The sequence below is a fragment of the Hypomesus transpacificus genome, chromosome 16 (genome assembly GCF_021917145.1).
Source record: "Hypomesus transpacificus isolate Combined female chromosome 16, fHypTra1, whole genome shotgun sequence".
Classification (NCBI taxonomy): domain Eukaryota; kingdom Metazoa; phylum Chordata; class Actinopteri; order Osmeriformes; family Osmeridae; genus Hypomesus; species Hypomesus transpacificus.
Window position 1 is genome coordinate 2096655 of NC_061075.1, and position 70216 is coordinate 2166870.

Here is a 70216-nt window from a genome sequence, read left to right on the forward strand (position 1 = left end):
ACTGTCTCTTCCTATGTAAACCTGAATCTATAGACTGATAACCTATTGCAACAGTTGTTGTTACCCCATGTCGAATGTAGGATCCCCACCAGCCAGCTAAGATAACAGGCATTGTGATGGTGAGGGGCGAGTGATTGGGAACATGAGGGGCCCCCCCTGCAAAAACACCACAATCCCACCGTCATCACATGACAATGGCCGGCGCTGGCGAAAATTCACTCCAAAATGTGGTCATTCATATTCATATCAAAACTTAGAATCTTCTGGAACATTTGAAAAACATATTATAGACTACTGTGCTAATATGCGGCCCCCCAAAAAATATTTTAAAAATGATATTATTTGAAGGAAAAGAACAATGAACAGAAAATGAGCTATTTGACACGGACCTTATGGTTTCAGTGTTGCTTACTACTTAGCCCCCTCACTGCAAGCACAGCCTCACCATCACAAGAGGCTGGCCTCACCATCACCAGAGGCTGGCCTCACCATCACCAGAGGCTGGCCTCACCATCACCAGAGGCTGGCCTCACCATCACCAGAGGCTGGCCTCACCATCACCAGAGGCTGGCCTCACCACCAGAGGCTGGCCTCACCATCACCAGAGGCTGGCCTCACCACCAGAGGCTGGCCTCACCATCACCAGAGGCTGGCCTCACCATCACCAGAGGCTGGCCTCACCATCACCAGAGGCTGGCCTCACCATCACCAGAGGCTGGCCTCACCATCACCAGAGGCTGGCGTCGTCATCAGCATGCAGCCCTGCACTCCTCAACAGAGAGGCAGGAAGACTCAGCCACCCTGCATTATTCAGTCACATTATTACCACACTCTGCTCCTCCAGCCCGTCCTAGCACCACGGACAGGACGGAGTCATACATGTTTTTATCTAAGTGACAAATGCTATGTTATACAACCCCCATGTGCATCAAAGAGTGGAAACCCTGACCCCGACAGTCATTACATCTGGAACAACATTGTCGCAAGACTTGGAGCATCCTCCCTTTTTTTTCACTCTTTTCCTCCATCTACAGTTCACATTGTTCTGCACCAAGAAGAATCAGTTCCCTCCATCGTTTCAGCATCCACACGCGGTTCCTCTCCTCCCCATCCCACTCCTCCCCTTCCCCTCACCGGGGTAACCCCCATCCCCCTCCTCCCAGCACCCCCACCCTTCCACTCACCAGGGCTGGTGGTGCTCTGCAGGCTCCCCCTCTTGCGTAGCGGGGAACTGGGCTTGGGCTTCCCCCTGCCTTCGCCTGCGGTGGTGGAGGAGGAGGAGGACATCGTGCTGCCTGTGCTCCTACGACGACCGGAGCAGAGTGACTCAGAGGTGCAGAAAAGCCGGCGGAAGCAGAGAAAAGCAGCTGGTCTGATGACAGCGCTAAGAGAGATGCTCCCAGCAGCGGGACTGTGGCTGTGGAGTGGCAGGGCCCGGGGTGGGCCTGTGGAGGAGGTCCCTCTGCAGGGCTGCTGGCTCAGGCCCCTCCCCCTCCCCAGGTCACAGGCAGGCAGGCTGCGTGGGGGTGGGACTCCTGGCAGCCCCAGACCCTCCCCTGTCACGCTGGGGCGCGTCCTCCACGGTTGCCCCAGCAACCGCGGAACGAGGGCCCGCGAGCCAATCCGGAGCCGGGTGAGCACGGAGGAGGAGGGCATTGCAGTCTGCAACCGAGCAAGACAGCCAGCAGAGGCTTGCTAGGAGATCCCACAGCACTTCAGGCCGGCCAGGGCCGAACACAGAGCTGACCAGGCCACGGCACACGGATCAAACCTTCCCACTCGCCTCTAAATAGAAACCAATAACAGAAATCAAAGACGCAAGGTGGAGAACGCAGCTACGAGCCGAGAGAAATGGAGAAAACGGGCCAAAGTTTGCCGTGGAGAAGTGTAGCTCCCAGCAGACAAGTCACTTACCCCCAACTGCCTTAATGGAAAACCTCTCTGAGGGGAGACAAGCAGGCAGGCAGGTCTGGCCAGTGTTAAGAGGGGTGGATGAAATTCTCAATGGCTGACATTACAGCTTATAAATAAAGTGTGACAACGCTGCAAAAGTGTTGCAAAGGGCAGTTATCCCTGCAGGCCGGCTCGAGCTGCTCTCCACGTTCCAACTTCCTCTCATGTCAACACTCTGATTTCATCCGGTGCCAGATCCCAGCCCAGTCAGCTGACCTATAAGCAATGAGTCTCACCTAGGACAGCCCTGCTGTGCCAGAGCATAAGGACAGCCCTGCTGTGCCAGAGCATAGGCTAACCCCTGGGACCTTTCGTCAGGCATGTCTGCCACACGTTTCCAGCTGGGAGCAAGAGGGCGTAACTAGGCAACATGGGGAAATGATGCCGGGTAACTGCTTTTGAGAAGTTTCGAAGTCGAGCATTGAGTAAGTAATGCCAAATTGACAGGGTGTGCTATGATAAAGCTACATCTCTGCCACGTTCCTGGAATATAACACGAAACAAGAGTTCAGGCCCACTACCAAAGCTACATAGGTACAAAACGAAAACCTCTACTGTCTTTTACTGTGTAAACAAATGTTAAGGTGGATTGCCTACACACTGTAGTGACTTCAATGAACGTCTCCTCGAGAGGTTGTAGGAGAACTGCGAAAAAAGATCCCCATCTAGTGGTAAGAAGTCGCTAGTGTACCAAGGTACCAGCCGTTCTTTCAGAAAGTGCACTCGCGTTCATCATGACTACAACATGATCACGCTGTTGATGTGATTCGTTCGACTTTAGCCTAATAGCCTAATTCATAAACAGAACATCAAAGGTCAAAGCAATAAAATCAGGCTTCATGTTACTTTCACTGTACACTGTAGCCTACAACTAGCCTTCAGGATTTCTGTAACATTACAATAAATCTGACCCAGTTCTTTGAGCAAACCGCCCCCCCCCCCCCTCCCCCTGAGGTCACACAGCTCGAAAACCAAAGCCTACTTTTTAACCCAGACCGTACGTCCATGCCTTACCCAGAAGTTGAGGGGACAGTTGAGATGACACTATCCTTCAGCTGGCTGCTCGTTCTGCTTCTGTTTACGTTCCTACTGGTCAAGCTTAGGCTTTTTCTTGCCTGCCTGCTCAACCTTTCACTAAACATTCGACTCCTGTACTGTAGACTGATGACTGGTTTTGTGAAATGTCTGAGAATCTGGCAGATTTGCTGGCAGAGACAAGCCATGTACCCAAAACATTCACTTACGCCCCCATCAACCTCCTCCTCTGCCAGCTCCACACACCTTGTATGGTCATACTTCACAAACTTCATCAATATAAAATGACCCAAGGTCAACTACTTACTCCTGCTTATACCCAAAAGAAGTTAAAAGGACAGCCTACTTACTATCCTTTTATGGAGATGAGCTGACAAGCGTTCTATTAGACAGATGTTTTCAATGGGTTTTTGGCGATTATTTGTAGTCATTTAATAAGTAATTGAATACAATTTAGTCTTTATTGGACTCATCAAAAGTCGTTTGCGGTATTGCTGAACATCAAAATGTTGGCCAACCTTTTTAGAAAACGTTATTAAAACAGCGTGACCATAACATAGGCGATTCTAGGTTTCAAAACTGGTGGTGCAAAGTGTAGTGATTTATTTTGCTTACAAAAACATGCTCAAAATGAATACTAGATTTTTTCAAATTTCAAATTAATCATTAGAGTACAACAAACCATTATATAACATACAATTCTGACATCACTTAAACATTTTCTAAAAACATTTAATACGTTTTTATTTTTTTATTTTATGTAAATGTTTTCATCACATGTTTTCATCCCAACAGTAGGGGGTGCAAATGCACTAATAGTATATCGCCTATGATCATACTGAAAGCAGCAATGACAACTATTTAACTGGCGAATGTTATCTATCATTTATCATAATATATAATAGTTGTACTTAATTAAAATTCTTTAAACATTAAATAAATACATTGAGTGCCAACTAACTTAATATTTAATATTTTCTGTTGACATAATTTTGATTTGTCAAAAAGTGGATGCTTGTTCGGCAGCAGACTAGTATCCACCTCGCACCAAGTGTCAACAACTTGACGCACAGAACTTACCAGACACTTTCCTCTTGGATAGTTGACAACACACACACACAAAAAAAAACGTTTACCAGTGCCTCCTATTTTGGTTTTATGGGTTAATGTAATGTTAGCTAACTGTTACGATGTGTAAGCCCAAGATTAACTGGACTGCCTAGTTAAAGTTCACTTCAGGTGGCGAGACAACAAAGCTAACTCAGTTAGCTAGCTCTATGTGCTGTCAACTTACCTCCTGCCATTAATAATGATGATCCAAGACTCAGAGATGAGTTGAAGATGGCTCGTTCAAAATAATAGTGATCCTTGACGTCTTGACCTTAAAACGTTTATAATGCAAGCCTGTCAAAACAGTTTGAAATTATTTAGCTACAATAGCCAGCTACCTCGCTTATAACGTAACCTGAAAACAGTGAATTTTACAGAAAAAGTGCAGCTGTTAAATATTCAAAAAATGTTAGCTATGAGCTACTAGTTGTAAACTAATACTAGGATCTTATGAACATACAACATAGCATTAAGCAGCAAATTACTTCAAATATAGCACGATATGCAAATAATGAGATTGATTTCACCTTAGTATAACATATTACTGGACGAATTTGTAAACAGACAGGACAGAAGGGGAACTTCTGTGAACAGTTATGATGACGCAACTACACAAATTGCAGGGGGAGATAAGTGTAACAAGATATTTAAAGGGGCCGTTATAGTGATACGCTGGTGTTATGCAAATGTTGGGTATACATTAATAAGTAATACCAGTCAACATAACTTTAACTAAGAGGTTTTCAAGCTAGGCATGTGACCATGTGAAAACTGTACAGAGACTGCTTCATGCCTGCAGAACTCTAGAAAATACTCACATTATAAAGAACATAGGTCTACACATTGATATAAATACACCCGTTTTTTAGTCTCCATTTCAAGGATCAGAGTGGACTTTAATCTCCAGTGAACAGAAAGGGTGGAGCTATGATGACACAATGTGAAGTCACATCATAGTCCTCACTTCCCTGCTTTGCTAGCACCTCCCCCCACACTCCCCACATTCACTTTACAAGTGTCTCCCTCACAGTCTCACAGCAAGGGGCCATCTGCCGGCCTAAGCCGTGGCCCAAGATTTAACAGAGTCCCCTTGTTAATCTTGTCAACAGATCAGTGGTACCAGGCCAATCTGAGGAAGCAGCAGGAAGGAAGGAGGCAAGCTTGAGGGGTCAGAATTAGAAAGGGACTACGCAACTGGGATGCTAAGATTATCTCTTTGCATTACCAGAGGTTATTACACTGTGAGGCCCTATCCAGTGGGGAGGAGGGGGCCTACTTTTACTGCTACCCACATCTTTCCATAATACCAAACAATATCTAAAGACCCCACCTCTTCCTCTGCTCTGTGTGTGTGTGTGTGTGTGTGTGTGTGTGTGTGTGTGTGTGTGTGTGTGTGTGGGTGTGTCTGCATCTGGCTCTTTGTTTTCAGATACAATAATGAACAGGAGACTTACTAAGCCACATTCTTCCAGCCGTTTATGCAATGTTCCTGCTGTAGAACTAAAAGTATGTGCAGCATGTATGTAGCTTGTTTCAAACCAGAATGACCTTTGTAACTCTAGCCTGGTAAAAGCAGACTGGCAGGTCAGTGTTTCGTAAAAAGCCTCCAAAGGACATCAAAAGTTAGTCATGACTAGATCATTGGTGAACCCTTCTATTTGATACACTACAAAAAACTTTGTCAAATATACATTCTTTACTGTGTGATAGACAATTGGGGATAAAGATTAACCCCTCAAGATTGCTGTGTACAGTATGTTTGTTTGCGGACTTACTCTGTCTTCATTCAGGCATTTGGGCCACCTATTTTTATTGTCTGATGTTGTTTTATTGTCTTCTCTGGTGTGTGAAAGGCAAGTGAGAAGAAGTTTGACCCTGATTATTAAGGCAGGCAGTAAAAATCATGATGGGAGAAGCCACAAAGGAAGCACCATCTGCTCTGATCTGGTGTCACTTTCCGTTCAAGGAACCAAGCCTTGATGCCAGTTAAGCTGTCTATCCTTGAGCAGTCCAGCAACAAAGTCAAGGTTCCAAAGAAATGCCCCACAATGAACACGGCCTTCCTCAGGTAAAAAATATAATTACAGGCTGTCCCCCAAATTATGAAAGTGTGAAAAAATACTAAACTATTGATACTTCAAAAAAGCATAATGAGTGTTTAACTTTGTAGTGTTCTGGGGCGGAGCTATTGATATTACAACATTCTCTTCTTGGCCCTTCCTTGGTATTACCTGTGAGGCATCAAATTGTGGTAAAAAAAGGGGAAAGCATATGTTTAAATGTCCAACACTTGTATCCTTAATCCCTCCCTCTCTCTTTAAGCCCTGTGGTGTTTTGCCTCTCTTACCCTTCACTTTTGTCCTCTTGCCTCAGGCTAATAGGATGTAATGGTCTCCATGGGAACGCCAGAAAAAGCCCTACCCAATCCCAACCTGATGGCAAGATGTCAGGTTTAACGTGGGGGAATTAGGGAGGGGAGAAAAGCTGACACCGGAGAGAAGACAGTGTCCCTTAGTCCCTGAGCAGAGACTGTCTGACTGCTTGCCAGTATACATCTCCCGAGCCCTTCTCCACCATCTACCAACTGAGACAAATACCCCTACCCCCACCTCTGCCTACTTCTGTGCCTATCTCTCGTGCACGCTTTAGACGCCGGGAACGGCCGGCCAACTTTTGTACCGAACAGGATCTTGATTTGAGGGAGAAAGGAAGACATCTACATTTCACAATGGGAAGCGGAGCAAGTGCCGAAGACAAGGAATTAGCCAAGAAGTCCAAGGAGCTGGAGAAGCAGCTTCAGGAGGATGCCGACAAGGAGTCCAAAACGGTCAAGCTCCTGCTGCTGGGTAAGGAAGTGCAGGGCTCGTCTGAACAGGAAGTATGGGGCTCTCCAGAACAAGGAAGTGGGACTTCTGACATGGAAGTCTTCAACTGGTGCAAACCAGAAATGGAACCAGTTGGCCTTCTGTCGAGGAACATGTACTACAGTCTTATTCTTGCACAAGTTTTATTTTAAGAGCTTGGTAAGATTCATGTCATCATGGAAGAAATGTGTTTATTGCAGGGAAAGGTGAAGGCTAGTAACTTTCAACAAAAGAATGTTTTACTTTAACGGAAAACATATTGTGGAAGTGAGGGTTATGTAAAGTTAAGATATATTGTTGTAAAGTTTTTTATAATCAGATGAGTACTCATCCAACTCTTTTCCAAGGTCATTCGTTGATTATATAATACGGTGAAGCAAATCATTTTTCAGTTACATTTCAAGTCATCCTTGGTTATCATACACGTTGAAACAGGTTTTCCTCTGTAGTACTTCATTCGTATTGTGCATGACCTGTGCCCTCCTTGATCACATGAAGTGACGGGGATTTTAAAGGTCTGAGATACAAATATGAATGGCGATCAAGGGGAGACTCCCTCCCACCCCTAGATAAAACTACATCAGTGCATGTTTGACATCTGACTAAACTCTAGCTAATCAGTACCAGTATCTCGAGCTAATCAGTACCAAGGCAACAATCTTTTCCATACCTTATCTGGTGGACAATATAACCAAAATGTTTTTTTATGATCTCCTGCCGTATCAATGCCCCGTGTTGGCACATTGATGATGTGAGTTGTGTTTAATTGTGAACATATTTGTGACTTGGCCTTTTACAGTAGCCAGAATGCTAACATAAGCACATTATGTTGAAAAGGGCGTTACTATTCAGGACGATAAGCCCAAGCTTCACAGCTCCTCCAACCTTGAGGCTGAGTTGATAAATCAGTCACATATGAGGAACAGGAATGTTCCCTGTCAGGGTTTAGGTATTTCATACAAGAATACAATTCATGTGAGAAAGTGTTTCATTCCAGTGGGCTCTGATAATAGCCTTTTCTATTGTAGTTCACAATGTCTTACACAAATGTGTGGTGTGCATTCAATGCTTGATAGCAAGTGTCATTATTTTTGGATGGTAATTGGCTCTTGAATTGAAGACGTTGATGAAGTTTCAACAAGCTTAACAGTGGGGTTGCTGACTTCTAGATACTCTGAATGCCCATTAAGGAACTTAACAAGGAATCTAATTACTGTTTGGCCTTGTGGGGATTAGTGGGGCTTTACTTTGTCATTACACAAAAGTCAAATGTATTTGACTACCACTAGATATAGTACATATGAACAAAATCTTTGCTATTTGTTTGTGCCGGAGAAAATGATATATCCTACATCCATGAAGTCTCGTAAATTTTTTTGTTGCAATTCAGGGGTAGGATTTTGTCAGCTTTTCCCACAGGATCACGGTAACCCTATTATACGTTCCTTCCTGCTACTTAAGAGTCCCTGTGCTAATTTCTCTGACATCATGTTACATCATTGCTCCTGCCTGGCCAATAGCTTAAACTTTGTATATCAGGTGCAAAGGACATGAAACCAATACGAGGAAGTAATTATTACCAAAGGTAATAGGTCAAATAGTAATGCCTCCATGTAGGGCAGTCTCAGACAGGAGCCATTGAAGTTATCTAAAATACCAGGATCAACTACAGAGGCTTTGGATTGATCACAAACCTCAGTTACAAACTATTAAAGAAATGAACACGAATTTGGATTAAGGGCATGACAGAGTTTCAGGTTCCTACTTGCATACAGCTGCAACATCAAGCTCCACACCACAAGTATGTGAGGATTGTGGCTTCCTCTAGATTATCAAGACTTGATCAAGATCAAGACAGCTTGAAATATAAAAGGTCTGGTCACAGCAGCTTGTCATGCTGAAGTAGTTTGACCCACATAGTCAGCTGGACTAATAGGATAGAGCTGTAGCTCTACAGAGTTTGGTTAGCACGGTCTGGTTTGGTTAACTAACAATTCATTGCACTTAATTGCTCAATTGAACCTGTGGTTGGCCCAAATGGCAGGTCTTATTGGTATCTGAGTGACCTTGTACTATTTGTGTGACCTTGTGATAAAGGCCATAGTTATCAGTTTATGACGGATTGTAGCTTTATTGTGTGTTCCACCTATTCCATATAACATTTTAAACATCACACTTGACAGATGATATACCAGTTAGCAAGCTTCTTAATACTGTTCAATACTGCCCTCTCATGGTTCTAAGATGAAAAACATAGCATGCTTACTCAAAGAACTTTCAGAACAGTCCTTGCTGACTTTGGGAATTGTAATGAGTTAGAGTATGAGATAAGAAGAGAATTAGGTCTGGCAAAGATGACGTTGTGGGAGAGAAAGATACCAGATCATTTGTAACTAAATATCACTTCCACTGGCAAGGCTTTGAGTAGCAAAGTGCAATCTCTATTTCAAATCTTTAGTGGACTCATCCATTTCATTTTGCTGGAATGATTGTAATTTGCCATTTTGTGACATACATGTGTAAATGAGCAGACAATTCCTTTCTCTCATCAAGAAATATGATTTTACAAGTAGCTATATCCACAGGAAAATGCATGAACAGTGGTCTTAAGAACGACCCATCCAGAAGCAGGCATGACGTCTTCACTTCTTTGCCGATCCCCTGAGAGGCTTTTTGAACCCCAGTCCTCCTTATACAAGGCTTCTCAAATCTCTACTTTTAGCCCTGAGCTGATCAGGTCACTGACCTTAGCTAAACCACTCCGACAGATTTGAAGCACCTAAGCTGTAAACCTACCACAGGCCCAAATCAAAACATGGCTTCTAGTTAGCCCGTCTCAGGGTAGAAAGAAAGTCATGTGACTTGTGGTAATTATTTAGAGTGGTTTTGATGCAAGGCTGAGGGGCGTACCTCTGTGAGTCATACTTTTGCCTTTCTTAAAAACGGTTTAACAACTAGTAGTTCATGCAGTCAAAGTTACATGCATTTGTGCTGTGTAGTGTCTGTGGGGACAGGGGTTTTCAGTAGAGGACGGACGGTGGAAAGTCAGGTACATTTAGTACAAGAACATTGTACTAAATGTACATTTGACAAGAGTAAGAAATGATATCGGAAAGCCTGATGTGTATGTCTGGAGCCGCTAACGCACAGTAAACTGTACCGCACTTCAAATCTGGTCCATTTCCGACTGTCATACCCATACTTTTTCTGTGTTGCAGTTGTGTTGCAATCAGAATAGGGACCTGATACTGGCCTATGCTATACTGTACAACATGAATGTAGAATCCCACACAATCCCTGTGATTCTGAGAGAGAAGAATTTGAGTTGTTGGTGAAGCAGTTGTTATCCCGTCCTTCTTTTGTTCAAACAGGTGCTGGTGAGTCTGGAAAGAGCACAATTGTTAAGCAGATGAAGTGAGTATGACAGCGCAAACGCCTGTAATCTGTCTTCCTTCCACAGTCGTGTGCTCAAACAACCATGCCCTTATGACCCTAAGTGGGGCTCACTGGGCGTGTACCAGGGTGGAGTGTGAGATTGTGAGATGGAAAGATGTCTCAATAACATGTGGTTTGTTCATGGGGAATAGTGAGGAGAAAGGCCACCAAGAATCCACGTTGGTACAAGAATATGTACTTTTTTGTTTTACTCACACAATTTGATTGTCAATAATTGCCTCAAAGAATTGGTATAATTGTGGGTAGAGCTCTGGCCAGAAGGCTCGGTGGATATGATGCTGGAGCTGTTTTGAAACATGTTTCAAATATTACATGGACAGTTGGGTGACTAAAGTGACTGAATCAGTATGACTTTGTCCAGTACTTCCTAGAGTCCCTAGCCATTATTTAACATCTCATGTTAAACCACTTATCTCATCTCTCTCCTCTGTATCGGGCAGAATTCTCCATCAAGGAGGTTATACCAAAGAAGAACAACTGGAGTTCAGGGCGATCATCTTTGGCAATATCCTGCAGTCTGCTTTGGCCATCATCAGGGGCATGGAGATGCTGACGATTGACTTTGGAGCACCTGCTGGAGCGGTGAGTCCACAGGGTCCTGGTCCCTCCCAGCAGGAACTTATAGACACAAAGCAATGGCCTCATCACATGAATAATATACTGTATGTGAATATAACTTGGTATTGGAATGACTATCGATCTGTGGTCAACTGGCGGATGCTTTCCTCTGCAGGAAGACGCTCAGAAGCTCCAGAATCTGTCAGACTCCATCGAGGAAGGCACCATGCCCCCCGAGTTGGCTGATGTCATCAAGAGATTGTGGAAAGACACTGGTGTTCAGGCCTGCTTCGAAAGGGCTGCTGAATACCAGTTGAACGACTCTGCATCTTAGTGAGTTAAAGCCAAGGCCAGCACCATGTTTGTGTCATTGTCTATGTGTTCATATTGCTCTTGTGATGAGGCGAGTCTGCTAAGTGTGACTTCTCCCTGCAGCTACCTCCAGGAGTTGGACAGAATCACAAAGCCTGAGTACCTGCCAAACGAACAGGATGTGCTGCGTTCTCGAGTCAAGACCACTGGTATCATTGAGGAGCAGTTTGCCTGCAAAGAGCTGCACTTCAGGTACATGAAGAAGCCAGCTACTAACATTACACTGCCTGAGTCATATACATAAGAATCTTTCTACTATTACAAGCATCACATGCATCTTATGCCATTGGTCTTCAAAAGAATTGCCCTCAAAAGGTCTCTGTCATCTTCCTTTCCCCCCTGGCAGGATGTTCGATGTGGGAGGCCAGAGATCTGAGAGGAAGAAGTGGATCCATTGTTTCGAGGGTGTGACCTGCATCATCTTCTGTGGAGCCCTGAGTGCTTATGACATGGTGCTGGTGGAGGACGATGAAGTGGTAGGTTTGGTCCAGCAGGGTCCACACTCCTTAGGTGCTTCTCACTTCATGTAGACAACTTGAAGGCAGACAATAAGGGCAGACGATGGAGAAAACAGCACAGAACTTGAATCCCGGTCCAAACTTTAACCTGTCTCTTGGAACATGAACATGTGTTGAAACCCAGAGGTATGAGAGAGCCACAGCCCAGTTGACTGCTGAGCTCTGTAAGGGGGGGATGAAGCTCATTCTCCTTCTGGGTCTTCCTCTCCACAGAACCGTATGCACGAAAGTCTGCACTTGTTCAACAGTATCTGCAATCACAGATTCTTTGCCACCACATCCATTGTACTCTTCCTCAACAAGAAAGATCTCTTTGAGGAGAAGATCAAGAAAGTCCACCTCAGTATCTGCTTCCCAGACTACGATGGTAAGTCTTGAACTATACGGGTGTGCACACATCTATTTTACTATCACCTTTGGCAGAATCACAAAGGCATTGATAAATTCCCACTCTGATTTTCCTACCTTCCATGCGATAAGGTTGCAACTCTTATGACGATGCCGCCACCTACATCAAGTTGCAGTTTGAGGAGCTGAACATGAAGAAGGGTGTGAAAGAGATCTACTCCCACTTGACCTGTGCCACAGACACTAAGAACGTGGAGATTGTGTTTGGTGCCGTGACAGACATCATCATCAAAGAGAACCTGAAAGACTGTGGTCTGTTCTAAGAAGCTTGACGTGGAGGTGGGTAGTATTTCTGTGTCTGGATAACTGCTTCTGGATGGCTTGAATTGCTTTCCATACTTTCCGTAATTTGACCTGAATCGCTTTCCATACTTCCTTGCAGATTTCCTTCTCCTCTCTTCCCATCACTTGGATTCCTGGACCCTGCGCTTTAGGAACAGCAGGCTCAGTCACCTATTGGTTGTGTTTTATGATGTCATAAGACTGTTAAAACCTTTCATTTTAAACTGTCTACTGTCCTATTCCTTCCTCCCTACTTTCAGACACCCTTAATGATCCGTTAGAAAAGCCCCCAGTAGGATACACAGTCCCCGGCCCAACCTGAAGGGAGTTGGCAAGCATATCCAACCAATCGAGCTAAGAGAGCTACACCTGCTGGACACAATGTGGATGATGACCTTTATAGGGAAATATGGAGAAAGAAAATGACAGCAGATGGAGAATAGGATGTCTGCTATGGTTAGAATCTTAGATATCCTGGGATATTTCTGGCTTTGTTCATTTGTATTGAATAGTTTCCAAAGCTGCCAATGGACTGGACTGCTACACGTATAAAAAGAAACATTTTGAGAAGGTCCAGTGTATTCACCAGGCTCAGCATGATATCTTGTCCAATAACATTGCTCTTGCCCCATAATTTTTTGATGTTTTTATCTAGTAAAAAAAGTATCTCAAATGTTGGTTTGAATCGGCTGACTGTTTGCACGTGGTGTAATGCAGTTGATAGGTTTTCCTTAGCTAATTTGAATATGTAAATTCAAATAGCCAGGCCTACACTGGACTTAAAGAAAATGTTCACTGCACACATTAGACATTTATTTTGTAAATACAAAGACAGAATAGCGGACCTAATCTACTAATGCTCAACTACTGACAAGTCCATCATCAGTGGCACATTTAGCAAAGTACTATTTCATTTTGACAAACTTGTACAGTAACTATACGTCTTGTCTTGTGAAACATTAAACATTCTGAATAAATATATAGTGAAACTGTTTTTCCCCTGTTTATTCTGTCTACTAATCACTAGAGTTGTGGTACAATTTTGTCCCATATTGCATGTTGTGCTTCAACAAGTTTTTTTTCTGAAGGTTTTATTTCAAAAAGGAACATTCATGGTGTTCAATATATTACACACATTTGAAATGTCCTGATGGTAAATTAATAAACTTCAGAAGGATAAAACTGTCTTCAAAAAACACGTTTTCAATAAGGCCACAATCTTCAGCAAAATGGTCATCTCTATACATAATAATTACATACAAAGACGATACCAGGAAAATAAGCAACACTCCGGGATTCGAGGCATCAGTATACATAATTTAAAGCTGAACAATACTATGCTTTTGTTTCCCCAGCGATCATCCATCCTAAATAGTCATGATATATACACAGTAGTAAAAAATAATCCCATTTCATGAAAGAAAAATATATTCTGAACACTGAAAGAGTGCTTTGTTTGCAAATAAAGCATGTTTCTGTACTTTTGGTGATAGAAGTATTAACCTATTACAAAAGGTCCAAAATGTTTCTAAACACAGTATTAGAATGACTTCTGGATTTTTTTTATTCCAACTGTATCATTCTACATTGCTGTGTAACAATCCAAGTTCTTATACAGCATTTGATGTAAACAGCACAATGTAGTGGATACTGTGGACTGTAAAACACTGTACTGTAGCCTTAAGTGGCCAAGCATGATATTTTGTTGCAGGTAGGAATCATGAGCTGGTGTCATTCAGTAAACAAGGGTTATATTGTTGGAGAAAGACCTGAAACTAAGCCATTGGCTGGTTTGCTTTCTTACGAGTTAAATATTCTGCTGTCTCTTGTTGAAATGAACTAAGAATTGCAACATGTGCTTAATTTACACTTATGAATCTTAATGGATCTGTGCCCTTAATGTATCTGTACATTTATGAATCTTAATGTATCTGTGCACAGCAATACAAAGACAAAGGAGTAGGAAAAGGTAACCAAGATTTTGAGAAAATCTTACATAAGGCATGTTTAAGCTCCACATCAATGACGAGTCATAATAAACCAGTAAAGTTGCTACACAAGACATTGCTGTAAATTTCCAAAAATTGTGTAAAACCTCATTGCACAAGCACACAATTTGTGTACCACATCACGCAACACTTATTGAACATAATTTGTGCACCTGATCACATCTTTCAGGCATAATTGAGCATATTAATGATTCTGCCCCTCCAAGCAAAAGGGCAACAATGAGCCATTTGGTAAAAGATTCAGTCAATGTTGACTGTTGAATCTTACGTCTCAGTTGTTTTGTGTTTTAAAGAAAATGTTGGTCTGATCATCAGTAACAAGTACATTTTTTCTCAGTTGCACTCAAAGAGCAATTTCTGACCTACCGCGTGAGAGGGCAGTATTGTTTTTGTAGATAGCATATTATACACAGATAATGACAGCCAATGTGCACAAAATTGTTAATACTGAGGATTATACGATGGCTGACCAGGGCAGAAAAGCTTTAGGTATTGTTTGGTATTATGTTTGAACATATTTTTATTTAGGACCACAGTTAAGATTAGAGAATACTTGAGTATTTCGCAAGTATATTGTCTGTGTAGCACCTTTAAGTTTAATAGAAAACATAATACTTGGAATGGATTCAACGCTTGAAATGGAGGCTTGGTAACACCTGTGGTATTCCCTTACATAAATGGAAAATAATAGTCAGGAAAGTGCCATTTTAACTAAATTTGCATTGCATATAAATCAGAAACATAAGACAGATAAATCCACTATAATCAATGACAGCCACATTTGGACAAGTACTGCAGGACCACAAAAGGTTTGACATATCCTCGTTCCTTTGTCTAGCAAACATGGGTAGGTCTGATGCTAGCCTCTCCCAATGAGTTATAATGACAGGTGAAAGCCTGATCCACATACATGTGACACAGTTGGTCTACAACTGACAATTTGGAACGCTGAAAGTCCATTATGTTTATAACGTTTAAGTGTTTTCGAGTAACATTTTATGGAAACGGATGTTGTAAACTATCATAGAGTCAAACTTGTTTTACGTGAGTCGGGCTTTATACTGTCCATGCAAATGCATAGCAAGATGTTTCTAACGACGGAATATTCCAGACAGGTGCAGCGGTGTCAGTACAGACCCACCTCCTTCAGGTTGTTCTTGATGATGACGTCAGTGACGGCATCAAAGACAAACTGCACATTCTTGGTGTCGGTGGCGCAGGTGAAGTGAGTGTAGATCTCCTTGGAGTCTTTCTTCTTGTTCATGTCCTCAAACTGACACTGGATATAAACAGAGGCGTCCTTGTATGTGTTTTCACCTGTAACACAGAGACTAGTTTACAAGCCTAGGAAACTTATCGTCTCAACAAACAACTGTATGGACATTAGGGATGGGAAGATTCACCGGTTCGCATCGGCATAAAATCTCACGATGCGATTGCCCGGATCAAAAAAGTGTGCACCGGATACAATGAGGGATGAAATTGCGATGCATTGTTTCTAACATTTTTGCATCTGTATAATCCAATGTATTTATATAGAATCGTGTGTAAGCGAACACCTTTAGAATTTAGAAATGTGACCAATGATTTGTGACCAATCATTTATATTTAGATAGATTCCTCCTCTGTAACTGTTTCTTAAGCGCGCTCTTATCTCCACTGTTGTCAGTGGCCGATTCTCATCAAGTCTCTTGGCCACGTTTCGCGCAAGTTGGAGGCGTGTTCGGGCGAGTGTTATCATGATTGAGGAAGAGTTCCTACGAATTGCAAGGAATCCAAGATTTGGCAACAAGAAAGATGGGCAATCTGACAAGACCCATGCAATTGGCAAGATATGTCGTGCTGCTATAAAGTAGGCTACACAGGCAGCACGGCTAATTTAGGTAGTCACCTGAAGAGGCTACATGGTATTTGTGTGGAGACGTCTGCCTCCCCCTCGGATTTAGCTATGGCTACAGTCAGTGGCTAGCTCCACCGGTACCCCTAGCAAAAATAAGACGCTTTCCTCCAAGAAACAAATTCCTGTTGTGTACGACAAAGTAAGACAAGAGATAGCTGAGTCATTGAGAAAAACCTTAAAGTAGGACGTATGAATTCAATTTGTATGGTGTTATGACAGTGTTTACAGCAGCTTGTGACTGCAAGTAATAGTTTACCCTTTTTTACATTCAGAGAACACATACAACAGGAAAGAAGGACTGGTTTAAGGCAAGGTCCAGGCCTGATGTTATTTTATCTTTTGTCAAAGACTTTATTTAATATGTGAAGTAAAACTTTCACTTGTTTAGTTAATTTATGATTTTCTGTCTGACAAAGAAATAAATCATTATGTACCATATTAAATTGTATAGCATCACTCTTTTGCATCGTATCTCTTGAATCGTGTCGAATCGCACTGCATTGCAATAGGGGTGAATCGCATTGTATCGCATTAGTAGTTGCTTTATGTATCTTTAATGTGTGTCGGATCGTTGGCAGCGCATCGAGATGTGTATCGCATCATCCTCAGTGATGGAGATGCACATCCCTAATGGACACGCGTCTCCATGTGGTTGTTGATAATCTATCTACAAATACCAACACACTGATTGTTTTATTGTACTTATGCTAAAGTTTAACTGCACAATCAATGACCTTCAGGAAATGTATTTTCGTAGGATTCCTTTTTGTTTTCAACTAAGAAGTACCTGAGTACTCCGGGTAGCAGATGGTGAGTGGGCTTTTATGGATCTTGTCCTCAAACAGGTCCTTCTTGTTGAGGAAGAGGATGATGGAGGTGTATGTAAACCACTTGTTGTTGCAGATGGAGTCAAACAGCTTCATGCTCTCGTGCATACGGTTCTGAGGAAAAGCCATAACCATTAAGTGGGGGATGCATCTCCGTCCCAGAGTTACCATTGGTCCATACCAATGCAAACACCAACCAAAAAGTATGGAACGTGACTATACATCGCTGCAATCCTGAGGGGACACGGGAGTCTGTGGCCCTTCCAACTCACCATCTCCTCGTCCTCGGCCAGGACCAGGTCATAGTCACTGAGCGCCACACAGAAGATGATGGCCGTGACTCCCTCAAAGCAGTGGATCCACTTCTTCCTCTCGGACCGCTGACCGCCCACGTCGAACATCCTGCAGGGTGCGAGGGGAGAGAGACGGCATGAGGAAAATGAGAAGACGACAAAGGCAAACCAGTCGTTCCTGTGGTATCAATACCACAAGGAGAAGACAAGCAGCCTCAAGACAGCAGAACGAGAATTCTATTCTGGATCACGGGATCCAGAGCGGGCCAATCAGCCGTCTTAAGTCATTTTATGTCGCATGGGGACTCACTTAAAGTACAAGTCTTTGAACGTGAAGTGTGTCTCCACTATGCCTGTGGTCTTCACTCTGGTCCGGAGGACGTCCTGCTGAGTAGGGATGTAGTTCTGTTGTGATATCCTGTCCAGGTCGTTCAGGTAACTGACGGGAGGAAAGTGGGAGTTATTTTCCATTGATGTCTAAAACAAACCTTGTTTTCCAAAGAAGATGACAGTGGTAACTTAGTGGTGACTGATTTACATTTTTATACTCGCTGTGATTTATTGTTTTTATTGTTGCTTGTTTTTCTAAAGGTACACTAGCACTTATAGCGGGTTCATGTGGTTTAATTGTAACTTGCTTAACTACATGCTCTTATAGTTCTCCCTTTGGCACTTATTTTGGTTGTTCACAATATGTGCTTCATGTTTTGGCTACTCGCAATGTTTTTGGGGCTATCTTGTTGTTTTATCAGTGACTTAAGCACTTTGTAAAGCTCTCTCTTGGAAGTCGCTTTGGATAAAAGCATCTGCTAAATGAATAAATGTAAAATGTAATGTCAATGAGAGACGGAAAAGAGTGCACAAAGCATGCATTCAGTCTCCTACAGCATGGGGTGAATCCCAAGTCATAACTTCAGCTACTAAAACAAGCGCAGAGAATTGCAGAGTAACTTGTTTCCTGGCCTCAGGGCCCTCAGACCTATCCTTGTCTGTATGTGTCTTGCTTAACAACTATGTTGCAACAGCACAGAAAAGCCTCATCCTTCTTCAACATCCTCATTGGTATGAGTCAGGAAAGCTGTGCGTCTTGGCCTTGATATGATCCAATCTGACATCCATCCCCACCCCCTGCCATGGACCCTCCTAAAATGTAGCTTGATTCTATTAGGTGACAAACACGCTGCAGCGTAAGCTTTGGACAAATATGACTGTAGCTCTTACTAGGAGGCGGAGTCGTTGAGCTGGTACTCTCTGGACCTGTTAAAGCACGTCTGGACACCATTGTCCTGCCATAGCCTTCTGATAATCCCTGCCAGGTCAGGGGTCATGACCCCTTCCTCGGCAGAGCTGGCCAGTGCAAAGAGCTGACGGGCATCGTCCTGGAAACACAGTATCAAGAACTGTTGTCTTCTATCTATCATGACAGAACATGCGAGGGGGCTATAGTCAAGCAATGGAGAAATACCCCAAATGAAAGTGATACCGTGTTATGGTAAAATTATGAGTTTCCTAGTATGGATTATTTAAACACAACTAACACTAAATAGTCAGATTATAAATGAATAATAAATCAACAGCCAACATGGTGAGATTATTAGAAAATACATCCAAACCTATATATACCATATTAACAGCTTGAGGGGAACTTACTGATCGTGCTGAGTTCTCAAAGTCTATGGTCAGCCTCCCCATGGCCCTGATGATAGCGATAATGGACTGGATGGTGTTGCTGTAGACCACCACCCTGTACTGGCTGCACTCTTCCTGAGAGTATCCATCCTCATGGATGATCCTGGAGAGAAACAGGGATACCATTGATCTGGGTGCCCTAAGGGAACTTAATACAAGAGCCTATTAAGGTCAACATAATGGCGGCTAAAACTGTTATCATTGTGCTGGATAAGCAGCTGGAAATCATCTGACAAGAATCCACCTATAGGCCCCTGGATTAGCCCTTAGCTCATACTTACTTCATCTGTTTCACTATGGTACTCTTTCCAGACTCACCAGCACCTATAGTTGAAAGGGAAAGTCGAAGAAGAAGAACAGAAACACTTTTAAGAGGAAATCCTCGAAACAAACGACCCCCTTTTGAAATGCTGTTTCAGCTATTCTGTGATATTTTACGTAAACATCAAACACATCTGGCGATGATCTAGCCTAACTATGGGGTGAAATCACGAATAAAAACAGGTTTTCGATTAGACTCACCGAGGAGCAACAGTTTGACTTCACTTGACGCCTTTTCACCAGCTTCTCGTAGGTTACGATCTATCATTTTACTCCTTTCCATGGCAGCTTTATCCTCGGCGCTGATCGTACAACCCATCTTGAATCTAGAAATCTGATAACCCACGGATACACGGGTATTCAACAATTTCGGTCTTGTCAAGCCTTGGGAAAAATATTCGGTTTCGAATTGATGTATTTTCTCTCAGTGAAATGAATGAATCTGCATTCTTTAATCGATTAAACTATCAGCACATTTTGCGCATTGAACTGTTATTTAATCCTCAAGAAAAAAAGAGAATTGTCCATGTGATGTGAAGTCACTGACGCTGGTTACGACGCATTTCCAATACTGTAGAGATGTGCTGTGAAGAGAATGAGGAAAGGAAAAAAGGCGTTGGCCAGGCAGCAAGTTCACCCAAGCAAAACGTAGCAACGGCGTTAATGTTAGGGCTATATTGGCTATCTAACAAACTTTGATATGTAGCATGTGACAGCTTAGACCTTTATAGATTAAAACGAATGCCGCTGTAACACACACATAAACTGAGTTGAACTCACAGTTATGTTACAGTTACAGTCAGTGGGCTACGGCGTTAGCTAACGAGCTAGAGCTAGTAGCTTTTCCTGCTAACTTAGCTCTACTAATTTGCTCGGTACAAACTTCTTCCAAAAAGGTAAACTGAAGTAGAGCAAGGGAAACAATAATAATTTTATGTGTAAAAAATTACGTCCTCTTTTAACAGAACTATGTCTGCTGTTTATATATCTCCTTGTAGCTGTTGAAGAACAACAACTGATCAAAGCAAGTGAAAATAGCAGAAGTTCGCTGACAAAAATGTTTACTTTCAGCATCAACATGTGACTCGAAAACATGCGGAAATCGATACAATTGACTGAGGCTGATGGGTAATGAAGTTTGCACCAAAAACCTATTTAACATTGACCAACAGTAGCATTACGAGCTTTAGCCTACTGACAGGCAATTTACTGTACCGGCTGTTTGCTACTCATTAAATACAATGTATAACAGTCGACATCGTTTTCTTTAGAATTACTATCACAAGTAAGTTTCTCATGTTTTTCAGACCCTCCTCCTACCACCTACCTACAGTACGGCAGAGAAATGTCACTGGGTATATGTTGCCATGTGGATGGCGGAGCCCGGAGAAGCTGGGGGCGGTTTGACTGAGGTCCTTTGGTAAGGTGTGAGGCCTTGAGATCCAACATTTAGTTTGGTTAACTATATGCATGGTAGCCTATTTGTTGACAGCAAGTTCCATTCCCATTTAGATACATGCTTATACATTCCTCTGTTAATACATTGAGGAAGAGATGGGTTGAGGTTTCCAAGTATTCATCACATTTAATCAGGACTGTTAGTGGTGAGTCAGTTATGTTGACAATAATAGACATACCTATTCTCTCTTGGCAGACAAGCCTACATTCAGCCCACACACAAGACTTCCCTTAGCTGTCAGTCAATTGGGAGAGAATGAAATGTGACAGGATCCACCACCAGACCCTTTGTAGTGCCAGTTTCTTTCCTCTTTTACTTGAATGTCAGAGCATTGACGTTGGCTTTGAAGTTTTAAATGTCGCCTGGAGGTCAGGGTGTTTGAATTGAATCTTCCCCCCTCTCTTTCCAATGGAATATCAAAGCAACCAGGGCACCAATCACACATGGCGTGAACGAGAGAGAGAGAGAGAAAGAGAGAGAGAACTAGCAACAACTAAAGTCTGTGAGTGATAATAAAGAATTCACTTCTGGGGGAGTCACTGACGGCTGGTACAAGACATGGCAGGTATATAACACTTAAACATGAACAAGCATAAAGTTATATTGTACGTAATAGTAAGATCATATTAAATATACAGTACAGATGAAATCAATCAGTAAAAAAAAACATACTAGCTTACGTTAGGACAACAATAACAAACACCTACATTTAGTCATGGGCCTTGTGATTGCCTAACATCAGCATCAAATTTAAATATTACGTTTCTGTATAACTTATCAGAGGCTGTAGGGTTTGTGACACGCCACACCCCAAAGCCTACAACATAGTTTATAAGCTTGTTTCAGGAAGGCACAAGGAACACATGTTTGAATACATCCAGTTCTTGCCCCACCTGTTCTTGTCCCATCAATGGTAAGAGTCGTTTCATATTGTTTGGATTTTTTTTGAATTACAGAACACACAATTGAGTGTCTGTCGTGGATTGACCTGAAGTAGAAAGTCATTACTGCTTAGAAAAACACAAGATTGAAGGAGAGGGAATAATCTTGAGCATAATGTATGTATATCTGTTGAGCTGGGTACATGTAGACCTAGAACAACTTGTCGGCACGTTGAAGAGACCAACATGGTACAGTGAACTAATGGAATGTAGGCCTAATTGTTAGATTATGAATTAAACGGTTAAAGAATATGCTATAATCAATTTGTAACAAATAATCTGTGTAGTGATGAAGCAATGACGAGTTCAAGTGAATCTCTTTAATAAACAGAACACATACAACAATAAAAGTCGACTCAAGTGCTGGGCTCCTCCATCTAAACTGAACGTATTTGTAGGTCAACTGACAAAAGTAATTCTGGATGTAGTATACTTACATTACGCTTAAAACTCCCTGGGAAGAATTCAAAGACAACTAACCTAAATGTTGATACAATTAACTTGTCTCCATGAATGGAAACAGGATGTGTTAAATAAAAGGCACAGAACAAGAGCTACCTGTAAACAACAGGGCTGGTCAATGCCAATGTCTTTTTTGTCACAGATAATTTCCCTCTTGTTCTTATTAGGTCATATCAGTGGAGCTCTCTCAAAATATACAGTATTGTAGTTCTCAAAAATGTATAAAAAAAGATATTGATGTATTGTCTATCTGGACAAACAAGAGGAAAAGTGCCCAATTGCTGGAAATCACACCAATTAATGTAGCATTTGATGTAACGTACAAATCAGCTGACAAGGGAGCTTACTGAAATAATTTAATTAGAAATGTCTTTAGCGAGGTATTCCCCTCTCAGGATCTAATAGAAAACATTTGGTTCCTGTCATTTATTATGAAGAAATAAACATCAAGTAACATGTAAGAAACTCAACGAATAAGATCAACAACATTTCCTTTTTAATTGTCCGGTCAGTTATGTTTACTTACAGATTAACAGTTTATTGAAGGCTGGTTCTCCAATAGTACAGTACAATATTGTACTTCTTTAAACTGACAGGAACAGTTTATTGAAGGCTGGTTCTCCAATAGTACAGTACAATATTGTACTTCTTCAAACTGACAGTAACAGTTTATTGAAGGCTGGTTCTCCAATAGCACAGTACAATGTTGTACTTCTTCAAACTGACAGCGTGTTTGCAAGAGAGTCAAAGTAGGTAATCAAAGAGAATTAATTGCATTGCACTAGGATACCGTTTGATGAGTTAAAGAGAAATGTTCAGTACAACAAAAAAGGATGACAATCAAATCCAAGAATTGCCTCTTGCACAACTTTGTAAGTCAAGATAAATACAAACATTCTCACTAAAAGAACACCTGGAAAACAATATATTTTAATTATCCAAAAGACAAAACATACAATCAAACTTTTGAATCGGAGGCTGTTTTCACAACAAACATAATTTAATCTATTCAAAATTAGCTATCTGTTATGATATGGTTATTTTTTATGTGGTGATGTTCAAGAAAGTCTGAGGTCTCCTCTGCTATTTGTCCTGGAATACGGAAGTCTATGGGGATGGGCTGGGGGGGTTGTGGGGGGTGGGACTGGGTCAGGGCCCGGCATGCCTCCCCCTTCGGGCTGGAGGTGCTGTGGGAGTCTGGTAGTTCTAGGTTACACCCAGTCCCCTGGAGAAACTGCAGAAAGTTCTCCTCTATGGAGCCTTCACGGCTGGGCAGGCGGTCCTCTTCTTCTCCCCTGGCTCTTCGGAACAGGCAAGGCAAGTGTTTGCCCAGCTCCTCTCGGATCTGACGATTCAGACAACCATAGAAGAAGGGGTTGGATGTGAAGCAGAAGTAGCCAATCCAGGTGACCACCTCTTCCAGAGGGGCCAGGGTGGCTGGGGGGCTGGAGGCTAGGGCTGAGTACATGTGGAAGGTGAAGTATGGCAGCCAGCAGCATAAGAACTGCCCTCCTACTGCTGCCAGCACCGCTGCAGCCTTGCCCCCTCCAAAGGGCCTCTGAGGGGTTCCCCTACCCGCCTCTGTCCCTGTGCCAGAGCTGGTCACCATGGTGGAACGGCTGCTCAGTGATTCAGAGCGCTGGCGCCGAGGCGTATCCATCCAGGTGGGCAGTGGCCCGTGGTGCATGGCTGCCACCCTCGCTACCTTGAACATGTTGCAGTACACCACCAGGATGACCAGCAGCGGGCACAGGAAGTAGACCAAGGTAAAGAGGACCATGAAAGCAACGCGGTTCAACCCCCCCCCGGTCCAGTGCAGGGAGCAGCGCCTGTGCCCCTGCGAAGGCGGTGAGGCGACCCCGCCACCACCTCCACCGACCCCAACTCCCCCACCATCCAAAAAAGGAGTCCTGCCCCCCTGCAAGGCCCACGCCAACACAGGCAAAGCCGACATGGCTAAGGCTTTGACCCAGATGCCCACCAGCACCGAGACCACCAGGCCCACCGTCATCTTGACCTCGTAGCGCATGGGGTGGATGACGTAGTAGTAGCGCTCCACGTTTATGGCGGAGATGGAGAGGATGGCGGCGCTGACCAGACACACACTCAGAAAGAGGTAGCTCCGACACAGCGCCTCGCCAAAGAATGCACGGCCTGAGAGCATGCCCAAGGGCATGAGCACCAGGGCTGCCAGCAGATCCACTAGACACAGATGAAACACAAAGGCAAACTTCCTCAGCTGCGGGGCCTTGGCGATGACGGCCATGACAGCCAGGTTGCCCACCACTGCCAGCAGAGCCATGAGCAGCATGGCTAGCAGGGCCAGCCACTGGGACAGAGCCCCGCCCTCAGGGTACCACAAGGCTGAGATATTGGCCTGCGCGGAAGGGTGGGAGGAGTTCCACATTGGCTCCATGGGAGGGTGGGACGAGGCAGGCAGGCGGGGTCAATCACAGGCCCATCACCCATCCTTCACAGCCAGGGGGTGCGGGCAGGAACCAGATGTTTGGTCTGGGTTGGGGGTTGGGGGGGAGGAGGGATGATTTGTTGCCTGGGCAACAATACCTTGAAGTCACCCTGGTCAGGCAGCAGTCACCCTGGAGAAAAGAAGAGACTCAATTATATAGAGCAAAGTGGATGTGTCCTAAATTTTTGGCAGTTCCTAATGGCTCACCTGACTGTGAGCCAAACCTCGTACCTTCACACCGTTCCTTTTGAAACCGGTATCCAATATCATTCAGAAGAATTCTTGATGGACCCTTGAAAAGACCGGCCGTCAGCTCATGTCATCTTTTAAAAAATGCAATAAACAATGAGCTTTGCTATACTTTCACAACTTGTTTAAAACAAGGTTTCAGTAGACTCATCTCTAACCCAGGCAAGCTTCACCTGGCTCCAGCCCCTCAGAGCTCTTCACACACTGGGTGGCAGAACCTTGCAGGATGCCAAGTTATAAGTGTTTTAGAACCACAACAACAAACCTCCAGTGTGAGTTTGTCAGCAACATCTTATGACGGTGTGTTACGCAGCCTGTCCCTATACACAGATTGAATTGACCTTTGCGTCTGATAGCTGGTCTACGCCTCTCTCACGTATCTGCTCATAGCTTACAATTCATTGCTTGCCTTTGATTACTGATTATGATTGGTCTTTTAATTATTGCATTTCAGGAGGCAATTTATGAACTTTCATTTCAGTGTGAAATCAAGAGGATCCTAAATATAACCAGTGTAACTGTTATAAAGAGTTCTAGATAATGAAAAAATAAAGTTAACCTGTAGATATACAACACTGACAAACTCCCCACCTCCCAGAGAGATTCAAAATTCCCCATAAAAACATTTTACTCCTTTCTGACAAGAACTCAAAAGAGGTTGGAAAAGTTCTGTTTCTCACGTAAAAAAACTCATCTTAGAACAAAATAATTGTTGTCCTCCTAAAATGACCAAAGCCATCTACTAAGCAATGGTCATTTTTGTGATGACTTTTTGCTAAATGTCATTACATTTGCAAGAACTCTCCTCTTTGCTTCTTATTGGCCAAAACCTGCAGGTGGAGGAGGGGTATAATCATCTCAGGCGAACATCCTGCCTAAAGTTAATTTGCATCGACACCCTTGCATCAACAGTTTGTTTTAGGCATAAGTGCCTCAAACAAATGTATTATAAACTCTGGATAAAGCTGTGTCCAATAATGTCACCTGGTGATACACAGTCTATCACAGTCTGGTGTGCTCCGTCATCGACTACACTGTTCTGCTTGTTCTGTAGCTCAGTCTGTGTGATGTTATGCTTTTTGTGTTCTGCCCGTGGCCTGTGGTCAGACTCTGTCTGTAGAGATCTGATGTACACTACCACCTGCTCATGGTGACATCTTTGTAAATGACAGGAATGGAGGAAGCTTTTGAGTCTTGGGAATCAACATTTGTGAGACCTAGTCATTGGGTCAGATGGCTGAGTGGTTAAGGAGTCGGTCTATGAATCAGAAGGTTGTTGGCTCGATTCCTGGCCGTGCCAAATGACGTTGTGTCCTTTGGCAAGGCACTTCACCCTACTTGCCTCGGGGAGAATGTCCCTGTACTTACTGTAAGTTGCTCTGGATAAATGACGAAATGCAAATGTATTGTGGGGCATGGATACGTTTCTGTCCATGTTAGCTTCCACTTTAGCAGTTATGCTAATCACCATGCCAGGCATTAAGCCTTAACCAATGCTTATCTCCCAGCCAACCACCGACCCCGCAGGTTCCCCAAAACACACGCGCGCACACACACACACAAAAAATGCATACACAAATGCGTTTATGCATACGCGCACAAGTTTGCTTGTACGCAAACACCACAAATCCACATTACATGTCTTGCCTTTCTGATCCTCTTTGAGATCTCTTCACAGATCTCTGATTCTGGCTTTATCTTACCACCCAGTTATCTACCCATCAATCACAATTCCATTGCAGACATACATACATGCACACACACAAAGAAAAGCTAAGCTCATGCCCTATATTCAGTTTTATGCGTAACTCCCCATTGCACATCATCATATATTATGTTTCCATCAGGACCATAGAGAAAGACAGAACAGGGGAGAGAGAGACAGAGGGAGAGAGAGGGAGAGAGAGAGAGAGAGAGAGAGAGAGAGAGAGAGAGAGAGAGAAAAGAGAGAATAATATACCTGGATCAGCCAGTGGGTGCTGATGCTCTCGCCTGCTACCCTGGTCTTTGAAGCTGTGAGCCCGGTTAGCTCTCAGTGCTGGGATCCATGGTAGACATCAGTCAGCAAGGTTTGCTGTGTGTACGGGTCTGACTGAGGCACTCCCCTCTCCATTAGCCTGCTTCTCTCCCCATCCTTCTGTGTGTGTGTCCTAGTCTCTCGTCCTCTCCTCTGTAGCTCTGACAACCAGAGATTTAGAGATGACAGAGGGAGAGAGAGAGAGAGAGAGAGAGAGAGCTTAACGAGAAGGAGTGAACGGTGTCCCCCCTCTTTTTGCTGATGCAAACGCTCGCACATACACACACTCACACCCCAATACACACTCACATAGGCTCACTCACTCCTTCTCTCTTGCACACTCACACACAGTGACTGCAGGGATGGAGCGGGAGGCAGGGAGAAATAGGAGCAAACCCTACCCTCTCCGCTGGGTCTTAGTGCTAGTGCAGTCTGTCATCTGCTGTCTCTTGCGTTCGGGGGGGTACTGCTTGTGACGTTAACCATAATCTGCAGACAGCAATGACAGAGAAAAAGGGTCATGTCAGGTTTGGGTTTTGTTGGTGTTCTTTACTTGTGTTTGTAAATAAAGGAGGACACACAGAGACCCTCAGCCCAGGTGGATTTGACCTCTTGACCTCCAGATGACCTTATCTTGGGTTCCCACCCTTCCTATTCCACTGAACACACCTCTCTTGACACATACATACCCAAACACACACGCACTGACTCGAACCGACGCCCATGGCACCATTGTTTTAGTCCTTAACAAAAGAGTAAAGACGGCTGAGGTGGCAATCATGCACACATTGACGAAGATATTGATTAGGGCTGGGTCCTCCAGCGATCAGCTCCTACCATTCCTTCCCATCTGACTGCTGGGATAACACAGCTGCATTAGTCTCCTGTTGCCACGGTGATCTTCTCTCCAATGGGGAGGACGGACAGGCAACTAGTGATGGACGTTTTCATCTCGTCCTCCTTGGGCTCATCGCACAGCTAGATCATCTCCTTAGATGCCCATGGACGACAATGAACCCTAGACCCCGACAGCTGATGCTGCTCAACGCAGGGCCATCCGCAGAGGTGCAGACAGCCACAGTGTTCATAATTTGCATTTGAAATGCCGTTGTGGATAATTGATGCATATGAAGCCTTTTGTAGGAGTCATAGACTGTGTTGCCTACTGTCTCTGCCTCCTCCCATCATGGACTGCACTCAGTTCATGGCTTTAATAGAACAGGTGATCCCTTACAGGTCATCCATCATGCTAAAAGAGTGACTGGCTGTATTTGATATTGTGTTCAGTTTTGCTGATTGTGAATATTACGTGCCACTGGTTAGTGAATGCCGGTTCGCATTTTTTTTCATGGGCCCACTCTTGAGTAGACAGCTCAAGTAAGAAGCCAAATAACGTCCGGCAACCCAGCTTCCTGATGACGCACCTTCGTTCCTCGCCATGCACCGTGCTCTCATTCCCCGGTGCTAACACGATTATCTGATCTAATCATTTACTAAAGATGGCTTCCCCCCCCCCAACACGCACACACACACACCCCTCTGATGTAGTGTGTCATGACTCCCAACACTAAACAGGATAGGACAGCAGTGTGGACACAACACCGTCCTCCCAGCCTCTTGGATAACCAGAGGAGACACGGCGGGCAGTATTTGCCATTTAGCCTTGTAGTGTGAAGCTGTGTCTCATGGTACACATAGACAGCCATCATGGAGAGAGAGGAGGAAGGGGAGATGAAGAGGCGAAGGTGCGAGAGAGGATTGTGTTTAGAATCCTAACTAGGCTTTTGGTACTGTGTGATCAGTTTTAATGGATCAGAAAGAGAGACAGAGAGAGAGAGAGAGAGAGAGAGAGAGAGAGAGAGAGAGAGAGAGAGAGAGAGAGAAGGAGAGCAGGAGTGTGTTTACTGCTCTGAGCATGTCTGTGCGCGCGGGTGACTGTGTGTACGTCGGGGTGTGTGCGCGAGTGTGTGTACGTCTGTGTGTGCGTATGTGGGTGTGTGTATCAGGTGTTGACTCATGACAGAAATAGCAGATTCTTGCTCGCCGGCAGCACCAATCACTGCCACCGCAAATACAATGGTTACCACGGAAACCTTGAAAATAGATTGCATTCCCACTCAAAAATAGCAAAGGGCACTGCACTCACCCCAGAGCCCCCGCAGCCAATAAGAACTAACCATAAATACACACATACACACATATCAACTACACTCATAAATACAATCATGCAATTAAATATACCAAAAACACAATTATAGCACCTACACAAACAATCAGAACAATAATTCACAGTCACATATGACACATTAATGGACTTAACGCCAGCACACACATTATCAAGCCTCATGTTTAGTGGGATCTGGCTAACACATAGAGTACCACAAAATCAACCCTGAGCGTAACAAGACAAAAGGCCAATCCCATTGGCAAAATGACCGTCAACAAACAGAGTGTTAGGAGATGACTGCACTTCTGTGAGGCAGGTTGATTTGCAGTTAGAGAGAGGGGTGAGTGTGTCTGTCTGTCTGTGTGTGTGTGTGTGTGTGTGTGTGTCTGTCTGTGTGTGTGTGTGTGTGATAGTCAGACAGTTAAAGTTGAAAAGACAAATGTTGTTTGTGTCTGCTTGTGCGTGGGTGGGACGATGGATGGATGGGCAGGAATGTGGCTGAAAAGTAGGCATTCATTGGAACTACCATTAAGATGTCAATCACTGGCCCCATATAGTAAGCTCTGTGCTCTCTGAGGTCACAACGGCTTGTTTATCGATTGGCTGTCCTCATTCATTCGTTCATTTGCCATCTTATTTTTTAAACGGCCTTTCCTAAAACGTTATTTAGGGTTCATGTTCAGGAGGATGTTTTTTTATAAACTGATCATGCAGAATGTTACGCATCTGTCTACATTTAGCTCCTTTTATATTTACAATACATTTAGTCATTTAGCAGACGCTCTTATCCAGAGCGACTTACAGTAAACACAGGGACATTCCCCCGAGGCAAGTAGGGTGAAGTGCCTTGCCCAAGGACACAACGTCATTTGGTACTGCTGGGTATCAAACCAGCAACCTTCTGATAAATAGCCGCTCAGCCATCTGACCCCTTTTGCTCACAGATGTAGGCTGGAAGTTGCCCTGCCCCCACTCATTAACAAAGACTCGAGTGGCTGGAACATTTTGCCTGCCTTTCTCTATCTATGGGAAGGTTTCAATGTAATCAAACTACCTCATGGTGTGACCTCCTCTTGTATGGGAAAGAGTGGTATAGTTGGTAACATTCAAAATGTGTTGCTTAAGCTTACCTAAACAAGTCCTGCTCTTATGTAATGCTAACAAGTCTTTGCAGGAATCAAATTACCCACATTTCAGCATTATTTGCAAATAATTATACGCAGGCCATTCCAGACTTCCTTCAGACCATGGGGCTATGATTGATTGTATTGCCATTATAAAACCCATAATACAGGTAGGTTGTCTATTTATACATTCGATACATACATATCTATGTTCGATAATAAGCAAGTCGACCAAATTGTCAGGTCTTTCAGTCACTGCTGTTTTAAAAGTCACATATCTCTGCTAATTCATAATGGCCACTGACATGCACCCACTCACAGTGTCTCTCAGCCTCTCCCTGGAGTATTCCGGTACCACTGCTCTATCTGCTAGAGCCTGCGCATCCACGCTGCAGCGTTGCTTTACACAGGGTGGACCGACACAGTCTGGCCCTTGTCTGGTGGACAACTCAAGTTATTGCGAGTAAAATCAGTCCTGTGCCATAGTAGAAGAACAACACAGGGTTAGGTTTCGGTGTACATTTGCTGAGTGAGCCAGGAGTGCCGTGGAAGGGAACAACCTGCTCTTCTGATCCAGGTTCATCATGCAGCCTAGGAAGAGTTGCAACCTAACTCCAAGGCTATACTGGGTCTGAACCAGGTGGTGGCAGTGTCTCATAGCACAAAACACTGCCAAATCAGGAGCTCACTCAGGGCAGAACACGTTCCAGCTGAACCATACCTCAGGGATCAGAGGGAGAATTCAGAGCACTTTGAGTAGCTCCTCACTAATGATAACCCATTTTCTACTGGTTTTCCACAAGTGCACATGAAGTATGCATAGCACAAAACTGCTAATGTAATCAGCTGGGCTGGACAATGATGTTGTTGAGCGTTGCAAATGAATGAAAGCACTCAAGGAGCCATTTCCTCTCCGTCTCGTTCTCTGCCACACTCCTTAAAAACATCCCAATGGCATGACTGCAGGCACACACACACACACACACAGACAGACAGACAGACAAACACACGCATAGTATTAATGCCTTTAGTTAAACTGCCTGGGTGATAGAATTTGAGATTCAAAGCCAATCTGTTCACACCTGATCTGACTTGGCATTTGACCACATATTGCAGGTATACTGGATGTGTACAGACAAAGTTCCTGTAAACAGTATCGAGAGATCCATTTGAAAACTATTTGTGTTTTGCCTTCAGTTTGCCATTTACAGTAAGAAGGAAGATGCATCTCTGCACATCGAGGAAAGAGCACTCTTCTATTGCCAAGCACTGAAGAGGCAATACATACTGTACTCTTGAGAGATCTGAAGGAGCCATTTACATTACAACCTAACAGCAGTAAACACACATGCACTCCTGCTCTCCTCTCTCTCTCTCTCTCTCTCTCTCTCTCTCTCTCTCTCTCTCTCTCTCTCTCTCTCTCTCTCTCTCTCTCTCTCTCTCTCTCTCTCTCTCTCTCTCTCTCTCTCGGTCAGCTCTCTTACTCTATTCCCTAGAACCTGTCCAAAACAATGACTTCTTAGATGGTCTCTTCAGAAGACAGTTGGATCTCCACAACAAGACACAAGACAAAGGGAGATGCATGTTTCCTTTCCCTGACAAAGAGAGTTTAACATTTCCCTGACGAATGCAGTTAGTATGGATCTCTCCCTGAATGACGGAAATAAGAGCCAGGCTCTTGTTGCAGTCCCTTGTATCAACTTTCAGAGAAGATTCCATTTGGTGTCTTTTTACAGAATATAATTGTGATACTCCCTTGGGGAAAGGTCAGAGAGTACTTATTTACAGTTACAGATTGGTGTGGTCGATGCTTTTCCAGTGAAATGATATCACACTGGAAAAACTCTTGCACATTCCTACTCGAGTATTTTTCCTACTGTAACTGACCTTTTAAGTTCTCATAGGGCTACTTTGACAACCTGGTTTACTAAACAAAAATACAAGCTTCAAGTCCTGAGCCATTGCTTCAGCTCTACAAGGAATAACCACCAATACAGATGTCAACACAAAAGTAATTTATATTGAAATAAGATCAAAGAGCAATTGAGGGCCGCTTTCCTATCCTCTGTCCTAGGTAAGACTGTGCGTGGAGTTACCTGTGTCTGAGTTCTCCTTTCTTCTCAACCACGTCAACAAATCACATTAATTTGCTGTACTGCCATTCAATCTCCCTGGAATCAAAGCCAATGTAAAGCATGGGAAAAACGACTCCTCCGATGCCAGTCAATTAAGTCTTCCCACGCTTGGCCGTGTATGGCATGCTGCTGTGTCTGTAGAGTGGCTGACAGTAGGGGTATTCAGTTCTACCTAAACAAAACCCTTTCATTCTCTCGTTACTGTGTAGCACGTGTGTGCTCATGTGTGGATGTACATTTGTGACATCAAAGGCAGTGTAAAACAAGCTGAGGCTCATTAAGTAACCTTGAAATGAGCAACCTGACCTCCACGTGCTGTTGGCGGGTCAACACAGCGAGGAGGACTCTAGAAACCGCGGCGTACGCCCGGGAGTGATGACACTTTCAATTCAGCCTGTGTTTCAGTAACGAGTAAACACACATAGGTGCGCCTTGTGATCTTGTTTTACACAATCCAGCCGTGGAGGGTTCATACTGTACAGCACATGCACTAATACTACAGAGGATAGCCGTCAAAACGTGGATTCACATTGCCAATCCCAAACCTAGTCCTGGTTGTGTCGTACTTGCAGGGCAGAGCGGGCTGGACACAGATCCCATCTATGGCTGCAGTCTGCAGGCGACAGCTCAGGGTGATGGATCACCTTCCCCTCTCGGCTGTCGTTGCCCCACCAACGCTGCTCATCCATAATGTACCAGGCTGAATCGTAAATCTCCATGGCGCCACACCCCCACCACCCCCAGCCCTCCGCACGACGCCGAGACGGATCAACGGGCACCCTGGCCGTCCTGAGATGTTGCTGGCGAAATGTCCCCCCCGCCCCCCCCACTAGGATTACTGACTACTGTTGTGACACTGAGAGGTGTGTTGTGATACCTCTGGAGAGTGTGGGTCGGAAATCACAACCCTCACCAGGGACTCCACATGATCACCTGACAATAGGACGCTATCGGTCTTGTTCACGGTTCTACCAGTTAAAAAGGCAACACGTGTTTAATAATCAAAAGGCGCTGCTGTGTAATCACAGAAGAGGGACTTAACTAACTGTTGAATATGCAGGATGGTCCTGGCAGTAAATCAGAGGAGGAGCGTCGATCCTCGAGTGGGCTCCTTTACGTTTAAACCCCGCTGTGACAGCAGAACTAGCTGAATCACGCTGCCGAGGAAGGGAGGACTGTGTTCTTGGCTCCACCCGGGCTGGCTGTCCCTTCCTCTGCTACAACCTCTGCTATTACTCCTCTGACAGTCAGAAGTAATTACTAACATTAGAGGCCTTCTTGGATCTTCCTGCAGCTCTGGGGAGGGAGGTGGGGGTGGGGGTGAGGGAGAGGGGGTGGGGGCGCTGCAGCTGGGCAGTGCAGAGGAGGGGGGAGGGGAGGGGAAGTTTGATCTCAGCTAACCTGTTATGTCAAATGAACACACGTTATACCCTTGTCAAACGTTTTTGTTGTCGTTGTAAAGGCTTCCTCCAAACTCCAGACAGGTTGGTTTAGTAAGATGAGGGACACATGCTGTAATGTGGTACAGAACAGAGGTCTGACCTTTTCCTTTTCAATTTGCAACACAATTAATGTCGCTCGCTCCTCACGTTCTCATAAAGCTGGGGGTTAACCTTGCTCTTGTGAAAAGGGAGCTGGGGCAAAATATCGTTCCAGCTGGTGCCTTAGGATCACAAATACACACTGCCTTTGTGTCGGAAAAACCATATACGGAATGGAATTGTCCAACAGGGAAACCTCTAGAATCATCTATCCAAAAATAAAGGGGGAGACTGGAGTCATAACTGAACAAGCTGTCTAAAAGATCCAGCGTGTTTGGGCACAGGTAGAGAGAAAGGAAAAGCAGTGGGGGCCTGGTGTTGTCTGGTTCTGGGAACTCCATGGTGGAGTTCAGTGAGAGGACAAGATCATGAATCAGACTGGGTGGCCTTGTGGGAGCCTCCCATTGCGCTGATCAATATGATTAATTAACAAGCTTCAGACCTGTTCACACCACTAAAAAGGTCCCATTGAAGGTTGTGAGATGTCTTCATCAACTCTACAGTCCACATGCTTGTCTGGCACTGTGTCCAAGCAGACAACTCCATCGTAACATCGATGAAGTGGTTGTAATTCAAAGCTATTGCCCACTTGTTTTCGTTATTGTGAGACCTAAGAATTCATTTTGCGTCACCAGAAGAGCTGCAGTGAAGTGCCAGTGACCTGATCCCTGATCCTAACCCTGCCATGGTTACCTGTCACCAGCGACCTGTCCCTGATCCTAACCCTGCCATGGTTACCTGTCACCAGCGACCTGATCCCTGATCCTAACCCTGCCATGGTTACCTGTCACCAGCGACCTGATCCCTGATCCTAACCCTGCCATGGTTACCTGTCACCAGCAACCTGTCCCTGATCCTAACCCTGCCATGGTTACCTGTCACCAGCGACCTGATCCCTGATCCTAACCCTGCCATGGTTACCTGTCACCAGCAACCTGTCCCTGATCCTAACCCTGCCATGGTTACCTGTCACCAGCGATCTGATCCCTGATCCTAACCCTGCCATGGTTACCTGTCACCAGTGACCTGATCCCTGATCCTAACCCTGCCATGGTTACCTGTCACCAGTGACCTGATCCCTGATCCTAACCCTGCCATGGTTACCTGTCACCAGCGACCTGTCCCTGATCCTAACCCTGCCATGGTTACCTGTCACCCATGGTTACCTGTCACCAGCGACCTGTCCCCGTCCATCACCAAGGACCAAACTCAACACAGGATGTCAATTTTCAAAACCAACTTTCCATTTTCCTGTGTGTGACTGTGGCTCAGCAATGCCTATTATGGACTGTTCCTGCACTATAACTGACTGCCAGACATCAACAACACACAACGCACACACATCCACTCACACACACATATCCACGTACACATACACATAATTACACACGTCCACACACACATGAACACACACACCTTTTGCTGTAGTTTCTCTCCTTGATGCCACAGCTGCAGCCACCTATCATTGACCTTGGCTTCCATGGAAACCAACTCCATAGACATTCGTCACTGTACAAGCTCAAGTGACATATTTTGTGTCATGTGAGAACATTCAGGTAAAACTCATCTCAAGAGACTTCCTCACAAGTACCTTATGACAAACCAAACAGCCTATGTAGCACACCATAGAACTCAATGTCAGCGATGCCGTTTGTGGAAAATGTCATCTAAGAGTTGATTACAACTAGGTCCACCTCATTTACCATATGCTTTTCCTCTAGGTCTGTCAACACACACAGAGACATGCACGTGCAATGCTTCTCCATCGGCTGCAGCTCGAACAGAATAGGATAGACCTGACCCAGCAGGCTCCCAGAGGGCTGCACCACGAGGGTTTAGTTGATGTTCACTAAGGACAGGCTGTCCTGTCTCCTGCTGCACAGGAGAGATAAGCTAAACCCCCTTCAAGGACACCTTTTGTTCACGAAACATGCAGACAGTGAGGACGAACATTTAAATTGTCAAATTAACATTGGACCGAGGATACACAGTGACTCACAGTGCAATTTGTCATTTAGGTTCAGGACTCAAGCTTCATTTGTGTTTCCCAAAAGGACAGGGACAACTTGTCTCTGTTGAAGGTCATAATTGAGTTGAAATCGTAAACAAAAGTGCCAGAGATTCATGACCGTGAAATTTACTCTGCTACTATAAATACTTTTTCCAGTTCCAATTTTCCAGATCAAATACAAGTTTTATTTCTGATTTACTGATTGGATGTAACACAGCTCCTCATCTCAGCCTGTTCGGTTCATTATTGCAATGCGACACAGATGTTCACATTCTGTAGCTGCACAAAAGCCTGGCCGGCTGGACATTAGAATAATCTTAATCATGGCTACAATTTTATGTACGTGTTTTTTCTTGCCGATAAGATGACAGAATAGCACCGACTGAGTAAACTGAGAAAAAAACTCAGTTCTACTGACATGAGGGCATTGCCTATTGCGTGTGTATCAGCGCACCTATGAGAGTCCTTCTTGCTTGATCCAGTCCGATTTTCCATTTGGCAAACAGACCGCTGGATTTCTACGATACTACACAGAGGGCTTGGCATCGCGGGACTGTTAACTGATCTAGTCTTAAAGATATCACAAGGATACGTGCAAATTATGGTTTTATTCAATTAAATATTTCTAACTTGCATTATTTCGGTTTCTGCGATGTTCAAGAAATTTACCTAGACCTTCGATTTATGTCTTGAGACGCAGACAACGGAACGGAAGGTAACAGAACACATGTGGATCAATTATTTTATGTAGCTAGAATAATAGAAAATATAATCTTTACATGGCCCTGTCTACAATTATGTGTTTGACTGTATCCTAGCACCATTTCACGTAGCCAATGAATTGTGTTGGAGTTGTACACCCTAGTCAATAACTCAAATGGATTTAAATGCACAAGGGGATATGTAATGCTTGAAATTATTGTAAGAAGTGCACTGTAAGAAGAGTACATTTAAAGGAGTAAACAATCATGAATTCATGTTAATACCTACATGTACATGTATAGAGTAAGTTTTAATCGGACCCTCAGTTGCCGGTCTTGTGGTGCAATGCACCCCTGTGCGCTGGGGCATTTATGTGCGCATGGCTAAATGTAGATGTATGCATGACAGTCTTGGCTTGAGTCCCATAGTCTATCCCTGACAGCCTGCATACATAGGACCTATGCACAGGTGTTATGCCATTTATAAAGGCAAGATTTCCTTTTACCTTCTGTCATTTGAAAATCTAACAACATGATTTCTCTTTACAGCTCCATGGGTAATTGATGATGTCTTTAAGCAGCTTCAAAGCAATTATGAAGACTGAAACTGAATCTTAAAATCCTACCTCAAACCTTTTGCCCAGTGACTTGAACTGAGATGGTGAGTGGGCAATCCTGTTTTCCACCCTATGCTATGGATGCTCCAGTGTTGACCAGAGGGTTCTTTGCTCTGTTGATCCTGGCCATTCAATTGCCACCTGAATCAACAGCCAGCTCCCTCAACTGCCACAAAACCTGCGTGTGCGCCAGCAACATTGTCAGCTGCTCCAGGATGAACCTGACCAGCGTTCCACTGGCCTTGCCCCGCTATGCCGCGGTGTTAGACCTCAGCTTCAACAACATTAGCCACCTGAGAGCCGAATGGACCCCCATCAGGCTGAGCCGGCTGCATAGCCTCCTGCTCAGCCACAACAGGCTCATTTTCCTTTCGTCCGAGGCCTTCCACCACGTCACCAAGCTGCGCCACCTGGACCTGTCCTCTAACGGCCTGCGGATACTGGAGGAGTTCATCTTCGAACCCCTGGAAAGGCTTGAGGTGCTGCTGCTCTACAACAACCACATTTCCCAGATCGACCGCTCGGCCTTTGTGGGCCTCATGAGTCTGCAGAAGCTTTACTTGAGTCGGAACCAGATCCAGCGCTTCCCCCTGGAGCTAGTGAAGGAGAAGAGTCGCCTGGAGGCCCTCACCCTGCTGGACGTGTCCTCGAACAAGATCAAAGTTCTGTCCATCCAAGAGCTGCAGGTGCTGCCTGCCTGGATTAAGAATAGCCTGTACTTCCATAACAACTCACTGCCTTGCAGCTGTGAGATGTACACCATGGTGGCGCTCTGGAACCTCCGCGAGTTCAGCTCTGTCGTTGACTACAGGGATGAACACATCTGTTTACTACCAGGCAAGGAGAAGTCGGCCATCTTGGATCTGAACAAGCAGCACCTAAACTGTAGCGCAGTAAAGATCATGGATCAGATCACTTACCTGGAGCAGTATGTGGTGTTGGATTGTGACACCAAACAGAAAGACATGCAGAAGAGCTGGGACCTACCAAAGAATGCTGAAGTGTCCTTTGAGAACCAAAGCGCTGTGTTGCTTCCTGATGGCAATCTGCGGATCGGCCCCATCCAGGTGATGGACTCAGGGGTCTACACCTGTTACGCCGAGGGGGACTCCCAGAACGAGACCCTGTACGTAACAGTGATGGTGCACAACTACACCATGATCCCAGGTCTGGAGGGCATGAAGACAGCCTACACCACCCTGGCGGGCTGTCTGGCCAGTATAGTGATGGTGTTCATCTACCTCTACCTCACTCCCTGCAACTGTGTGTGCTGCCCCGGTCAGGGCCTGTCCAAGAGCGCCCCCGGGGACAGCCACTCCTCCACCGTCAGTGTGACCCCCACCAACCAGGAGGCGGGGCTAGATGGGGATGAGGGGGGTGCTAAGGTGCCTTTTAACCGGCACATGGCCTTTCTGGACCCCAAGCACCTGCTGGAGCAGAATGGAAGGCTCAACCCCATTGGGGAGGAGGAGGACGAGTGGCATGAGGACAGGAGAGAGGGAGAGAGGAGGAGGTCGGAGGCCGAGTCCATAAGCTCTGTGTGCTCCGACACGCCGATGGTGGTGTGAGGAGACCTCGGGACGATCCCCACCATCCATAAACTTCAAAATACTCGGCCTTTTCTATCAAGCAAAGAATGACTGATAGACAGACTAAACGAATGACACGCTTCATATGCATATCAGTTTAGTAAGTCGATTTATTTTGAGGTAACTTTTACACTAACTGTCTTGCCACGAGGCTAACCAAATGAGAATCTGTTCTCTCCACCTTCTGTAGCAATCTTTGTGTTCAATGTCTTCAAACATGTCATGACTGTGCATTCAATATGTTGTTTTGTGTATGACACAGTTCAAGCCACAAATCCATAATCATCTATCGATTGACATGTAGATGGAATATACTGTCTCTGAATCATCGTATCGGAAATTACATTGCTCCTGTACTTGCCGCTAGTAAGATTGAATCACTAAGCTAAAAATACCCTCTATCACTTAGTCACTTGTGTGAGGCTGGTGTGTTGGAATTCAAGTTTGATCTTGTGTGTGTGCCTGACAGCCGGATAGGCCCAGAAGGAGACCAATGATTGTTGTAACTTGCTAAAGAGTACTTCTAGGCATCATTTTACATTCCCAAAGCAAACAAACAAATGCCAGTGGCCAATCGTCTCATAAACACTGTTAGAAATAGTAGCTAGTGCCCGTCCAGCTAATACCATAGCCTGTCACAGCTGCTGAACAGACTGAGATCACAGTCACACACTCTGTCCTGTTGTTGTTCACTTGTTGCAGACTGTATATCAATATGGCCACAGGCCACACAGGGTTTCACTCAAAGAAATGTCAAGGCAAAGAGTAGACACAAGCTTTGGAAAATAGCTTGACATTATACCCACAATTAAACTTTGATGTAACCTAACCGTTAATTGAGGCTTTCAGGTTTCTAGTTTCAAGGATAATACTTACTCTGCAGCTATTAAGTAAACTGCATTAACTCCGAACTTGATGATGCAACTTGACTGACAGCGTGTCCACTTGAGCGTCTCTCTCTCAACCTGAAACCTGTTGCTATTGTAATTCAAGTACCAAGCCACTCCCCTAAACAGGTTCTCTATTCTTACATGATGACGTACTTCCACACACGGCATTAGCAACCATTGAGCTTGTTTTTAACTGAATGGTTCAGCCAATAACAACAGAGTAATAATAATAATAATAATATATGCATACTTTAGACATTCTTTTTGCATTTCTGTACAGTATATACCCTCAGGGTCATATCTGAACATGTACAATATTACAGTAATACTATACTCCATACAGTAATGCTATCTATAAGTATTAAGAGATTACAAGACATGTATGTGCTCGCGTACTAGGAGTTGTCAATTTTAGCCTGAATATATGAAACAGGAATTCTAGTATAACCTACTATAACCCTTGATAGAATTTGGTTATTGATATAGATATTTATAGAATAAATTGATAGTCTTCGTCTGGAACCACTGTGAAAGCTATTTTCTCTCCATTAAGATTTATCTTGTTAAATGACTTTTGTTTGAAGAGTAATGAGTATTGTACAGAATGTGTGTATCAGTCGTCATATCCCCCATATACACTTGATATTCAAAAACTGTTACAGTGTTATTTCTTTTTATCTATGTAAAGTGTCTATGTTGTAGCCATTAGTACTGATGTCCAACCTTTATCTGTGCCTGTTCCTTTCATGTACTGATGTCACTGACAAATACTCTGTAAAACTTGTGTGTGCTAAACACTGTTATTTTCCCAAATGTCTTGTAGATACAGTGTACCTGTGAAATAAAACTGAAATGTCTGAGTCATGTAACGATACGGTGTTAACGCGAAGGTTACATGTCGTATCCTCTCGTTTTATGCTCAAGGTCATGACTCAAGTGCGGTGACAAAGACCCCAGTGAGATATCACTCATATCTAAGGTTAGCTTATTTGTGCTGATATCAGACTGCAGCAAATTTAACAGTACCCGGGCTCAATTAGCCTAATGGCTTTCACGGTGGTTACTTTGTGGTGAAACAGCGAAAAGGCCTCGACGCAGAGGCGGAAACGAGGCTTGTGCGGGGGAGTTAGGTTCATATTTATTGCACACAACCATCTGTTCACTTTCTGGAAACACTGTTTGATGTAGCTGGATGTTTATTGGAGCGTTTGCCTCAGGTAATGTAGCGTCCTGAGGAGCTACCTACCCTGATACAGACACAGAAGAAGCTCTTTCTCCCTCCACGTCCATGACAATTCCACTTCAAATCACGTCAAGAACATGTCCCGCCATAGCACAAAACTATAGCTCTAACTCTAGTCGTAATGTAAGTCCTGGTAGGAGAATCTGACGGGTAGGATAACATTTTAGGACACCTAGCTGTGTTTGTTGACTCACTGTAGGATTAAAGTGCACTATCTGAGTCAGGGGATGATGGGTATCCTGATTGTAAATAGATCACTACGGGTCCTGCTTATACCTGCCAGAGAGCCCTATTTCCAGTAAAAGAAGCTTCTCCTCTGGATGAATGATTCAGGAGAGGCCTCCAAGGGGACTGCTCCAGCATCTGATTCATTGATGCCAGGTGTCTCATGTTACATTGTTTGCAACACAACAACCTATGCAAAACTACTAAGCGCTTTCAGAGCACAAGTAGGCTTAGGGGTTGATGCCCTGGGGAAAATGCAAATCGGCAAACAAAGAAGCACTCGAACGACTACTATGTGAACGAGTGATTACTCAATTCGGAGCGTACAGTATACGTTCAGTTGAATCATTGTCCTGGTATCATTGTGCATATGGCACATGCATATAGTTATTAAGCCTCGTGACCTTGAAAAAAACATTTCATACATGCAAAGCAGATTTTATTTAAAGAAATATCATGTACATCATGCAAGAGCAGTTTATAATTAGAATTGATCAAGAATGACCTGATTCCATATCCAATGACTGTACCCAGATGGCATGAAAGGTGGTGCATGCCCACTGATGGAAAATGATTGGCAGGTGTCTGTCTGTTGAATGAATTCAAAAGAGGTGACTCATACACAGCCCCCACCCAGTCACATGACCCTCGTATTACTGACACCTAGTGGAGAACATTCTGAACACAGGATACCACTGCAGCAGAAAGTTCCATACACACGCAAACAAAAAGAGGGTCCATTCCCAGCAGAATTAATGGTGCACCATAAATTCAACCACCATTGCCATACCTCTGGAGTTACTCGAGACTCACACATCTAGTTAACGTAAACATGCATTTTCATAAGCGCAAAAAGCACAAATGTATTGATTTACAGATTGATTTTAGACCAGCCTTTCTCTAATTCTTCCTGTCAGATGTAAATAGTAACGATTAACAGTAAAGGTGACTGGGTGTGGCCTCTGGGTGACTCATACGGCTGAGGCTAAGCCCACCAGGTTGTTGCTTATGTCAAAGACGGTGTAGAACTGTCTCATAAAGACTTCTCCCAGAGTCCATGGTCCCGGTGCCATCTCCAACCCAGTAGTGCAGCTGTCGCCATTCTGAGGAGGAGGTAAAGGGAGAGGCAGGGCGTCGTGAAATTCATGTTTCCATTCATATGAATAGCTTCAGACCTTATTTAGCAGCTTAGATGTCTACCATGACATATGGTGTAAAGACCATGTGCCAGGTGCCTTTGATTGCATTTCTTCTGGGTTTTACTCGTTTTTTATTGACAGAATATTTATTTGTCGTTGGAAGGAACTCACAGTGTAAACGTAGGCAGACGGAGGGAGGGAGAAGCTGTAGCCGTTGATGTTGAAGACGATGTCAGGCATGACATCAATGTTGTCACATCTCAGAATGACCTGTGAAGAAAGCCAACAACGTTTACTACAATTGATGCATGTTGGAACTATATTGAGTGATTCTAATGGTTACTGTGTCAGGAGCCTTAGACTCAGAAAAACTTACATTGCCATCCTGGTCAGTGTAGGCGCCAACCCAGCCGTTCAAGTTGCCGACGTCTTTGGCTGGCCCAACAATGAGGGCTGTGCCCGAGTCCACCACAGCCTGGCAGCCCCCTGAGCACGCCACCGTGTTCCCATTGATGGTGATGCTGCCACAAGCAAACAGGGTTACACATATTCAGTTCTTTTCCTGTTAAATCTTGAACGCAGACACAACCCAGTGTCTAATGTAAACAACCATAGTAGGCACATGTGAGGATTCATTTTGACTGATAAGATTGATTTTGCAGGTGGTGTCTGAGACACTAATGAATGATTCATGATTCAACAACTGATCATTAACCCCACCCCTATACCTGGTAACAGCAATCTGCCAGTAGCCAGTGGTTTGAAGGACAGGGATCCATTGGATGCCTCCAGTGAAGTAGATGGGGTCTATTCCTCCAAAGATGATCATACTGCCTTCCTCTGAGCTTGAGGGTCACAAAACACCAAACAAAATACACAATATTCATACTGAGGACAAAAGAGAGAAGCTCCTTCACACACATAAACACACACACACACACAAACGGCTTTTTCCGACAACCCTCACTTGCTCAGGTAGATTGAGAACATGTTCTGAGGGTTCTTGCCCTGGTCAAACATATTGGTGAGGAAGGTTCTGCCTGTCTCGACTGCTTGTTGTGGGTAGGCCAGGCCCATGATCCCGTCCCACGGCACATACTCAAGGAAGGAATCCTCGTATGTACTCAGGCCAAACGCCTGGTTCTCCACATACAGGTCACCAAGCTGAGAGCAAAACACACACAGCGCATGACATTGCCTTCTCCAGAAGTCCGTTGCATGGCGTTGACCTCATTCTTTTCATTCATGCTTGTACTAAGTAAAAAACATTTCCAGTTGTCAGTGTAATCTTTGAACTCAACAAAATCATTTCAGAATGATGAACACGACGGTGTGCGTGACAAAGATTCATCAGGGGAGGTTCACTCCTTGAATAGTCATGGACTAGCATGTACCTGGGTACTGTTTCCTCACCTGTATGGTGTCATATCCTTCGACCCCTGTCATGCTGCCAGTGTAATATTGGATGGAGAAAGACTGGCTGCTGGACTTGAAAGTGGAGGACGCGGAAGAGTTGAACTTGGCATGAGCATCTAGTAAGAGAGAGAGAGAGAGTGCCAAAAAACCATTGGTACGGCAGGTTGCCTTACCTAATCTTTGGATTGGAGAGTCCTAACATGCACCCTGTTGGGAGGTTCTATGCCACACTTACTGCAGGCTGGACTGCTGCAGTTGATGGAGGGCACCCACAAGTCAGATGACCCTGTGTCGAAGAGCACCTTGAAGGACTGATGGGGGGTACCGATGGAAATGACTCCGTAATACGTCAACTGTGTCGGGAGTCCAGAAACACCAAGAATATTGCTCAATCATCTTGCACTTGTTCACCAGATACTGTATTCTCAGCAAGATAATTAATCAAAAGATAATGATTCTTAGACTTCACCAGTGGGTCGTAAGTCATTGGCACGTTTGTGTTGGATGCCAATCTGGGGTTCAACCTGACTCTGGGTTGATACTTCCTCTTGTTATTCTCATGCAGGTTCATTTTGCTGGCCATGTTGCTGGCCATGTTTCTCTTGATCAGAGGAACCCTGAACCACACGGTTAAAACACACATGCTTTCATACAGTCTGTACAAAAGCCCATATGAAGAGAGGTTCAGAAGTCCATTCCAAACTTGAGTAAGGAAAGCAAAGTGACCGGGTGTGAAAATAACATCGAAATGTATAAACACAAAATAGTATAAAGTAATTGAATATATGCTGTGCATAGACACAACTAATAAAGGATTATAAGCAAAACAGATCACTGTACTGGATAAATAGACCAACTTAAGAAACGGTGTGTAATCATGTGAATGGATTTGGGGACTTCACGTACACACAGACACAAACATCCAGACAAACATCCACACACAAGCACACAGACAGAGCTATTAACTACAAAACTCCAGGTGAAACAACTTACTTGATGAGGCACTCAGAAATAGCCACTAAGGCAAACAGCACAACAGCAGACTTCATCTTTTCTCATTAGCTGCCCAACACAGGATCCTCAAGTCCTTATATATGATTTCATACCTACTTCAACTCCTCCCTTAACAGCCTGAAATATTATTAATATAAAAACCCTTCACCTTAAGTACCAATTACATCAGCCGCATAGTTTAGATAAGCAAAATAAAGAGACCAGGAACTACTTCAAGTGATAACCTTTAAACCAAGGGTGAGAAAAATGAGTTGTTTCATAATGCCAGGGTGTGTGTGAAGTAGGCTGGTCCAGAGTGGCCCTCAGAGCAGTAGATATGGACAGTAGGCTGGTCCAGAGTGGCCCTCAGAGCAGCAGATATGGACAGTAGGCTGGTCCAGAGTGGCCCTCAGAGCAGCAGATATGGACAGTAGGCTGGTCCAGAGTGGCCCTCAGAGCAGCAGATATGGAAAGTAGTGAAGGAGCTTGAGGTTGGAATGATCCTTGGGCAGGAAGACACTACCCCCTCCTTCATTGTCTGTTTTCCACGCTTAATCCACGCTTAAAACCCACCTTTATGTTCAGGCATTTCCCACCACTTGATTTATGCTATTGCTTGTTTTTCTGCTGTTGACTGTTTTGTGTTTTGTTTTACTGTGTTTGTTATAGTGTTTATTTTTTGGGATTGTTTTTGTGCTTTTGTTCGGCACCTCAGTCAGCCTTGCTGTGTTTTGAGTGTGCTTTATAAATCAAATGTACTTACTTACTTACTTAACTTCCACACTCACTCGTTTAGCAGGATCATGACCTGGGTCCCAGGTTTGGTCATTGTGTGACTAAGCTGTGCAGTAGGCTAGATGTTTTGCTCCAATCATGTTTTGCAATTTCATAAATTCAAATCAAATTCAATGTCAAAGGGAGTTTACATGTACCGTATAGATGTCAAAATCAGTCTGTCAGTGCTGCAGGCTACTCCGTAAAATACTTCACACCAGACAATCCAGATGCTATAGATGTCCATACTGTATTCCCCGTATTCCCAAATAAATATGTGAATTATTATTCGCATAATGCATTACTCAAACTATGTTTAGTTTGAGTAATGCAAAAATTGCAAGAACAGGTTTGCACTAAGGGTCCATGACATATCGCAAACTTTGAAGGATAGAAAGACAAAGGTAGAAACAGTATAATGCCTGCCTGCGTCAGCAGTCCTGTTTTTGGAATTAGCAAATGTAGGTTACCCCTCCCTGCTTTGTGATATCAATGGGTTAAATAAATACATCTGATTGTGATAAGAAAAAGTACATAAACTCTTGCCAAAATATGGAGTAGCTGATAGTTCTTTGTTCACACAAGTCACACTTGAGGTGATCCTAATGGAATCCTAACAACACCTTTCTTCCCCCCAAGCACCATGTTGACCTTATTCAGTGTAAAACATGTCTGGGTGTGTACCAATGGATACATGATGTTATCACTAGCTTTAAAGACCCCATTAATGGGAGAAACCACTTATGTACTGGTAACTTAAAGATTAATACTTGAAAATAATGGTATCAGTCTGATGGAATATCTTACTGGGTTGATAACCCACATGCATAAGATGTGACTACTAACAGCTATCTTCACAGTACTTTGGTAAAATAAAGATTTGCACTAAGATTGTTACTTGACCAAAGTAAGGTAAGGCATTGAATACCATGTTATTAATTCAGCTTACAAGGTCACATTCTTGTCTGAAATTGTTATCTGTTATATCTGGGGTGATTTGGAATTTTGACAAGAAAAAACTAATTTCTCATTTGTGCTGTTGTTATAACTTCAGAAGTTACTTCTGCCCTCTAGAGGATAAACACAGTAGACAGTAAAGGATCAGATTTGATTCAGATGCTAGTTCTCAGTAACTAAATCTGATCAATTAGCTCAATACTTTGCACAAAATAAAAAACACCAAATAAAACAGGATCATGACATCTTTTTTTATTCAGAATTATACTACATAGCAGCACTGAAATTATATAATTTACTTACATCAAAATATATATAACTGCAGACGAAAAGCATGAGTAATTCACCTGAAATTCTGATCCAAGACTGAAAATACGTACTTACCGATGCAGCCTCTTTCAGCTTGATATCTGATGAGTCATAAAACATTCTCACAACTACTTTACACTGAATTATTGAAGATGATATGTAATTCTACTCTAACTTTCTACTAATGGATGAAGTGGCCACGTACAGGCTGTAATGCACTGCACTCCAACTCCTCTTCTACACTGGCGAGATCATCGTGACTTGTTTCTGTAAAACAGGAGACATGAGTGATACCACATTCCTGTGAAAACAACATGGAAATGAATCTGTGTTTTTCTGTTTTGTTTTTAACCACAGTGAAAGATGTGGAGAGGAATCTTGCTCCAGGCAGTGCGGATGAGCAGAAAGGCCAGGCTTCCATCCTGAGGAGACAGACACTGTCCAGAGATGTTACACACTGCAGGCTTCCATCCTGAGGAGACAGACACTGACCAGAGATGTTACACACTGCAGGCTTCCATCCTGAGGAGACAGACACTGACCAGAGATGTTACACACTGCAGGCTTCCATCCTGAGGAGACAGACATTGACCAGAGATGTTACACACTGCAGGCTTCCATCCTGAGGAGACAGACACTGACCAGAGATGTTACACACAGGAGCCCATGACATCCCACAAACATTCCAATTATGAATTGAAGATGATTAATGTCTGTACACATTACAGTATTAGTCTTTCTTTCAACTGTCAAACTAAGGAAGTGAGTTTGACGGTAGTACAGCATTAGCTCTTTTTACCTGAGTATATATTTTATTTATTTCTTTGAAGACTTATTTCCTGTCATCTGTCAGGCCTCCTACATCCCACACCAGTCTGTGCCAAATCATCCCCTGCAACACCCATGTTGCAGAAATCCATGTTTCAGAACCCTACCCACTCATTACAGGCAGAACGCTCCATCTTAGCATCCTTTTAATATAAAATATTCAGCCAGATGGATTATGCCTTGCACTGGGGTAGAGCCCAGGTCCCATGTTAATATGTAACTATTTGTTCAGAGTCCAGATCCCTTCTGTGCCATAACAGCTTGTGTCTGTCTGTGCCTTATTTCTCTAAGTATATTTAGCCATAAGATCGAGATGGACGTGTTTATTTAAATCCTGACACAACTACTCAATAAATCTCACCCACTTCCAGCTCTGACAGTATACTAAATGTTCCACCATATGTAGGAGCAGATTGAATATATGAATCGTTCTTAATCACATCAATGGGTACTAAAAATAAGATTGGGAGACTACCTTGAGTTACAATACTTGACAATGGCTACAGAGCCTTGGAGAACGTCTCTACATGAAAATGGATCCCTTAGGGAGGTCAGACGCACTAATTCTAACTGTGCAACTGTTAAGCTCACAGAACTACCTATCACAGAGCACCAATGTGTTTCCCTTATCTTGCTAGGATCCTCAATATATAGACAGGTTCTCCCTTACAGTGGATGTATTTGACAACTGTGAATTAGTAATGAACTGTGTATTGTTAGCCATCTCTTTAACTCTAGGCTTATTAAACAGCTGATTAAACATAGGCCTAAATGGTGCGGTGTTAAATATTGGACACCTGTTCTAAACCTGCCATGGATGGGTTCAATATCAAGGTGTTTTTAAGGTTAGGCACCAAATGAGCAGATGTTCAGTCACCATTTAACATACGTACCCAGTCATGGTGTTGAGGCTGAGGCGGCCAGCAGACTTTACCTGAGATGTGAGTTAGTGAGGGGGGTCAAAGGGCAGAGGCGGGGGGGCCTCCCTGTTCGCACCTGTCACCCACAGGCACGGCCTCGGGAAGCCTGGAGACGAGGCCTAGGGCGGGGCACACAGAGCAGACATGGCGGTCCGGGCGGCACTTGTGTTTCCTGACCAAAGTTTCGACTGGGAATCTGGAGCAGAGCTGGTCCGGCCCCGTGTGGATTCAGGATCTCTCGCGGCCTCTTCACTTTGATCGCACGTTCACTTCAGAAAACATCTTTAAACGTATATATAAATCACATCAAATCACGGATCCCTGCACAGGAAACACAAAAGGTTCTCTTTCTGGGCGGTTCCGTGGCGGTTTTCGACTGGAAACAAGGACTCTCGGGTCGATCCCCTCTCGAACATGGCAACTAGCCCTAACACAGGACGTACAGCTTCACCCTGACTTCAAAGCAGGGGAAAAACGGGCCAAATACACAAATGAATGAATCACATAACTGCTCCTTGTTAACTTGCAATTGGTGTCGGCCCAATACTGTTTCGGTTGCACACATGGCTGGGAACAGGTGAGAGGAAAGGCTGGGTGTATCCCGAGGAGGCTGTAGACAGCCACACAGCCCAGTTGAGGCAGTAACGCTGGGGGGGAGCCTGCCCAGGCAGCTGTGCGGGGAGGGGGGACGCCCAGGCAGCTGTGGGGGGGAGGGGGGACGCCCAGGCAGCTGTGGGGGGGGGGGGGGGACCCAGCCCACGCGGCTGGGTCCCGGTGGCTCCAGAGGTCTCCGAGGAGGGGAGTCCCCTCTCCAAAGGGGGACAACGCATATGAAGATTCAGGCAGAGAAACAGCCGGCCTATAAGAGGGCCACATTTTCAATACTAACAACTGGATCATCAGCCACTCTTCGGAACAGGGCAAGGTGGGAGGTGGGGTTTCGGCGAACAAATGAAGAACAATGAAGAACACAGATCTGAGAGGCTCCTTTGTTTTCACACTTCTCTTTCTTTCCTTTAAGGTCATAAAAAGTGCTCTGTTCTCAAACGGGCAGGGCCTTTGCGTTTTTAGGTACAAGAGACAATTCCTCGGCAACACAACAGAAAAGGTCACAACAGTCGTCTTCCCAGGCGGAAACATTTGGTTTTTTTTCCCACGATAGAGAAAATTTATTAATACCGAAACAAAAGCTAGGAAGTGCAAAAGCTGCACCTTGCGTGTTCTGACAGCTACTTCTTAGGCGCAAGTGCAATGATGGTTTTCCTTTTTCTCTTTCTCTCCAGAAATCAGGTGTACACAGCACAAAAGCTACATTTCCATTTTAAACATGGGAACTGGCATCACAAAGCATGAACACAATTTAGGAGCAGAGTTATTCTGACATGGGGCCAGTGCACCAAAGACCTCTGCTCCAGGGTGCCTGGGATCCAATAAGCATGTGTCGAGTTCACTGGTGGTCTGGTGGTTCACCCCCTTCGGCCTTCCTTGGGCGTGTCCATGGCTACATACAGTCATCTTGTACAAGAGCAAGGACTTTACACAACAGATTTGTCTAAGATGCATGCAGTTGTTAATTTCGAATTTTGAAGTAGACCCAGTAAAAAGCTATGGCACCAACAACAGAATGAATAGTAAAGTGTGTAGACACTGACTTGTTCACACGCAATGGCTGTGAGATGAAACTGCAACACCATTATTATTACACCCATTGAAACACTTCAGCTAACTATGGTTAACTTTAAATTTGTATGTGACATTTAACCAAAACATTCGTCTTCGTCCATTTTAGGGTTACTGAAAATGACTGAATTACTGAAAAAGGAACAAAAAATGCTTTAAAAAAGATTTGTAAAGGCAGCCAACACTTGAGTGTTCAGTACCGACTACAGCACGTTCTTTAATCCCAGTATAACCTTCTCCTTCTGTCCTCACTGAGCCACCCTAAGAGCTGTGTGACACAGCTCCACCTAGCTCTCTGAGGAACACACTGCTCTCTGAACTAAGAGCGAGCCATGAACGGCAAAAGGGATTCATCCATTCACTGATCACATTGAGATGATCTACAAACCCATGTTTGGCTCATTGTCTGATGAATAGATACTACATGTTTCCAAAGAAATGAAATGTCTGGAAGAAAACACTGACCCTTACACAGAAAGTCAAAAGTTTTTTTGCCTATTTTGTTATATTATCACAGGCAGACCACAATGTTACCAAGTTGTACATATGATTACAGGATCAAACGTGCCAATCACTCGTATTTTCTGGATTCTCATAAAAACGTAAGACAAAACATGAGTAAATCAAATGTGTAGTATATAGCACAGGACTTTTAAATGATGTTTAAGCCTACATAGATCATGAAAAGAGTTGAGTTCTGTAAGTGTTTAACAGTCATGAGCTAAAGAGATAGGACATTCATTTCCAAATCATCTCTAAAAGGTCTGCATAAGTATTTCCAGAAGTGGACTCCCTCAGAACCTTGTTGTTGGTGCCAAACCAAGACTGAATGCCCTACTGACTTGTCCAGAAAACTGTGCCAGTAGTTCATGTATAATATTATTATGAAAAAGAAAATGACTTTGAAACTTTTTTTCTTTCAAACAGGCAATATAACCAATGTATTTTTGATTGACTCAAAACGGTTCACTTCCAACTGACTTCAGTTCCCCTTTAAATGTCACAGAGGGGGAATCTATATCATACCCATATAAATCAAAAGTAGCTATTGGAGATTTCAAATGCTTTAGGTACTACTATCAAAGTCAGGATAAAAAGCAGGCTACTTTTAATACTGGGAACATAAAAATTACCTAAGGCTTTTATATATTTATATGTATTATTAAATGACTATCTCAGTATATTCTGTCAAAATGTTTTCCTTATGATGATACAGACGGTGAAATACTTCCCCAGCTCTGCTCCCTGGCTCAACAACCAGTGCCATAACACCGTGTGCATATCATACAGTGCTACAGATACATCACAAGCCATTATAAGTTGCACATTTTCTTTTCTAAGATGCTCCTCGGACTATGACCATGACCAGGTAGTCCTCCTCGGTTTTGGCAAAGGCTTTAGAGGAGGCATCCAAGAACTGCTGGGAGAACTCGCAGGGGGGGAAAGCGTGAAGGACTCCAGCGTGGTCCTTGTCGCGGCTGCCGCCCACGGGCAGGCTGATGACGCCGGCCGCCTGCTTCTGCTTCAGGTAGGAGACCAGGTTCTTCAGAGGCCTCTCTGTGGAGCTGCTGGCATCCTGGGGCCCCTCCTCAGAGCTGCCTGGCATGGCCAGGAGTACGGCGTAGCCGCCTGGGCTGGCGGCCTTGATGCGACGGGACACCTCGTCCAGCTTGGGCTGCTCCAGGCGCAGGCGCTGGGTGATCTTCAGCTGGGACACCGGGCCCCCCCTGGAGCCTTCCACCAGGAGCCCTGTGGCCACAGCCAGGTCCCCCTCCAGCAGGTGCATGAAGGTGGGGAAGCTGCTGTTCTTCAGCAGCAGCACGCCCTGCCAAGCCTGGCTCAGCTTCTGCCCCCCAGCCCCCTGCTTCGACTGCAGGCTGGACCTGGAGGACGGGTGCTCGGCGCGCTCCTCCCTTTTGGCTGGGCTCTTGCAGGCGTCGCCGGCCTTGCGCCTGCGCTCCCTCTCTGGCTCGGTGGGGCTGAGGGTCCGCAGTCTATTCTCCGAAGGGCCGCGCTCCAGGCTGCCACGGCGCTCCCTGGCGGGCGAGGGTCTGTCTGTGCGCGGAGGGCGCTCCAAGTCGCTGTGGCGCCCTCCGTCCCGACTGCTTCCGCCCGGACTGCGCTCCAACGAGGCTCCGTGGCGCCGACGTAGCAGCTCGCTGCTCTCGGGCGAGCGCTCCAGGCGGCGCTTGCGTGCCTGGTCCCGCCCCTGCGGATCTCGCTCCCGCTCCAGGGACCACGGCTCCCGCGGACGCCTTTCCAGATGATCCAAGGGCTCGAACGGCGGCCCTCTCACCCTCTCCCGGACCCCTGGCCCGGGCCACTCGGCAGTGGGGTACAGGTCCCTCTCTCTGAAGCGGAGCTGAGGTGGCGTCGTCCTCTCCCGCACCCTCAGGCCCTCGGGTCCGGGGCGGTGGAGGAAGGCCTCTGGGAGCAGTTCGTAGTGGGGCAGGGGGAGAGCTGGCAAGAACGGTGGTTGCTGCTGCTGCTGGTAGCGGTGCTCCGTGTCGGCAAAGTCCACCCTGAGTCTCCTCTCAGGGCCGCCCAGGGGGAAGCCCCTCATGTGGGAGCAGGCAGCCTGGGCCGCGTCCAGGCTCTCATACTGAATGTACGACCAGGCATCCCCTTTCCTGTAGTCTATAGTCCTGATGGTGCCAAAACGGTCAAACTCTCTGGCCAGGGCTGCCAGGGGGACCCATGGACCAAGACCCCCCACCCACAGTCTGGTGGTCGGAGTGGCTTTTCCATAACCAATCTTTATGGGGTTGTGGCAGACCACCTTCCCTGACATGGTCATCTTTGCACGGTGAGCCATATCCAGGTTCTCAAACTTAAGAAATCCGTAGGTGCTGTTCTGACCACGCACGGGGCGCTTGATGTCTACCTCCGTGATCACCCCGAATCTGTCGAATGCCCTCCTTAGATCAGTGTCAGTCACAGTGATGTCAAGATTGCCAAGGAACAACGTCCTGTTAGCCCTCTGGTCATCCTCAGGAGATATAAGGTCCTCCTCCCGGAAAGCTGCACATTCAGGGATAAAGGGAGGCCGGGCTCTGGCGTCAAAGATCGAAAATTCTCTCTCCCTTTCTATGTCTCTGGCCAGCGGTGGTGGAGGAGGGAGACGACCTAGGGCTAGCTGCTGCAGTCGGTAGTCTCTATAACCCAACCCTGTAGGTGAAATGGGTCTTTGAGGGTACAAATGTCTGTGCCCTGGCACTGCTGCAAATGTGTCCTTTTCGATGGGGGAACGGCTCCGTCTTCGGTTCATGTACACAGCTTCAATTTTCAAAGGGCGGTCGTAGAGCACCAACTTGCCGCGTGCGTTCTTGGCCGCTTTGGCGTCATCGGGCCTTCTAAAATTCACAAACGCCACCCTTTCGTCGTTAACGCGGCTAATTTTTACACTAACGTCACCAAACTTCTTGAACTCGTGAAACAAGCCATCTTCTATTTGTTCGTCGTTCAACTGAGAGCCCAGTTCACTAATTCGCAGAGTCTTGTACTCACTTTCGGCGTTCGAGAGTGGCCGTTGTTCCCCGCGAGAATTAGCCCGGCTAGTGGGATCCAAAGCAAGGCCACCGTGGAGTTTGGCACTCGAGCCTGCAGTTGAGTTAGCGTAGCCGTGATGACTTGCAGTTCGACTTGAAACATGGCCGTCTAATTCCCGAATGTCTCTCTTTTCAGTCAATAAACTCCTTCTAGTTGAACCGACACTTTTGACAGAACCGTTCCCGGTGTTGTTGCCTGTCGCAGATAGGGCTCCCATTTTCTTACTTGTTGGGTGGCTTCCTCCTCCATCCGCAATACGAGAGCGCTTTTTCACGGGCGACCGCTCCTTGCCTTTCATCTTCAAAGTATCAGAAACAATAACTGCGTAATTATCTATCCCTACGACTCACTGTACTTGTTCCTAACTTACCTAACTATGCATAAAACGTCGTTTACTGTTCCTTTCGAGCAAGCGACGCGACCGCCATCACGAAGCACTGCACTGGAAGTTCCGCCCTGTTCCAATCCAAGGAATGACGGAAAGAGACTCGCAAAATGAAAAGCGATTGGTTCCTCACTTGTCAGTCACCCTGTGTCGTAAAAATGATTCACCTATCTCAAGTCAGAGTATATACTTGGCAAAGTAGTTTCAAATGACAAAGGGCATCAGGAACTTCCTTTCAGGGACATTTACACGATAACGGAATGTTTCGTCGGAAGGAAAAAGGGAATACATTACATTTGTGAAAAATAATGATATTATTGAAATAGATAAAATGATAGCCTACTTACATATCACAGGCCTATGTTTGCGCATCTCTTGAAGAAACAAATAAAAAACACCTGAGATAAAAGCAGGACATAGCCTACCCTATATGTTGACAACACTGATAATATACACATGCACGGAATATTCATGTGCAAATTGAATTTTATAAGGTGTGTGTGTGTGTATGTGTGTGTGTGTGTGTGTGAGAGAGAGAGAGATAGAGGGAGAGGGAGGGAGGGAGAGAGAGAGAGAGAGAGAGAGAGAGAGAGATGGGGGTCAAGATACACCACAGCTGATTAATGATGTCTGCTCCCCCTGACTGAGGCTGACCCATTTATTTCTGAGGTGTACTGAGGCAGAGCCCTGTCCTGATGCTTTGCTCACTGCCACTGGACTCCTGCCAGAAACACACCTGAGTGATGAGGTACAGCGGTTGGTGAGGAGAAACCCCATTCATACAATCAGCGGGCCTCATTAGCAGTCCAGACAGATGTCTTTATCACAGGGGCAGGTGACCGTGACAAGTGAAAGCAGGGCAGTCTGGGAAGCTCACCAACAGACCAACCAGGTACAAGTACCATGTTTAGTGTGCCAGATGCTGCTAATGTTAATGCGGAGCAATCAGTAATCTGTTATCAGTTTTCAAATTGTTAAAAGATAAGTAAATACATGGGTAAACACAAACCGAGATTTAACTACCAACTCAATGTACTTGGTGTCATGACAAGTGTATGACCACTAGATGGCAGATAGGTTCTTTTGACTTGGTGAGATACAGAATACATCCTGAATGAGTTTAGATTGATTCACTTCCTGTGGCTCACATCATGGAGATCAGGGTCCATTCAAGGTCAATCCAATTCGCAGACATTGTTTTAGATATAAAGCCAGGGCAACACATGTAATCTGTCATAATCTGTGGCATACAAACACATTAGTAGATTTGTATTTTTACCCCAAAAAGGTAAAAAAAAAGATTTATATACTGTATATATATTTTTAGCAGGAGTGTGATTGTTTATGTTTTCTCTGACATTTTTAAGTAAATGTCGGGGATGAGAAATCAGCTTTCCTCATAAGGATTATCAAAAATAGAGTCGGAGACGGAATATCTTTTAAACTTTGACCTTCTAAACCATGGCAAGCCCTCTATTGTTGTGCTATGGAGACACTTGCACACACCACTGTCTCCCCTAACACTGACTCACCCTGGCCCCCCTTTCTCCTCACTGTTCTGGGGAGCCTTGCCTGCCACTTTTGAGACATGACTCCGGCCCTTGGGGAAACTCTTAGCTCTTAAATTCTAGCTATCTGATCGGTTACAGCTGTTAGCTATCTGGACCCCCCTCATTCACTGCCCAACTGCCTTGTTGACTGTCAAGCTAGCCTTTGTTATGTAATTCTCACTCATAACAGGCCACATTGCTCAAGATACGGACACTCATTTCACATCCTAAGCCTGCCAGGCCAACCTCCCATCAGACCTCTTCTTTCACACTGGTTTGAGCCTGTTCCTGGGTGTAATTCTTACTGCGTAGGCCTCTTTCTCCATCTTAGGCCCCTTACCTGTCCATTGTATACCCCACTGGTTGCCACCCTGCCCAATAATTGAGAATCCACCTCATGAATGAGAGAGTTGCACTGATAAAGCAACTATGACAAAGTCATGCACTTTAGTGTGTAGGAAAGTGAGAAGATTACAGGTGATTTTCAGTGATCTCCCTTACACCAGTTTTACTTTCTGCTTAGGTCACTAAAGACAGAAGTAATTAACCAGAAAGGATGTGTAGTCGGTTGAAGTAGTAGTAGAATTACAGTAATTGATCCCGGAGGGGAAGTTGCAGCACTACAGCAGACAAGAAGAAGAAATAGGAATTCAAAATAATAATTTAAAAGTGGTTAAAGACACAAAATATTAACAGTTGGATGGTTTCCTATCATTAGTGGCGGTTTTTAACAAATGTTGTCATTTTTTACAAATGACAACATTCTTCACAGATTCTATCAAGAGGTCTCTTCAGACCGCACAGTTCTTCATAGACTGTAAAGCATTGTCATTACCTGTTGAGTTGCCACTGGCCAGATGAAAGTGTGATTTACCCCGCGGTGTCTATTTAATACTGCCATTAATGGTGCAGGAATCAGGATGCTGAAGCATTTATGTAGGACGCCCCCACCACACGCAGTATTACTTAGAGAGAGAGAGAGAGAGAGAGAGAGAGAGAGAGAGAGAGAGAGAGAGAGAGAGAAAGAGAGAGAGAGAAAGAGAGAGGCCACAGGTGCACATTTTGTTTCAGATAAACCCCACTTGTTTTTCCAAACCTCTTCTCTGTGTCTGTGAGTTTGAATAATGCTGTCTGAGCCTGTGCACATCCACTCAGATGAACACACACACAGAGTGATATCGACAGCTGGTTAGTTTCATTAAGTTTCATTTCCCTGGACATGGCGGTACATCTTTTTGCATAATCACAATCAGCCCAAACTAGTTTTTAATCATTATTGACGATGTCCATGCTGTCACCGCAGTCCTCTCATAACAAATATTCACACAAAAGTCCTAAAAGGTGTAGTAAACCAGATTTTTCTCAGCAACTCATCGATTTCACCAGAAGGTCTATGTGGTATGTATGGCCTCACAGGCCCCATTGGATTCCTCATGCCTTCTTCATTATTAGTAATAGAGTATTTTGCAGTGGGGACTCTAGAGCATTTTAAAGCGATTATGATGAGGAGAAAAAAAGTCAAAACAGCATCATGTCCTGCAGGCCGTAAGCCGAACGGCCCCTCTCAGAGAGACCATCTGGTGGTGCTCGTCCATAGGCTGGCACATGTTCCAACACTGGCCACAGCATGACAATCTGCAGGACAACATTAATATGGGCTTAAGAGTCTATATAAAGGATATACCAGGAAGGGGGGAGGGGCATCTGGAGATTTTACTAGGTTAAATCAGGCCCCCCACCATCCTGGCAATTACACATTTTGAAGAGAGCAATCGCAGCGCCTAGCCCATTAAGGAGAGCACTATTGGCGCTTACAGGTGAAATGTCAAGAAAACGCTGGCTTAGTTTTGTTCTTGTTTTAAGGCCTTTTATAATAATAATAATAACAACAATAATAATAATAAATACATTTTAAGTTATAGCGGCTTCCCTACTAACTAGTTTTTAAATAAATTTATCAACTTGATCAGCATTGCTATTAATGTGGATTTTTGTCGTTTCTAAAAAATACACACATACACAGACATTCAGAGTACCAGTGCCAATGTCAGCACTGGCAACAGAGTCTGTCGGGCTTGTCTGACACCCTTGTCCTTGGAGAAAGGTATTGGTTATTTCCATGTGCTCCTTGACAGGAAAGAGTTTGGAAAGGAACTGAGAGCTAGGTGACAAGCCCAGGCCTGTTTTTAGACAGCAAACACCATCCCAAAAGAAATCGGCTGATCTGAGAAAAGATAAGGTCTCTAATGAGTTTCTATTTCTGTTTATAACAACATGAATACATGACCTGGCCTTTCGTAGTCTGGTCAATGCCAGACCGCAGTTGTGCACAACAGATATTCAAAGGCATATCTGACTGATAGGCATCCCAGCTATGTTGACAGTGTGCTTGTACAATCATTTTTCATAAATGTGTGAAGGCTGTATAATGTTAAGATAGAATACTGTGACCCATGGGTTACTGTATAGATTATGTTAGACCCAAGAAACAGTACACAGACAAGGTACTGTGAGCATATAACCCTCACAGTTCTTTCACCTGCTCCCACCGTTGCCCTAGTAGGTGCTAATCTCTGGCATCCGACCCAAACATTACACAGCTTGTTGCTATCTTGTAACACATTTCAGACATTTAATTTACAACAAGCTGTTTTATTATTGACTCCTGAACAATGTTTTGGGAGAAAGACAGAGTTGGAATGCATTATTTAAATGTGTCAGTGCAGAGATCTATATTTCAGACTTAACTGGTGATACGCAGTTATGCCTCAGTTTGTGGCAAAGCAGTAGTTTATAGCACATGACCCACTTTCTCCTCTATGAGCACCTGCAAGGTCCTGGACTCTGGGAAGAACAAAAGAGTCAGAAGGAAAGGGCATGAAGTGGGTTGAATGTATACAAATTGTGTTTTGAATCAAAACACTTGCTCTTTGTGATACATTCAAATGTTTCTGCAACAAAATCTACAACACATCTGTTACAATGTTTGTGTAAACTGTAAACATGGCAAGGTGGTCCACATAACTCTTAATTAACAGATTTTATGTTTTAACAGAATGAGGTTACTTCCCCAGTGTGAAGGGTCATCTGAAATCATTGTATTGACAGCAGGCTGCGCTGTACACGTGCTCAAATCAATTGAATCGACCAGGTCCTTCAATGAACATAAGACTGTACATGCATGTTTGCAAGCAATGGGGAGAAGATTATTCACAGTCTAAACAGTGTCTTTAGCTCTTTTTACAGGCTAAAGACACCCAAGTCACACATGTACACAAATTGTGTATTGTAAATCATGCATGCTGCTAGTGACACTTGCACGATGCACTTGCACTTGCATGATGAGGAGAGGATAGCAGGATCCATGTAGAAGAGAGTATTCAAAGGTTTTTGCATCTCTGCAGCTTTTATTATTAAGAGCTGAGAGTGACCCAGACATTGCAATACAAGGAGAGAGAGAGGGAGAAAGAGCAAGAGGGAGGGAGGAATATAAATGAGGCTGGAGTGTAGGAAAAGTACTGGAGGGGTGCGGTGGCGCAGATGCGGAATGTGTGAGCGCACGTGAGAGGAAGTGTGTTAGGAGGAGCACAAAAGGAAGAGGGATGAGAGGCTGCCGGTGAGAGAAGGCAACCCGGAGGAGAAAGACAATTCCTCTGAAGACAGAGGCAAGTCAAGGGGAACAGTTGAGTCAGGAGAAGGGGTGTAGTGTGAATGTGCTCCGTACCAGAGTGAGGGTGTAGACTTCGTATCAGATACAATTACACTGTTGGTCGAATAAAATGAGAAAGAGATTACTTTGAGATTATACCATTGAGAAAGAAAGATAGGAAAGGTTTGGGGAGAACAGGGAGGAAAACAGGAAGGTGAAGGGTGTAGGGACAGAGGAGACAAGCCTCTGCCCATGCAGTTCCACAGTGTACCTATGGGACTGATGGGTCACCTGCTAACCAGAGAGGGCAGCAGGACAGCTGTGCAGACAGTCCCCTGCTGCAAGCCTGTTAGGACTGGCTACTTGCAAATGTACTTTCAGCAATGCAAATAGTTAATCTATTGTTCAAACAATGTCTATCAATTTAATTTAGTGAGCTCAAGATGCTGTGAACGATCAAATATGATTTTGCTTTGCCAATTGCAGGGGTACAAGGGAGTCTGGTAAATATTCATGTGAACACAGGAATTTAGCCAATGCTCCATGTGGTGCAAAACCATCTTTGCTTTTGATTTAAAACCTTATGTGGGCATTTTGAGTCTACAAAAATGTCATAACAAATGTCATAATTTGTGGCATATGACCTATAAATTACTTTGCCAGGTTACAAGTTTAACAAGCACACCAGATTCTCAATGAGTTATGAATGACCTAAAAAAGAAGTTCCTTCATGGCAGCTAACTACAGGATGCTGGCTGCAAGGACTCTCTTGCTCACACAACTTCGTTTGGTTTCCATGGTTACTATAGCAACAGCCTCCCAAAAGGCAACCAATAAATTGTGGAAGCTTTGAGAGAGAGAGAGGTGAGAGAGAGGTGAGAGAGAGAGAGAGAGAGAGAGAGATAGAGAGAGAGAGAGGTGAGAGAAAATCTCCCTCACAGGGGTGATTTATCCGCTTTAATCTGCACGTCACAAGAGAGGAGAGATGGCAAACGCACACCCTTTTCACTGTCCACTCCACAACCATGCAACGCTGTCCAAAACCATGCAACATTGTCCGGACCACAACCATGCAAAACTGTCCACCACCATCCAACACAGTCCAAACCCATGCATTCAATTTATCTTCTGGGCCTGAATACAAACCTGAGTCAATGAAACTGTACGCTGCTAAAATCCAACAAACACTAAGGGGATGATCCATTCAATCAAACCTTGCTGCACCCAGGGGTCTGGTGAGGATGTGATGCACCTGTTTTCTCAAGGTTATGGAAGGGTGCATGAGCGTCTTTGCATCTTATTTCTGTAAGAGCAGTCATGAAGACCTATAAGCTTCAGAGTGCATTTTCTGTCCAAACACCCATGATTCTTTATTAAGAGCCATCGAGAGGTTTATTTCAAGGACCATCATTGAGGAAGAGGGCTCAGTAAGACCAGCATAGATACATTGGCTGGACCTCCTCTTTGAAATGTTCAGCTTTGGCTGAAGTTTATCATGCTAGACCAGCTAACTAAGGATACCGTGTATTATATAGAAACGATTTAGGTAACAGCCATGGATATAGAAATAAATCTATAGAGGCAAGTCACAATGAATAATGGCCCTGTGACACTATCTAGCTCCTCTCTGCCTGTGGCATTATAGAATAGGGAGCTGGATGGCTTGTGATTTATGGTCCCTTGTGACTCAGTTGGCTGGAGTCGCTGTGTCCAAATGTCTCTGTAAGAAATTGACCACCTCACACTAAAGAAGTAGCTTTAAGTCTGGTGAATATTGTAATTACATTACGATTAGCACATTTTTGGTTGTCTGTATTTTTGACATAATGATAACATTGGCCATCCATCATCAATGACTAGCATGTTGACAGTTTTATTTGTGGAGAAGGTGCCTTGAATGGGATTTATCAATCGAAAAGAGCATGCCAGCGCACGTGACAAATAGCGTCATCCTTGCATCACTAATTGGGAATGCAACCCCTTTATTTTAATACTTGAAGTGCAGATATAGATGTTATATTTTCAACCAATCAATGATGTGTCTGTTAAACATCTGGGCTGTTGAATTACTATAAATAGCTGGTGACGGTCTTGAAATGCGATCATGAACGGTCTTGCGTCACTGGGCGCTCGCGGCGCGCCACCCTGCATGTCATTTTCGCTAAAGCGGCATGTGATTCATCTCTTGCGCGCACTATAAGCTGGGTACCAACACAAGAAGTCGCTCCACGCGGATGTTGTTTTACAATTTGTCGTTTGGATATGTTAGCATCCTTTGGCATACTTTTTGATACCACATTGCCATTATAAAGTGGACATTGCGTCTTTCTTTGCTAAATTAAAGGTGAGTACTTGTGGGAAAACTTCATGCAGGACGTTTCGTTTGAGCTTCGCCTAAGCAGAGCACCTCACCTTGCCGAAACGTAAATTCCTCTTTAACCCCACCGGTCTTCGGTGCTTTAATTGGAGAATTTGATCACTTTCTACTGAAGTGGGAGTGAGGTTGGCAAACCAGCATATAATGCTACTGACATCGGTAGAAATAAATTGTTCAGAAGCTTGTCGTCTAATTATTAGATAAACTAAGACCGTATTGAAAGTCCTACTGTGACATTGAGTGAGGTGAGAAGAAAGTCGAATTTATAGTTTATATACTCATTTGAATCAGTGGTTTGTATGACCTTGAGTGCTGTTATTAAATCAATCTGCCCTTTTTTGTAAAGTCAACATAGCCTACATCATATTTAAACATAGGCTACATCCTTTACAAAAAATACCCACACGATATGTTTTATGTGTAAGTTGCAGTCAGAGAAGACAGGCACGCAGAATGATGAATGACGGGTGTTTAGTCATGCTCTTACGTCGAGGTGACGAGAACACGATGTCATCGAGTTGTCGTCAGATTAATCACCTTCAAGACCGTTTTTAATCTGTTTACCGCTGCCGCCTTTCGTTTTTTTTTACGATCACAGCCCCTAAGATCGAAAGCATGTGCAGGACTTGTTTTTGAGTGAACTCTTAAACTCACTTAAACTCTTAAATCAAATACCCTGATGTGAGAAAAGAAACATGCCAAGATAGCACTGGATTAATTTGGACATTGGGCCGACAGCAGGCAACACAAGATACACCCACAGGTATTGTTAATAGGTTTGTCCCCAGACACATAGGCCTACACAATATACATATTTCTAAACTAAATGCTGAGGGCTGGAGTACCACATTTCCTCACACATTGTGTAACATCAGATTTGAACACCTGCCATCTTCTATCTTCTGTTTTTATCTCTTCTACTATATTTATTATCTCTCTCTCTCTCTCTCTCTCTCTCTCTCTCTCTCTCTCTCTCTCTCTCTCTCTCTCTCTCTCTCTCTCTCTCTCTCTCTGTGTCTCACTCTCTGTCTTCCACTCTGTCTTCCCTTCTTCTTTACATCTCATATTTCATTACATTGCTGTCATGGGCATTCAAGTTCTCCTCATATTTATTTAGTAGATATTCTTCTCCTCCTGACAATAGCCAATCCAAGTCTTAGGAGTTGAAACGGTAAGCCTGTTTTTCAGGGCTATCATCCTGGACTTGACCGCACTTTCAAGATCGTCCCTTCGTCCTTGGTTGTTCATGTGTCATAGAGAAAGTGAAAAACTCGCCAATTGTGTTCTCAACCAAGGGGAGTATGTTGTTACAATATAAAGCAGAGGTTTCCAATCCTGTTCCTGGAGAGTAACCTGCCTGTAGGTTTTAGCTCCAACACTAATCTAGCACAACTGATTCTAATAATTAGCTGGTGGAGTAGGTAACTAGTGTTGAATCAGGTCAAATAAGTGTGGCTAGAGCAAAAACCAAAAGGCAGGTAGCTCTCCAGGAACAGGGTTGGAGACCTCTGTATAAAGTGTCTCCTAACAACCGGGCCAGATAAAGATTTGGGACTGACCCTTGTGAAACATAAACAAATTCTGACCACTGTAGCATTGGTCATAGACAAAAAAAGAAGAGTATTGGGCATGAGGGTCACCTTACTCATCAGCGAACTTGTTGACCAGTATGGGCGTTTTTATAGCACAAAAAACCTCAAGCATACACTTACTGTCTGTGCCTGTATCATTACTATCAACAACAGTGATTCCAGTACAGGGGCATTGTCTGTCATTGTCCTTGTCCATAACCCTATCACTGCTGTGGTCCAGCATTGCCAGACTGGGTATTGATCACATGATCAATATCCTTGTAATAAGCTTGTAAGTACATTCAGATCCGGCTGATTATTGTAGTTAATAATTAGATGGTATATGGGTCTAAAAAATTGTATGTGCTGGTTCGACGTTTTACGGGGCATCATGCTGAGTGCATGCTGAAGATATTTGCCTCGTGTCTTCTCTGGTAGAGTTTCTTAGAAGCCATGCAATCTGTAGAAATTAGCATCATTGTTAACCAGCTCATGACACCATCAGGAATTTACAATTCTACATCTATTTTCTTTTGTTATGTATTAAGTGTTAAGTTGGAATGGGTTCTCTTAGTTGTGTTTGCTCAGGAAGATTGTCAATGTTGTTCTTAGAGCTTTTGAATGTTTAGTAGTGCTGTGTTTCATCTGCATCGATATCTTTGTTGGTGGAACGTTAACAGTATAGTAATGTATGTTAAGGGCAATGCTAATGTGGAGGCAAGACACATATGCTGTCTTGGCAGACAGGCAAATGTACAGCTTTGAGAATAATTAAGCCAAATTCTATGAACCAAAATCAACTGCCTCTTTCGGGTTATGTTGTGTAGTTCACTATGCTCTGTACAGGAGATAGTGGCTCCAAATCAATTATACGTCAACCACAGCCATGATGTGCAGAAGAAAATGTGTGTGTTTCTCTTCCTGTATATGTTTCTGAGTTGATGATTTTGGTGTGTGTGGCATTATGGGAGTGTGCTTATACAGTACTATAAGATTAATATTCAATTCTGTCCTGTGGAAATCTGACACTTCACCATCGAATCAGGTAATGAACACCTGCTCCAATAATACATGTGCAAATGGAAGTGGTGCAGTGCCAATATGCTAATGTGGAGATGCACATTAAATAAACAAATGTTGAGCACTGTCGATATGGAGGGCAAAAATGACAACATTTTTCAAATGGCACCAGCCTGAAAACATATACAAGAGCACTTTGATCATAATCACAGTCGTTGTGTTAGTTTGCTCAAAGCATTTGTTAAATTGTTTGTTAATCTACTAGAGATTACTGTTGAAAACAGATAGAAACCCTCTGGTCTGTCATCTGTCCTGCTGGTTAACCCTCCCCGAAGTATTTATACTTCATGGTCATAGTTGTACGTGGGCATCTTAACATTGAGATTGTCTAAGCACCTATTTTAAGCAGGACAGGAAGTTTACGGAAGCTGGTTAGCTGTCCCTCTGAATCTATTTTATAGCAGGAAGGTGGATATTAGGTTTCATGCAATGGATTGAATTATAGGACCCAGAGCAGAGATGATAGTTTTGTTAATGCGCATTGGCTTACAGAGAGATTCCCATGCGATATGTGAATGAGCGTGAGATTATTCCATCATGCACTGCACGTTAATGTACTGTACAGGGATTGTGGGCAGACACACGTTGGATTGTTTGATGTATCATGTTCAAGGCAAGTAACTGGGAACATAGAACATTAGAGGCTGATGTATGTTTGTTGACAGCTTTGTAGATGCATGGTGACCTCTTTAAACAGAGAACGAAGCTGAATGTTTGTCGCTCACACTGTAGTCTAGTGGAACACAAGTTCGTTTTTTTTCGGGAAACACATTGAAATGGAATCCTGTGCTGCACCACATGGATGTCCATGGTTTTTCTGTTCATATGTTGATAGTGGAATCGTGGATCCGCTCCATATTGAAAAGAAAGTAAGAGCAGATGGACACTATCAGGTGACAGTGGCTGTCGTCAGGAGGCGTGCAGGGCCCTCACTGATATTGCATCATACTGGATGAGGTGGGGCAGTGTGATGTGGCTGACTACAGCTCTCTGTCCCCTGTGTGACCTGGTCACTGTGAAGCCTCCTTATAATGCTGCCTTACGTTTCTCCCAGCATGACAAGGTGATTTAGCAGATCAAAACAACTTCCTGCTTCATAGTCTTAATCCTCAGCCTCAGCTCCTAACCCAAATATGTTGCGATGTTGACTGTAATTCAGCATAGCTATCTCATCTGGTCCTGATCTCCCTGTTTCCTGGGTTTCCCGGGATGGGATGGAGACCTCACACACATCCCACAGGGCCCTGTTGCTCTATGTTACGGTTGTCAGTGGATTCTTATAATGGCAGGAGAAGTGACTCAATAAGTGATGAGCCCAATGCCAGGCTTGTGATGTGGATGAAGAGAATGTTCAAGAACACAGTGGTTCAACCTGCACCTGCTTCCTCCATCCTGTTTGGGCTGAACCAAGTGCTCCCTGAGAGGGGGGAGGTGATGAGGATGCTGCTGCAAGGCTTCCGGGGATTAGGGGATTTATGGAGTGAAAAGCTAGCCGAAAGTTAAGCTCATGGAAAGGAAAATGAACTACGACAATTGTGTGGCGTTGGAAATGTTTGAATCCAAAAACATTGGGAAAGGGAGTGCTAGGTTAGAAAACGCAATCTGGTTTGATGAAAAGGGAATCTATGTTTTGTAATCTCCTTTTACAGTCATACTGTTAGATTGTTATGATTAGTATTAAACAAGTATTATAATTCACTCCCTCCGTGTTTGTGTACAGCATTTAGCGGCGTTTTTGTAATTGGTGGTGTTGGTCCAAAAGAGTAAACACGTGATGAGATCTAACGTTGATTTACTTACTTCTCCATGAAACACCAGGGAACTCAATTTAGCACATCACTAACACTTATTGTACCTTAAAGGCAAAACAAGAGAGTAGTCTGTGTTTAGCTGCAGTCCTGTATCTTATTACAAGGTTGGACGAGTACTAAATGGATGAGAGTAACGGTGCAAGTGATCCTGAGTCTCTGGTGTGGTCTTAAAGCCCAGGGCAAGATGGGCAAACTTCCAGTAATTGACTTGTCAGTAGTAATTATTTTACACATAATGAACCCTCTTCTCCATTTCTTCGTACTGTACCTAACCTTTTAAGCAAAGGTTTGTCTAACAGATGTCCGGTAGCTTATCAGCCTTTGCCTCTATGGACTTTCATTTTGTTCTGCATAAAGGTTAACATCACAGCATTTTATTTTAGTGTTACTGCCATCATGAAGCTACAATTATGTCTCTCTCGCTAGTTTTTTTGTTTTACCATGAAAGTATTTTTTGATTCTCTCACAGGACCAAACAAGTCTTCAACACAACGCTCGCTAGCTCTCACCGTCTCACACCGAGCCTCCAACGACCACACCTGCCCTCAGTGCCTCCCCTCTACACCTTACACTCTCTCTCTCTTTCTGTTACTCTATCTAGCTCGCTCTCTCTCTCTCTCCCCACCCACCACCCCCCCCCCCCCGGCTCACCTCCCCCCCCCCCCCCCCAGTGTCCCCAATGCCGAAGAACAGCAAGGTGACGCAGCGCGAGCACAGCCATGAGCACGTCACAGAGTCCGTGGCCGACCTGCTCGCGCACGAGGAGCCCCTGGACTACAAGAAGAGCTCCCTGACCGTGGGAGGGGCTGCTGGGAAGAAGAGCCCGCTGCCCCCCGAAACACCGGAGAACGACGGCCGTCCGGCCTGGAACAGCAAGCTGCAGTACATCCTGGCCCAGGTGGGCTTCTCCGTGGGGCTCGGCAACGTGTGGCGCTTCCCTTACCTGTGCCAGAAGAATGGAGGAGGTGAGTGCGGGGACAGCTTCCCCTGAAAGTGGGATGACTATGTGCAATGCGGTAGATAAACGTCTGCAGAATTGATATCTCCTTGAAAATAAACCCCACTAGATCTATGGCATCACATCTGCTTCTTCAACACACACACACACACACATGATTTGCTGGTGACATTATTCAGGAAAGGAAAACAGCCCCGCCAGATTTACGAGGTCATATCCTGCTCGTCTTCTTGAACCCCACTGTCTGATGAAACGCTTTGGATGCCCACCAACAGCAGCCCAGTGACCCCAGACTGCAGAACCAGCTTGAGAGATGCCGGCCTGCTATCTCCCTCAGGCTAGTCTGCTAAGATAGGGGCTGGGCTGAGGTTAAATATAGCTGGGTTATTGATTACTACTGCAACACAGGGCCATACTGGGCGTAAAGTGATACTTGGACACACAGGACGTCTCCATTAAAAATTTATGAAATTGAACCACCATCATGGTTTAAATTTGGTTCAGAGTAAAGTACCTAACGTAGGATATTTTTACTTCAGAAAGATTTGAAGTCGGTGATGGAATGTCTTTCAAAGTCAAGATGGCTTGAGAGGTTTATTCAGCAATGCCCAGTTGGTACAGGAAGACACATAAAGCTAACAGGCACAAGATACAACCCGTTATAATGAGGAAAATCCCTCGCCCGGCATTATACTATTTCTCAATGTTATTCTCCCAACGTATCCAAGGTGTGTCACCCTCAATGCGTGACCGACATTAGTGCCCCCGACATGCGTGACCCCCCCCCCCCCTTACTTATCTGGCTAGGTCAGCTTGACCTGCCGCTCTTGGTTCTTACTTCATTCCCAGATCCCAGAATGAGAAGTAACCCAAACACAAGGCCTTCAAGATTGAGGGTTCCCAGCTGTTAACCCTTGGCCACTTCCCTCTTCACTGTCCTAGGGAGCTAAATAGTTTGATTCTTGAACTCATAACAACCCCCTTTTTAGATCCAAGCACACACAACAGTCTCCCATAATGCTGATTCACCTTGGCCCCCCTTTCTCCTTCCAGAACATTCTCTTTTCTCTGGCCTGTTCTTTGGGGTTTCGCCTTCTCCACTTTGGCATGACCCCCGCTCTCACATTCCCTGCTCGAGACTTGTTCTGGATATGTCTCTGCAGTGCATATAACACAGCCCAAACCTAGGCCTTCTCCCCCACAACTGGACATCCCATATGCTTAGCCTGACCTATGATCAATTTTTCACGACACTATATACAGTAAACAAATAGTGTTGATGAGTGTTGATACTGTCAAAGCAAAAAGAAATACGCACACCTGTGACATGTCTCTTGTCAGTCAACATTAATTATTTCTTCGAGTCTGATTTTCCACGTCTATTATCAGTTTCGCCCAACTCCAACTCAAAATGATTGATTTTCATGAGCTTATCCACCCAGTCCCTTTACACTGCAGCCCAATTTTACATCCATTATAAGCCTGATTTATTGCAAATAGGTTGGATTTAAAGGCTATTCAACCAGCGATCCAACAAGTTTGTGTGACCAGGAGAACGCCCATCCTTCACCCAGTAATTGGCCTTGTGGCAGCCAATTACAGACACATTAGAGGGGCCGGTGCTGTTGGATGGTTTTCCTCTCTAGGTCTCTTTTCTTTGTTTATTTGTTTATTTTAGCTGCATTTCATTTCTCCTGTCCTCACCCCCCCTCGTCTCTCTCTCTCTCTCTCTCTCTCTCTCTCTCTCTCTCTCTCTCTCTTTTCTCTCTCTTTCTCTCTCTCTCTATCTCTCTCTCTTTCTCTCTCTCTCTCTCTCTCTCTCTCTCTTTCTCTATCTCTCTCTCGCGTCAGCCAGTAGCAACTTACCTGGATGTTTTAGTTAAAATTATGATCTTACTGTCCTCCCCTTTCCAATTTCAAATGTCCCAACATTTCTATTTCCTTACAGTTTCCTTTGCCTTTCTCTCTTCTCCCTTGTTTCTTGCGTGCTATCTAATGAGCTGAGAGCAATGTAACTTGTCCTTTGCAGGAATTAATATTAGTCCCAGTACTCCAGCCATAAGTCTTCACATCCTTTAACGGATGATGACTCACAGGCCGGTGCAGCAAAGCCACTCATATCCTGATTAAGCCTCCCCTGGATTAAGCTGGAGAAGACTACATTTAGATTCCCCCCCATAATTCAAATCAAATTCAGAAATAGACCTGGCTGCAGTGGGGGTGGGAGGCAGCTTACAGGGAGACAGGATGGGATGGGGGACGGGGGACGGAGTGGAAGACACTATGAAGAGAGACACTGAGACTTCAGGCCTAGCTGTCTGTCTGTCTCCCACTGTTCTCTTCCCTCAGCATCTTCATTGAGAAACAGTTCTCTTCCCTCAGCATCTTCATTGAGAAACAGATAACAGTATTGTATTTCATTCTTTTAATAGGGAAACTGGACAGAGAGCCACCATGTTTCATTTAATAATGATCTATTGACTGTCATCAGATACTATGTAGCGATGATGAAAGATGAACCATTCTATACATTTTGCACATACATGCTCCTACACATTCATACTCTCTCACATTCATACTCAATAACATTCATACATCTTCTAATGTGCGTATGGTACGATCCCTTTAGGCTAGCTTGTTAAACAGGTGTTTAGTATCTTCTATGTTACCAGACATGACCAGACATGTTGTGTCTTCCAGGTGCCTACCTGGTGCCCTACTTCATCCTCCTCATCCTCATCGGCATCCCGCTCTTCTTCCTGGAGCTGGCCGTGGGGCAGAAGATCCGCCGGGGCAGCCTGGGGGTGTGGAACTACGTGTGCCCGCGCCTGGGTGGC

General features: G+C 44.4%; 8 protein-coding genes across 15 annotated transcripts in view; 3 read left to right on the forward strand and 5 right to left on the reverse strand.

Moving 5' to 3' along the window:
• The window catches only part of ampd2a (adenosine monophosphate deaminase 2a), a 29278-nt gene extending 24574 nt beyond the window's left edge, over positions 1-4704 (reverse strand). For 2 of the 5 annotated variants that reach the window (XM_047036760.1, XM_047036759.1), the window contains exon 1: positions 1185-2045. In XM_047036760.1, coding sequence (XP_046892716.1) covers positions 1185-1656 — 472 coding nt within the window. In that variant the 5' untranslated portion in view covers positions 1657-2045. The other 3 variants (XM_047036761.1, XM_047036763.1, XM_047036762.1) reach the window with 3 other exon arrangements.
• A 1901-nt stretch (positions 4705-6605) lies between these two features.
• LOC124478490 (guanine nucleotide-binding protein G(t) subunit alpha-2-like) lies at positions 6606-13961 on the forward strand. Its single transcript, XM_047036726.1, has 9 exons — positions 6606-6944; positions 10334-10376; positions 10859-11000; positions 11152-11309; positions 11412-11540; positions 11695-11824; positions 12080-12233; positions 12347-12553; positions 12657-13961. Exons 1-8 carry the CDS (start codon positions 6827-6829, stop codon positions 12535-12537), a joined length of 1065 nt encoding a protein of 354 aa, XP_046892682.1. The 5' UTR covers positions 6606-6826; the 3' UTR covers positions 12538-12553; positions 12657-13961.
• A 1052-nt stretch (positions 13962-15013) lies between these two features.
• LOC124478489 (guanine nucleotide-binding protein G(i) subunit alpha-3-like) lies at positions 15014-19914 on the reverse strand. The gene is made up of 8 exons (XM_047036725.1): positions 19797-19914; positions 19556-19598; positions 19236-19377; positions 18807-18964; positions 17896-18024; positions 17565-17694; positions 17253-17406; positions 15014-15882 (listed from the first exon to the last, which is right to left on the reverse strand). Exons 1-8 carry the CDS (start codon positions 19912-19914, stop codon positions 15692-15694), a joined length of 1065 nt encoding a protein of 354 aa, XP_046892681.1. The 3' UTR covers positions 15014-15691.
• On the reverse strand, positions 19863-40023 carry LOC124478488 (G-protein coupled receptor 61-like). 2 transcript variants are annotated; one of them, XM_047036722.1, is made up of 4 exons: positions 39952-40023; positions 27134-27351; positions 20923-25054; positions 19863-20179 (listed from the first exon to the last, which is right to left on the reverse strand). In XM_047036722.1, the coding sequence occupies exon 3, from the start codon at positions 24871-24873 to the stop codon at positions 23473-23475; it is 1401 nt and encodes a 466-aa protein (XP_046892678.1). In that variant the 5' UTR covers positions 24874-25054; positions 27134-27351; positions 39952-40023; the 3' UTR covers positions 19863-20179; positions 20923-23472. The 2 variants fall into 2 exon arrangements, with proteins under 2 accessions (XP_046892678.1, XP_046892679.1); XM_047036723.1 differs by lacking the exons at positions 27134-27351; positions 39952-40023 and adding an exon at positions 25156-25203.
• Positions 20957-39962, forward strand: LOC124478487 (amphoterin-induced protein 1-like). 3 transcript variants are annotated; one of them, XM_047036721.1, is made up of 2 exons: positions 20957-21015; positions 37419-39962. In XM_047036721.1, the coding sequence occupies exon 2, from the start codon at positions 37528-37530 to the stop codon at positions 39052-39054; it is 1527 nt and encodes a 508-aa protein (XP_046892677.1). In that variant the 5' UTR covers positions 20957-21015; positions 37419-37527; the 3' UTR covers positions 39055-39962. The 3 variants fall into 3 exon arrangements, with proteins under 3 accessions (XP_046892677.1, XP_046892675.1, XP_046892676.1); XM_047036719.1 differs by lacking the exon at positions 20957-21015 and adding an exon at positions 21926-21967; XM_047036720.1 differs by lacking the exon at positions 20957-21015 and adding an exon at positions 36333-36883.
• A 1832-nt stretch (positions 40024-41855) lies between the features above and the next one.
• On the reverse strand, positions 41856-45090 carry LOC124478654 (pepsin A-like). The gene is made up of 9 exons (XM_047037005.1): positions 44982-45090; positions 44458-44605; positions 44224-44341; positions 43986-44104; positions 43540-43736; positions 43301-43417; positions 42949-43093; positions 42744-42842; positions 41856-42536 (listed from the first exon to the last, which is right to left on the reverse strand). Exons 1-9 carry the CDS (start codon positions 45035-45037, stop codon positions 42405-42407), a joined length of 1131 nt encoding a protein of 376 aa, XP_046892961.1. The 5' UTR covers positions 45038-45090; the 3' UTR covers positions 41856-42404.
• A 4823-nt stretch (positions 45091-49913) lies between these two features.
• Positions 49914-54455, reverse strand: LOC124478632 (RNA-binding protein 15-like). Its single transcript, XM_047036972.1, has one exon. The coding sequence runs from the start codon at positions 54294-54296 to the stop codon at positions 51786-51788; it is 2511 nt and encodes an 836-aa protein (XP_046892928.1). The 5' UTR covers positions 54297-54455; the 3' UTR covers positions 49914-51785.
• Positions 54456-67093: 12638 nt separating this feature from the next.
• The window catches only part of LOC124478849 (sodium-dependent neutral amino acid transporter SLC6A17-like), a 5320-nt gene continuing 2197 nt past the window's right edge, over positions 67094-70216 (forward strand). The window contains exons 1-2 of the mRNA XM_047037317.1: positions 67094-67386; positions 70080-70216. The exon at positions 70080-70216 is cut by the window's right edge and continues 21 nt beyond it. Coding sequence (XP_046893273.1) covers positions 67101-67386; positions 70080-70216 — 423 coding nt within the window. The 5' untranslated portion in view covers positions 67094-67100. The remainder of the gene's footprint in view (positions 67387-70079) is intronic.

Coding starts and splice junctions, on each gene's coding strand:
- LOC124478490 (XM_047036726.1), top strand. CDS start 6,827: ATGGGAAGCGGAGCAAGTGCCGAAGACAAGGAATTAGCCAAGAAGTCC. Junction 11,825..12,079: donor TGGTGGAGGACGATGAAGTG/GTAGGTTTGGTC, acceptor TCCTCTCCACAG/AACCGTATGCACGAAAGTCT. Junction 12,234..12,346: donor CTGCTTCCCAGACTACGATG/GTAAGTCTTGAA, acceptor CCATGCGATAAG/GTTGCAACTCTTATGACGAT.
- LOC124478489 (XM_047036725.1), bottom strand. CDS start 19,914: ATGGGTTGTACGATCAGCGCCGAGGATAAAGCTGCCATGGAAAGGAGT. Junction 19,599..19,796: donor AGTCAAACTGTTGCTCCTCG/GTGAGTCTAATC, acceptor TTTCAACTATAG/GTGCTGGTGAGTCTGGAAAG. Junction 15,883..17,252: donor CTGCTACCCGGAGTACTCAG/GTACTTCTTAGT, acceptor TCTGTGTTACAG/GTGAAAACACATACAAGGAC.
- LOC124478488 (XM_047036722.1), bottom strand. CDS start 24,873: ATGGAGCCAATGTGGAACTCCTCCCACCCTTCCGCGCAGGCCAATATC.
- LOC124478487 (XM_047036721.1), top strand. CDS start 37,528: ATGGTGAGTGGGCAATCCTGTTTTCCACCCTATGCTATGGATGCTCCA.
- LOC124478654 (XM_047037005.1), bottom strand. CDS start 45,037: ATGAAGTCTGCTGTTGTGCTGTTTGCCTTAGTGGCTATTTCTGAGTGC. Junction 44,342..44,457: donor CAATGACTTACGACCCACTG/GTGAAGTCTAAG, acceptor CTCCCGACACAG/TTGACGTATTACGGAGTCAT. Junction 43,737..43,985: donor AAGGATATGACACCATACAG/GTGAGGAAACAG, acceptor TTTTGCTCTCAG/CTTGGTGACCTGTATGTGGA.
- LOC124478632 (XM_047036972.1), bottom strand. CDS start 54,296: ATGAAAGGCAAGGAGCGGTCGCCCGTGAAAAAGCGCTCTCGTATTGCG.